We start from the raw sequence: 70,009 nt of genomic DNA on the forward strand, positions 1-70,009 counted from the left end.
TCCCTCTCTCTCTGCCCCTCCCCTGCTCACACTCTGTCTCTGTCTCTCTCTCAAAAATAAAGATAAAAAAATAGAGAAAATTAGAAAGTGATGGTCTCTATGCAGTGAGTCTTTGACTGTATTCTTTGTCTAGTGAGACTGGCTGCTCTAGCTTTATGCGCCCATCACTGGCATAGAACTTGCCTTTGTCTTAAGCAAGTGATGCCTGGAGAAGAGAGTGATGGAGAGGAAATATGGAGCCATTGGTGATAAGGGGACAGGACGTCATCTTTAATCTAGATTTTAGTGGCTCACTTTTCCTGGCTCCCTTGGAGCAAACTTAAAAAAGCTCTACTTCTACGGGCATTCATGTTCAAATGCCCCCTCTCCGTAAAGAGAGATTTCATGCTATTCTTACTTTCTGATCTTATATCCTAATAAACTTTTGTCTGCTCCTCATTAAAAAAAAAAAAAAAAAAAAAAAAAAAGGCTGTACTTCCAGAAGAACAACTAATTGAACTCTTTTCCTATAGGCTTTCATGCATGTGATCAGATGTAAAGTGGAAAAATTTACTCTTAAAACTTCCCTGAGGGGCACTTGGGTAGCTCAGTCAGTTATGCATCTGACTCTTGATTTCAGCTCAGGTCATGATCTCGAGGCTCGTGAGTTCAAGCCCTGGTCTCTCTCTCTCAAAAATAAATAAACATTAAAAACAACTTCCTTGAAAGGTGAGAATTGCACCTTCTTCTTGGGATAGCCAAATTATAAAGCTTTAAGTCAGAAGACTTAAAAGAAATCCTCCCAGATAAGCTATACCCCTCTATTTGGTGAGATCCACCTTCTTACCAAGAGGCAGACCAGACATTGAAAAAAAACAGACTTTGAAGAAAAAAAAAAGTCACATATTAAAGGGCAATCATGTCAAGAGGCTTAAAAATAATTAAGAAGAGATCTTTTTAAAAAATGCGTTGCATCTAAAATACAAAGCAGCTACATTAATACAGCTACATTAATCCATTAATACAGCAAAGGCCAGGAAAATTTTGTATAAAACAGGAAATCCATTTTTAACACAGTCTCATTCTTGAGCTCATTGCAGGGTCCCAAGTGAAGAGTCCGAGGGGCACATTCTCCGGATTATAAACCTCACTGGTGTCGATTTCTCACTGCTTTGCATCTGTTACTGTCAGAAGCCTTACGCCGAGAGTCGGGACAGCAATTGCTCTATTTGCCTGGGACCCTTGGGGTTCTAGAACAGACAGTCCCAGGTCCCAGGTAACCTCTAGACCTGAGCAAATCGACTTGCTTGGTCACCCTAACGCTTCAGATAATTTCAGTATTATTTGTTGTTCCCTACTTTTATTTTCTTTTGTCAGGGTGATGGCTAAACTGCTTCCCAGGGATCTATACGAGTAAATGTGTAAATCCAAGAGAAAGCACTGAGAACAGTCGTCAATTACTCCATCCGCTGAATCAAAGTACAGTTTGCTTCCTGGTGGAAATTACAGTGGTAATGAAACTCTGCCACAAACCGCATGGTATCTTCACCCAGGAAAATCAATGAGGTCTTCTTGAACCATATCCTAGGGAAGCTCTTAGCTTGCATTATTTACACATGCAAAGTGGTCCTTTTTACATTTTGGAGGAAGTAGAGGGCGCCTCAAGGTGAGTCAGGTTTTTTTCTAAAACAATAACCAAGCAGTAAGCGATGAATTGGGTAACAGAAACGGTACTGTGAGTCGGTGTCCCCATCAGAAGCTGTGATAGTATCTACTTCATACAGTTGTTCGGAGAGTTAATCGGGGCCATGTTTGTAAACAACTTAGAACAGTGCCCGGCACAGAGCAGGGGCTATATGAGTGTTTGGAAAGTAAATTAATTAATTAAAGCTGCCCTGGTTAAGGGACGCTCAGTCGGTTGAGCGTCCGACTCTTGGTTTCGGCTCAGGTCACGATCTCGTGGTTCGTGAGTTCGAGCCCCACGTCGGGCTCTCTACTGTCAGCGCAGAATCTGCTTCAGATCCTCTGTCCCCCTCTTTCTCTGTCCTTCTCCCACACTCTGTCTGTCTCTCTCTCTCTCAAAAATAAATAAATAGACATTAAAAATAACTGCCCTGGTTAAATTTTGGTACTGTTGCCTTTCAGATACATGCAGATGGGTGTAAATACAGATATATACATAGGTATGTCCGTATATATGCACAGGCACAGGCAGACTCATGTGAGAAAACGTTGACTCGTGTGTGAAAACTTGCGTAAGGGATGAATATAAGAAGATCTGAGCAGATGTCTGCACATCTCTGACCGTGTTTCCCATCCGTGCCTTGGGCACCCCTGTGGGGACGGGTGTCAGCAGAGGTCTCCCTGGACACCAACCGAGCCAGCACCCCCGGGAAGAGGGGAGCCGGAAGCAAGGCTGCCCTTGTGAAAATACGTGAAAGAAGATGCCAGCCAGTGCCAGCCTGACCCCCTCCAGGACCGCCCCCGGGACAGGATAAATCCCCCTACCTGGAAGCGGGAGGCGAGAGAACCTGGACCCCACCTGTAGGTGTCTTGCCCCCCCCCCCCCCTCCAAGCGACATGGAAGGAGAGGGTTTCCCAAACCGGATGAAGGATGCAAGAGCCCAGGGGAGTCTGGAGTCTGGCCTCGCGTGGCCCGTCCGGACCCCTGGCCTTTGCTGCTTTGCCACAAAGGAATGATCACAGCAAGTGCCTGGTAACAGTCTCCAGTCTGCTGGGAGTGTGAGAATAGGGCCTTGGAGCTGGGAAACCGGCTGTCCTGAAGAAGGGCTAGCCATCAGCCACCCAGAGTGACCTGTGAGCCTGTCTCCGGGGATGGCACCCTAGAGGGCTCCCTGGATGCCACAGGACAGAGGCAAATGCCCCAAGTCCGAGCCAGGGTAACTGTGCACCTTGGGAGGGTGGAAGCGAACCAGGGCACAGAAGAGGGCCAGTGGGAACAAGTCATATCTGGAGCAGCACGAACTGGGCCAAAGAAAATGTTTTACTGGAGTTAATTGCACCTGTTTCCTTTTACTCTTTCACATATATGACTATTAGAACGTTGAAAATTACATACGTGACCCGGATTATATTTTTACCGGACAGCGCCGGCCCAGATTATTTTCCTCATCAGACTTAACAAGGCAGCAAAGTCAGAAAGGAAAATTCTACAAAATATAGAAAGTGTCAGTGCTGCACCCTGGGAATGAGGCCTATAAAATTCAATCTCACAACACAGGCATTCGTTATTCAGCTCTCCTGGCAAAGCCCGCCCAGATGGACTTGACTCATCCGAGTCCAAATGCACTTGACTTCTGCAAGCAATTGGCACAGAATGAGGTGGGACACATGGACAACCCTCGTAAAGCATCTTAAGAGCCTGCGTTTTCTTCCAAGTACAGGGAGTGGTTATCAAAAGGCTTTAAGGAAGAGCAAGGCATGGGTCCACTTGTATTTCCAGAGCCCCGTTTTTGCCGCTGGGTAGAAAATGGACGGGAGCAGGGAGCCAGGAGGCCACTGCATTTGCACAGGTAAAAGCTGGTGCCCCCCTCCCCCCCCCCCGGGGTGTGCTGGCACAGTGGTTGACATCAACTCTTTGGAGAAAAGAAAGAGTCGCGAGAGCGGAAAGAGCCCTGATTCTTAGGGCTTTTTGTCAATTTCCATGGTGGCGCTACTCCCACGATGGCTGGTTCCAAGCTACCGAGGTCAAGTTATCGATGACGAAGTTGGGGAGAATTAGCTACGGCTTATGCACCACCATCGCCTGGACCAGAAGATTCTGTGTCTCCCTCTCTCTTGCCCCTCCCCTGCTTGCAGGCGCTCCCTCAAAAATAAATATTTTAAAAAACAAAACTAAAAACAACGAAACCTTTTGTTACTGTAAAATGTGCTATCATTGCTGCTGCTGTCATGCTCATCGGTGACAAGAAGATGTCTTTTTATCACCAGGGCTGTGAGGCTCTAAAATGGCTATGTCTCACTCTGGTGGAATTTGCTTCTGGGGGCAGCGCTCAGGCAGGCTGGCACTCAGCATGGTCCCCCAGAAGGGGAAGCCTGAGCTCAGATGGACATCTGAGTTGCCTTTGTGGGCTGGGGCCGAGCCTGACCACCTGCAGAGAACCTTCCACCTCACAGCTGTGTCTTTGAGGGACCACGTCTGCTGGCTGTGGATGGGGTTTGACAGGAGAAGGTTTTCAGGGTCAAATGCATCAGGAAAACGCGGAGATATACCATTTGTAACTATTTCCTTGCCCAGAACTTCTCTGAATCTTTTTTTTTTTTTTTTTTAACATTTACTTATTTTTGAGAGACAGAGACAGAGCTTGAGATGGGGCGGGGCGGAGAGAGAGGGAGACACAGAACCCGAAGCAGGCTCCAGGCTCTGAGCTGTCAGCACAGAGCCCGACGCGGGGCTCGAACCCATGGACCGTGAGATCGTGACCTGAGCCGGTCAGGCACTCAACCAACCGAGGCACCCAGGAGCCCCAGAACTTCTCCGAATCTTTAATATGCTATAGTGCCTTCCAGAAAATACTATGTAGACTTTCTTAAACATTGAGCTGTTTTCTTAGAACTGTTTTCTCAAGGAGCATCTCACGAGAACATGGTCTGAGACTTACCCTGGGAGATGCTACCTGCTGGAAGGGTTTCAGAATCCGCTAGTTGAGATGGAAAAGTGTCGGACGGGCTCATTGCTTCTCCAGGACGCCGCTTAGAGTGTCTCTTCCTCTCTGGGGTGAGGAGATGTTTATTTTACTTAAAGTATGTCTCTCTCTGCTAACAGTTCTTACTTGTTGAGCCAACTTAGAAGCCCGCCTAACACGGAGCTGAAGCCCACGCTCACAGGACCTCCCTGGGGAGGGTCCATGCTCCCTGTTCCCAAGCCGCCACCGCCTGGTGCCTGCTGTGGAACTGAGCCCCTGTGTCCTCTGTTGGGGAAGAGGGAATTTCTGTCAGAAACCTTTAAATGTCTCCGGGTTGCTAGCCTGGGAAACCTTCCTCTACTCCAGTCATCCAGTCTGAAAGGAGAAAGAGGAGGGGCCAAGGACTTTGCATTTAGGCAACTTTGTGACTCTCGGGAGAAGGAATAAACCCAGTGGGGTCAGACCGAAAACAGTTACTCGGGGGCCTGGATACCAGGTCCCCTGCATCAGGCGTATGTGAAACTCAAGGGGGGTCGGACAGGAGGAGCCAAATACATCCTCTGTTGTGCACACCCGGTCTGGTAGCCACTGGACCCGTGGGGCTATCGAGCATTTGGGGTGTGACTAGCGCGGCCAAAGAGAGGAATTTTACTTGGATCTCCTTTTGATTTCTTTCCATTTGAGCAGCTCCATGTGGGGATTATGTAGGGCAACACCGTCTAGAGCCGTGTTGCTGATGCTCTGACGGTAGGTCTATTTAGAAGGTAGGGCAGAGAGATACTGTATTCTCAAAGCGATCTTGGTTCACAACAAGGGACGTTAACCCAACCCTGGGCGGGGCACGTGCACATGTAGGACATTACTGGTTGGTCCCAATGCGTGGGGGACACAGCCAGCATTTAGCGGGCGAGAGTCCAGGAAAGCTAAGTGACCTGCAGTGAGGGGAACAGGTCCATGCAAAGAATTGCCCTGGCCAAAGTTAACGCCTCCTTACTCTCCACCCACCCCCCCCCCCCCCCCAACCCTTCCCCTCACCACCACCGGAAGAACTGAAAGTAGCCCAGGACAGAGCCTTCAGGAAGGCCCAGTCCTGTTCACGTCGACTACATAATTTTATGCTAAAAGAGTAACGACATGTAAATAAATATAACCAAGGGTTTGCTTACAGACTGCACGATTCAGAGAGACACAGAGCTGCAAGTTTTCATCTGAGTGGTAACTTTGAATCCTAATCAGCCATCCTATAGTTTGTTCACAGTCTCTGTGAGCAGTAACTTTGGAGTTGGTCTGTGCGAAGCACGGCCCGCCCTGGGCCACAGACCCAGGCGCCCCCCACCGGCAGGCTCCCTTCAGGCCCGCTCTACGCTTGCTCTGCAGCGCCACCTGGTGGCTGGAAACTTCTAACCCTGGAGCCCTGGAACTGTCCTGATAAACCTAAATTATTATGCCCCCCAAAGGGAGGAGAGAAATGAGCAATAAAGGTTCCATTCCAGAAATGTTTTCTGGCGGAAAATGGCAGGAGGCGTGTGTCTTCAGAGCTCTGTTCCCAGGTGAAATCTGGGGACGGTTTGAGAGGAGCGTCTTCATGAGAGCACGAACCCTGCAGCAGGCCTTCCCCAGGAGGACGTCCTCACCTCCAACACACCGCCCCCCACCCCCCATCCCCAGGGTCCGGGGAAAAACCGTGGCTCGGTCTGACTTGGGTCTACGGGCTTCCTGCCTCTCACGTGGGTAGGTGGCTTCCCTCAGCCCTGGTTGGAGGTCTTCTTCACTCTCTGCCTCTCCATCCATTTTCCAAGGCTCCTTCCAGATGGACTGGCCATGTGCTGTCCCTGCCCTGCTTCCCCCACTGCATCTCTAAAGTGGGAGGCCTCCGGCTCCTGTGTCAGTTATCAGACAATCGGCGTGCACAGACTGGGTCTGAGGACATTTCTTTTTTTATTTTTTAAAAATGTTTATTTTTGAGAGATACGGAGACAGAATGCGAGCGGGGAAGGGGCAGAGAGAGAGAGGGAGACGCAGAATCCGAAGCAGGCTCCGGGCTGTCAGCACAGAGCCCGATGCGGGGCTCAACCTCACGAACTGTGAGATCACGACCTGAGCCGAAGTCGGACGCTCAACCGACTGATCCACCCAGGCACTCCGGTCTGAGGACATTTCTAGAGGGCACCCGGAGAGGCCGACGTGTGCCCCGCACTTGAGGAGGCGGAAGAGAAATCACAATGGGAAAACCATGGACACAGGCAAGCCAGAATCACAGCCGGCAGAGAAGCCCCCGAGGGTCTGTTGCTAAAGTACGAGAATCCTGTCCCCAGCAGCCCTTCCCTGGCATTCCCATTGGGTCTAGGGCTTGGCTACGGCAGACTGATAAAGTCTGGGTCCCCTTAGACCTCCCCACTTTTCCCTCACCCCCAGGGGTGTCTCTTAGCTTAATAATTCAAGGAAGATGGATCATGAGAAGGGGTCGGTATTAGCATGAGAAGTGCTATTTGTGTTTATTTACTCTGCACTAGAGAGCCTGGAAGGCCTTGGCCCCCTCCTGCTAATGACAGTGACAACATCTGCACTCCTATGGGTCCATCGTCAGCCCCCTTCTGGAACGAAGATCCGCAGGGCCCCTGAGGAACTCCTCCAGGATGGAATAACATCTGGGATGCCAAGAGCGAGAAATGCGTACCTGACCTGAAGCCCTTGCTTCCCAGCTGCCACGGGTCTGGGCTGGGCTCTGGCACTTTTGGCCTTTGGCAGGCGACCTGTGCGATTGCACAGGGTCCACGCGCAAAGGGCCCCACGCCTGGGGTCATCTTGAATTTCTCAATAATCTTGTCTTTGGAGGTGTCTTTTGTAAGCCAATCTGATGGGATAGTGGGGGATGTGCCAGGGCCTTGGAGCCTTGGCTCATGCGGGGTCCGCCTCCCCATCGTCATGGGAAGGCTTCTCAGCAGCCGGCTCCCTGCCCCTGCCCACCGACCTGGGGCCGCCTCTGCTGGGAGGGCGGCCTGGGTGTGGGAAGGGTCGGCGTCAGGCATGCACCCCTGTGCAGAGGTGCACGGCAGGGCCAAGGCCCCATGAGGGTCTACTCCGGAAGCACCCACATTGAATAGCAAACGCAAACACTATGATAGGCAGAGAGAGAGACACACACACACGCAAAGAAACAGAACTTTTTTTTTTCCGTTTTTGAACAAAGGGGACTGTTGTTTCATGTGGCACTGGGCCCAGAAAAATCATCCAGTTGACCCTGGCTAGAGAAGGCCTCCAAACTCCAGACTCACTGGAGCTGGGTATGGGTCGCCAGCAGCTGTGGGGCAACTCGTGGCAGCCTTGAAGTTCTAGGTCATTTGGGGATCCTTGCATTTCCTCCCTTGTGCAGCTGTCCACAGGCACACCGCTGATGCAGGGGGATGCAGGAAAGGGGGGCCAGGGCCACCGCTCACCATCCTGGGTAGCCACACGGTAACGTGCCAACCCATACATCCCGGTTGAGTAAGCACCAGCGGTGGGAGAAGTCGCCAGCGTCACAATGGCAGTCGGGTCCTGATAAATCTTAATGCTTCCGTCCCATTCATCTTTCTTCTCGTGCCTTCTGCACCCTTCTTGGATAACACAGCTACAGAAACCCACTGCTTTTGCCAAGAGAATTGGTTAGGATTATCACATTGCAACATTTAAGCCAATGTTCAGCTCTGAAGATACAAGTCCGGACATGCCTTTCATACGTCTGCCAGGTGACAGGACGGTCCAGCTTCTGGTGGGGTGTTCATCTGTCTATATGCCCACAGAAGCCACGGGTATGGCCCCGGAGCTAAGCGGCTTCTGTAGAGGTGTGGATGAGACAGCGGAGGATATGAAGAGGAAAACATTCAGAGACCGAGGAAGCCGTGGAAGATGCTGGAAAAACACAAGACAGCTACAAAGTGACTTCCAAAATACGGGAAGAGATCAAAACGTGTTGCTCATTCTACAACGCTCTACACATCACAGTTCAATTTTGTGAGTGAGTTCACGTAGCATGCTTGACATCAGCCCTGAAGTTAGAAATATTCATCTGCACGGTTCTGGGAGGTATCACTCTGCCCTAGACATTTTATAAAGCCTCCCTAATCAAAATCATATTCAATCAAATCTCAAGAAACATTTGCTAACATCACAGTTAAAAGGAGCTATTGGCCAAAGGACTAAACCTAAACACACCAAAAAGGTGAAACACTGGTTTCATTTTGAACAGAAATCTTCTGCAGGGGGACTTCTGCAAGCCGCCCATGCAATAAGCTATCGGAATGTCGCCTGTTCTCACCATCAAGGTCGTAGGTGCAAAGAAGGCAGGATGTTCCGCTCTCTTGAACTGGGAAGCCCAGGTTCTAGAAAGAGCTTCAGAGAGGCTTGAAGAGGAAAGGCAAGGTTTCTGTGTACGAGTTCTAAGATTTGAACAGCACAGCTCGAACCAATTTTGTTTTCAGATTCTCCAATCTCTGCCCCTCTGATGGATCGCCCCTGTGAAATCAAAGCCAGACTGGACCTCAGCTTCGAGCAATAAAACAACTTCAGGGTCTGGCTCTGATATCTGGAGAACTTGCAGCCCGAGACTCACCCAACATGGCCTCGCTGGGCTCTGGAAGGCAAATAACCGAACGCATCTCCGTGTGCTCAGGTATTTCTCAGAGCCTCCCTGAGGAGGCTTGTGTCCTACGAGTGCCTTGGCCTAAGATCTAGCAGGGAATGTTCAGTCCCTCTAAATGAGGCATGGAGAGACAGGGAAAACAGAGGAGCTCCTAAGTTAACATTTCATGACCTTAGAAATGCTACGTCTACTGGGTTTGAAAGCACTGGATAAATATTGGCTAATACAAATTAAGAGTGACAAAGAACAGGACCAGAGACCAGCCAATTTCTTTTTTTTTTTTTTAATTTTTTTTAATGTTTATTTATTTTTGAGAGAGACAGAGCATGAGCAGGGGAGGAGCAGACAGAGAGGGAGACACAGAATTAGAAGCAGGCTCCAGGCTCTAAGCTGTCAGCACAGTGCCCGACGCGGGGCTCGAACTCACAGACCGTGAGATCATGACCTGAGCCAAAGCCGGAAGCTCAACCGACTGAGACACCCAGGCGCCCTGAGACCAGCCGATTTCAGTAAGAGCAAACGGAATAACATTTGCTGAGTGCTTTTGTTCCCGTATCTGTTAATATTTATTCAGTGCCCACTATGTGCCAGAAACTGTTCTGAAAGACTCACAGGTGAGGGAGAGAATGAAGGCCCTGCTCTCATGGCGGCCGTATTTTAACCTAATGGAGTTCACATTTTCTTCACAATTCGTACACAAAAAACATGCACACATGCCGTAATTTCAAGTACTGAGAAGCACTAGGAAGCAAAATAACACAGGATGAAGAAAGGGCAATCTGGATAGTGAGAACAAATCCCACATTCTCTGGGAGGGAACGAACCCTAATTTGCTCAGCTGGAGTCAGAAGCCAAGTCTGGGACCAAACCACTGTGGCCAGGAGGGTGGGGACAGTGTCTGAACCTGACTGCTGAGGGCCCACCACACAGCCTGCAGAGGGAGGAGGGAGATGTGGGGCTGTCCCCCCACTCCGCCCCCAGGTTCAGAGCCACTGGTCCTGGTCTGAAGGCAGGCAGAGGTCAGCCTCCAAGAGATCACGGGGCAGTAGAGGCCGCAAACGGAACTGTGGGAGAGGCCGGCAGGCAGCATCCTGCGTACGCAAAGCCCGAGGGCTGAGGCCCATCAGTCAGTCTAACCGGGAGGCGCCAACAGGCACAGAGACACAAGTCTCTAGCAGAGACATGGCCTCAGTTGTCATCCGGCCACAATGAGAATAAAATGAAGTCTTAGATCAAATGACTTACGCCGGAGTCTGAAATGCAGAAGTTCGCAAGGAAGTTTGGCTGTCAAAATCGGAACGACTAACTGACCTTTTCTCTCCCAGAGTTCATGATCTCATTCATCCCTGAGCACCCGCTATTTATCAATTACTCTGTGAGGTGCTTTGCGTTTGTGAACTCAATCCCCCAAGCCCCTTTAAGTAGACACCATGAGGCTCCTGTGGTTAAGTGAGGAAGCCAGCTTGCCTAAGATCCACAGCAAGTCAGCTGGGAGCACCGCGGGCCGGCTTGTCCAGGAGCCTGGCTCACCAGCGCCGCACAAAAAACACAATATAGCTTCCATCAACTCTTAACAGTAAAGTCATACACGCTTTTCGAAGACCAACTAAAACACTTTACAACAAAACGTGCCTTACTCCAGGTTTATATTCTTACAGAAGTAATAACATTTTTCAAGAAAAATTTCTTGATTAGTCAACTTCTGCACAAATCCTGGGACAGTCTTTACGTACTAAGACACACTGGAAACCAAGTTCATTCCTGCTTTGTGTGCATCACAGGTCAGCTGAGGGCTCTGCTTACGGCTTCCGCTCTCAGGGCGGGACACGGGAGCATTCCGGATCTGAGTGGCAGGGGAAAGGGAACTCGTGAGTGTCCCTCCAGCCGTAAGTGGTCTGGCCTGGAAATGATGCACTTGACTTCCACCGCCTCCCTTCGTGAAAGAATTACTCTCTTGGAAGAGGTATTAAAGTCTTCTACCTCAACAAGCAGCAGATAGTACAGTATTATACTAACTAGAGGATCAGTATCTTAAAAACTCAAATAGTTTAACTCCTAAAGGTACTTAACTGACTCCCAAAGAGCAGAATACAGGACCTAACAAAATACTGTTCTTGTATATGTATGGCTGGAAATCACATAAATGAGACTATGTTCTTGGAAGAAAGGAAATAAGTAAAGCGAAATGAGTAACAATAATAATCATACTTTCATATCATATATATATATCATAGTTACAGATTTTATTTTCATAATATCTTCCCACTGAAGCAATAACCTACATTTCCGTGACAACACATTTAATATTTTCTCATCAAAGAACTGGAAAAAATAGGAAGGAAGCACAGATTCCATACACAAATACCATACATACTCTATGTACAAAGAAATTCAATATATTAAATATATTTGTAGATCGACTTCACTTACAATATAATAGAACACTGAGTATTCAATTCTGAGCATACTCATGCAGACTTCCACTTTGGTAAAAGTGATGGTGTGAGCTCTGCAAAAGGTTTTCCTGTTGTTGTAAACACGTTTCCCACTTCGGACCACACTCAGGATAGACTTCCGTGCGTAGAACACAAAACTGCATGAGGATGAAACGAGGGCTCTTTCCTGGACACCACAGCGTGCGTCCTGCACGTCAGTCCCTGAGCACGGGCAGGGAGGGGGAAGGAGGCTGCACTTGGAAGAAACAGAGCCTTTTACGTTGCTAAGGGTCAGCTGCCCTGCGGATGCAGAATGCACTGAATCACTCCTCGTTTTTAGAATGTAAAAGTTACCGATTTTTCCAAGGCTGCAATGGGTAATATGGTCTTTAAACAAACGGTCTAAAGTATCTTTTAAGTGCTGCCAAATCTGTTTAGACAGATGGTGGCTTAGCTCACAGGAGCGTTAATATGAGGCTCCCGAAGTTTCCGACTAGATCTAAAGGGCACAGCAGCAATGGCGGGATCTTGGCAGCATTCTAGTATGTCCTTCAGTACAAATGTCTAAGTGCAGCTTTACTGAGATTGTTCAAAGTTAATCTCCACAGAGTCAGTGAAAATGGGCTGCTACCAGAACTAGGAGAGCAACTTGGGGAATCCAAACATTGTATTTGTTAGTATTTTAAATAGGGTCTTCAATAAATCTGTCTACCCTCCCACCCACCCCCACCCAAGAGCACCTGCCACATGAAGATAACGTCCTGGCTAAGCCCTCCTCTCCCTTGGCTAAAACCATGGCTAAACACCACACGTTGTGATGGATCGGCCCTGGGGTCTTCAGGGAGCAGCGAACAGACACACGCTGCACTCGCATAAGGCCAGGCTCTGTGAAGACAGGACACGCGGACAGGAAACCACCCTGCCCGCAGAAGGCACCCTGCTGCTGACCGGTGCCTCTTTCCGCTTAGCAGACTGGGAGACAGAGGTGAAAAAGGAATGCTTCAAAAATAATCTCTTAGGAATACCCACCAGGACTAAAATACTGGCAGTCAGTCCTTTAAACAGAAGTGCTTCAGAAACCATTCTTCCCTCTAAGCTAAATGTCTATGGTATACGGCATTCCCACGTCTAGTTACCGTCCGGTTATAGCTCTAAATGAATCAAAAATTATTTTGGAGGGAAGAAATGTTCTAGACTGCTGGGAATTAGAATGCATAAAAACAGTCCTCATTAATTCCCATTTAGTCAAAACCAAGTGGATTTGGGGAGAGCCGGTGTGTTTTTTTAGGTGGAAAAAATGTATTTCAAAGAGGAGCTAAATATGCCTTCAAAGGATTCAATTTACATGTAAGACTTTAAATGTACCTTTCATTGGGCTAAACAATATTGTAAAGCTCAAAACAGCATCCTGTCCCAGTCTTGCCTCTGAAAAGACTTAGATTTAATAATTTAAATGTATCTGATATCACTAGGGATAAATCTCCTTTTCAAAACAAAAGTTTAAAATACTACTTTGTTTAACCAGTAAACTTAGCAGCAATGATTAAATAAAATGCAAAGAAAATTCTCTAACAATAAATTAAAAAAACCCAAGAGAAAAGAATCTCTATGTCTACTGTCCCTTTTGTTTAGAATATCATTTGTGGCTTGCAAATTTCAAAATCAACTGTATTAAAATGTGACAATACATTTGCCTGTTCATTCTTGCTGGGTGTCTTAGAAAGGCTCTTATGGAAAGAAAAAAAAAGTTCTCAGGTAGTGGGTACAATGGGTGACTTCGTGAAATGATGACTAAAGAGGAGTCTTTATTAGCATTTTCAAAACCATGACTGCAGTGAAGTCTGGATCCCCTTAGACAAGGTCCAAGTCCATGAACGGCACGTCAGAAATTTTCTCTTCCTTTCCGCAGAGCCAAGACCCTAGCACAGGCCTCCGGCGTACTCGTCCTCGTCTTCCTCGGTGGCAGGGGCAGTGGCGCCTTCAGACTTAGCCTGCGGTGCGGCAGATTTCTTCTTGATTCCCCCTCCTGGAACCACCAAACTCAGGCCCAGCTTAGCATACTGTCAACGACAAAACATGTTCTCAGGAGCTGGATGACCAGAATCTCAGTGTGCCACGTGTCAACAGTAGTTATCTATACGAGACAGATCTTAGTTCTCTACCAATACTACCACTTAGATGGAAGAACACCCACAGCACAACCCACACTGCTCTGCCAACAGATGGCTCATGACCGTGACGTGACAGGTACGCAACCAGTAAAAACATCAGTTCTCTGCCACACCTAGGAATCTGAGATCATTGGGACCCGCTAAGTAATACTGGCAGGTACCTACAAAATAAAGATCTGTGCAGTAAATGAGAAGTTAAGCTAGAGACAAATTCTTAAAAAATCATCAAACTTACAAAAACCTACAGAAGAATTTATCAAGAAAAAAACCTATATACATCATTACAAAAAACCGAAGGTCTTAAGCTGCTCTAATATCAAATCAAATGAACAGGGGCTCATCAATCTACTGAACAGACACGGCTCGCACTCTGTGTACGGCACTGTGCGAGGCTGTTTCCCACATGCAAATCTATTCTTCGAGACAGGTGGGCAAGACAGGGACCTGCTGCTCCATTCTTACAGATGAGTTAAGTGAGGCTTCCAGAGTTCAGGAGTTCAGTAATACCCCGTGTGACACAACCATCTGTCATGGAAGTGGGCCTCCGACAAGGTCCCTGAATTACAAAGGCCACTACCTGAGGAGCCTCTTTCGGTGAAGCCTAAAAGAAAACTCAAACTAAGCGACCTACAGAGGTCTACGGGAGGAAGGCAAAGCTGAGAACTGGAACCGAATTAAAAACTACAGATATGGTCAACAGTTAGGCGGCTAGATAAATGGCTGTGAACCCACATGGCTGACATCTCAACAGTCTAAGACTATGGTGAAATTCAGGGCAAGTGCCGCATTCCTTGTCGGGCAGTAGCCAGAGGTGAAAAATAGAGGGGGAACATCTCACACGCCCACAGGAGAAAAATGATGTCACTAGAAGCCTCCACCTTTGAAGGGGAAAGAAAAGAGGCCACTTACATCATTGTCCATGTACTTGAAAAGGGGCGAGTTGCAGACCTCCGACACTTGGTCTTGGTCTTGCTGGTCATAGCCTTCAAGGAGCTGCTCCAGGGCGGCGCAGTCCTCGCTCCCGCTGAACCCTGGAATGCTGCGGCAAGCACGAGTCACACGTCTCCACCTGCCCCCCGGCCATCCTGCCCCCCCAGCAAACGTTTGGCAATATCTGGTGACATTTTTGTTAACAAGTGGGTAGCGGCCTGGGATGCCCCAGACGCCCCACAAGGCACAGGACAGGCCAAACAGCAAGGAATTATGTATGCGCCCAAAATGTCAGCAGTGCCCAGGCTGAGACCACTCATTTGAACTACCTTCAGTAAGACATGATCCTCCTGTAACATATAATCTGAGAACATTTCTTTACTCCTTTTTTTGTTGTTCTTTTTTTCTTAGAAGGCAAACAGAACAAAATCATTGAAGTCATTCACTCCCGTGAAATCCCCAGGAGAAAAACACAGGGAAGATCCGAACTTGTCAAAATCCTGCTGAAGTGGTTAGGGAAGTCCCCCCACCACTATGAAATGTATTAAAAACCAAAAATGGCTTCAGGACCAATAGCAGCTGTCTAAGCAGTGGTCTGCCACTGAGAACTATAGACGTTAACACCGCACATCCGGGCAGCGCTGCCTCCGTCTTACCTGTAGCTCTCTCTGACGCACCTCTCCGCGGCCACGTAGTCACTCCTGTGCAGGTGAACTAAGACTTGAGCGATTGTCTTCTAAAACAGAACAGGTGATGACGGCCCAAATTTACATCTGTTTAGCAAAGTCAATCCCCTGACATCTGCAGTCATACGGAGACTTATAAATTCTTAGTAGCTTCCACAGGACGCATGAAAGAAAACACACAACGGCACAGGTCAAACTGTACCGTGCCCATGAGCCACGCAGGGTCTTGCTAAATGAAGGCTGATCTAGGGGGTCCGAGGCAAGCCTGCAATCCCGCTTGCTCCCAGGTGTCCCAACACTGCCAGTCTGAGGACCACACTGAATAACTTAGAACACAACTACCGCACGCTGTAAGAAAGTATCTACATAGGCTCAATCTTGAAAAAGGAATGAAAAAGAGGGGAGACCTGTGACGCCACAATAATACTCTGGAATTCTTAGACAGTTGGAAAAAGACAAATGAATGAATAAAAACTTTAGATAATAGGAACAATACTATCTATAAGCCCACAAAAGCATCATTAAGACCAAAGATATGACTGATAAGATCTTATTGGCAGAACAGCTCTTCAAAATGGGTTTTTCAATCTTTTTCCGTTCTTCAGACAACTTTTACTGATCCATCTTTAAGTTCACTGTATCTTTTATCATCTCCATTATCAGATTAAGTTCATCCAATATTTACTGCAGACATTGCCTTTTCAGTTCCAAAATTCTCATTTAGCTCATCTTTAGTTTTTATTGAAAGAAAGAAAGAAAGAAAAGAGAAGAGGAAACAACAGTCCTTTTGTCTATTCATCTGTTTGCCTTTCCACCTCATGGGCCAGTTGCAACAGCTGCTTCAAAGTTGTGAAGTTGTGGGGCGCCTGGGTGGCTCAGTCGGTTGGGCGTCTGACTTCGGCGCAGGTCATGGCCTCATGGTTTGTGAGTTCGAGCCCTGCGTTGGGCTCTGTGCTGACAGCTCAGAGGCTGGAGCCTGTCCTCGGATTCTGTGTCTCCCTCTCTCTCTCTCTCTCTCTCTGTCCCTCCCCTGCTTGCACTGTCTCTCTCTCTCAAAAATAAATAAAACATTAAAAAAAAAAAAAAAGGCTGGGAAGTTGTGACCTGGTAATTCCAACATCTGGGGCACCTCTGGGTAGGCGTCCACTGTCTTCTCTTGAAAACTGGCCGACTTCCTGGCTCCTTCTGTGTGGAGCGCTTTGGGGCCGTATCCTGGACACTGTGGATGTTATGCTGCATAGACTCTCCTAGAATTCTCAGGAGAGCATGGATGCTTTCAGCAGGCAATACCGCAGGCAGGCTCAGACTGCAGGTTCCGTCTGCAGCTGGCGGGCAGCGGCTCTGGTCTTCAGCGCCTCCGCCCTGCCGCTGCGGCTTGGCCCCAAGCAAGAGTCCTGCCAGGGTGCTGTGGGCCCTTGACAGTGGTCAGATCTTACTTCAGCTCCCAAAGCCTATGCCCTGCTGCTCTGGGTCTGTCCGGCACACGCGGAGCTGGAGAGTAAACCCAGGACCTGTGTGGGCGCCTGCTCACACCCACACTCGGGATTCCCTTCTCCTCCTTCCTGAGCGTTCTACCTTGCTCTTAGCTCATCGTCCCAGCTCCTCTGGGCAAAGAGACTGATAAGCCTCTTGCGGTGTTTCATCTGCCTGCACCATCGTCACAGCCGTTGCCATGACTAGGACTCACCCTCAGAACAAAGCCATGGGAGAAACACGGGATAGATGAGTCCCTCCAGTTAGAAACATGGGGTAGATGGGTTTTAGCTGCTGGAGCCTCTGCTGCCGAGCTCCAGGACTGGGGGCCTCTCTCAAGCAATGCCACAAGAAAAACAGGGAAAACTCTGGAAACCATCTCCTGTACTGGCTGCCTGTCCAAGTGCTTACTCACCCTCTGCTTTTATTTTTCAGAGTCCAGGAATTTTTATATTTTGTCCAGAAGTTTTAGCTGTAATCAGCAGGAGAGACAGACTATAGGGGGCTTACTCCATCTTGCCCAAAATTATTTTTAAAAATATCCATGGAATCCAGTCCTAGGTACCCCGTTACACCAATATGAAAAATTAACAAATATAAAGCCAAAATAAGCACTTTCAAAGCATACCTTATAACAAGTTGGATAATTCTCAATCTCCTTATAAATATTTTTTTCTTTCTGAATAGAAAGTGCTGCCTCATCAAACCTAAAGACAAAACAAAGAAATGTCAAACAAGGCAGCTCTAAATGACCTAAAGGGAAGATCGCCTTTGTATTTGATAGCACAGACTTTAGCGAAAATAACACATAAAGCACTGTGAGCTCAGTAACCCAGTTTCCATGAGCTCTGTACATCTGGCTTATGATTTTGTTTGTTTTTTAATGTTTATTTATTTTTGAGAGACAGAGACAGAGCACAAGCAGGCTCCAAGCTCTGAGCTGTCAGCATAGAGCCCGATGCGGGGCTCGAACTCATGAACCGCGAGATCATGACCTGAGCCGAAGTCGGATGCTTAACCAACTGAGCCACCCAGGCACCCCATGGCTTATCTTTGAAACACTCCACTCACCCGTTCAGGCATCAAGCAGACAGACAAAAAGCAGCACGTAAGGATAAGTTACTTCAAACAGAGAAGTTTAAGTCTGGTAAAGATCACCCATTAATGAGCCATCTATCCAATTCAACAAACTGCTCTGTGAATTTCCGTGAAAAGCATTAGACAAGCCCTGATTTAATCACCCCAGAGTTCTTCCCTTCCACTAAGGCCATTCAGACACCCCAAGGGCAGTGCCTCACAGCTGGAGAGTTCTTTCCCCAACTCTGTCCTCACCACCACACGCTCCACTGCTGCTCAGTGAGCCAGAAAAAATGTCCCTTTCGTCCTCACCATTCGCCGGTTTCAATGAACTCTCACCCACTTTCCTTTTCTTCCATCCCACTCAGACGGCAGGATGAAGAGGAAAGGCACTGCTAACACTGTTCCCCCAAATCCTCCAAGGCCCTCGGCCTTCCCATTCCGCAGCCTCAACCCCAGCACACCGTACACAGCTCCTCATCTCTTTCTACAGGCGTACCATGGCCCCGTCCTGGGACTCCTTTCCTGGCACCTAACCCGTGCCTCAAGAAAGTGTGCAGGCCTCACCCCAAAAGCCAAAAGGGCAAGCAGTCTGCACTGTTCAGATGCAGAGGCAAAGGGCTGTTTTGTAACCCAAATTAACATATAAAAATGTTAACAATTATCTTTTAAAAAAGATAATTTTAAAATTATGCCTGAATAGTTGAGTCGCATATGCGTGCACACACCACACACACAGTATTGGCTTGGTTTACTTCTTATGAATTAAATTGAATTTCTGTGGGCCTTACCCTGGCAACTTAATACTTCATATAATACGAGCACTTGTTGGGATGAGCAGTGGGTGTTGTATGTAAGCGATGAACCTCGGGAATCTACCCCCAAAAACCAAGAGCACACTTTACACACTGTATGTTAGCCAATCTGACAATAAATTATATTAAAAAAAAAATAAGGCTCACTGGAGAAATACATTCTGAATTTCTTAAGCCCAATTTGATAAATCTGGGGAACAAAGCCAGTTTATAAATTGCACATGGTAGCAGAATTCTAAGACTGTTCCCCAAGATTCTTGCTCCTTATATATATCCTTATATAGTCTTCCCTTGAATGTGGGCATGACCTCTGAATATGATAGAACTCACTCCTATGAGGAGTGACTCAGTGACTAATCAACTGACTTTGAGTGAAGCAGAGAGACTGTCTGGATGGGCCTGACCTAATCAGAAGAGCTCTTAAAAGGTCAGAGATTGAAGTCAAGAGACATGCTCTCACCAACCTTGAAGAAGCCACAGAACTACTATCTTGTAAACCGTCCAGAGGGCACATGCCAAGGAACTATGGGTACCTCTAGAGCTGAGGACTGCCCCCAGGCCAACGACTAATAAGAAAATATGGGTGTGCGTCCTACAGCCACAAGGAAAGGAATCCTGCCGACAGCCAATGAGCCCAGAATGACTTCACAGCCATACTGGACACCTCATTCCAGCCTAATGAGACTCTGAGCACAGGACCCAGCTATACCGGAGCTGGGCTTCTAACCTGCAGAACTGTGAGACAATGAATGAGTGACTGTTGTTTTAAGCTGCTAGGTTTGTGGTTACTTGTCATACAGAAAAGGAAATTAATACGCTGGGTAACATACATTTGTATCATTTGTAATTATGACATGAGCTTATCCCAGATCCTGTTTTATAAAACGTATTACATCAGGACATTCGGTGAACATCCAGATTATACCACTCTAGTAGGAATCTTAACATTTTAAGTTTTTCATATATTTAACGATAAAGGCTGTATTCTTCACACGTGACTCACTTATCTCCTTGGCATAAAAACAGCATTTCCATGTGCTAACAGCTAGTTAGCAAAACAGCCATCTAAGAGAAATACTGTTTGTTTATGTGTGATTTAAAAAAATGATCAACTTGGCTAAAAGTCCATGAAACTGACATATAAAGCCAACTGTTTTCAAATGTATCCAGGAAATTATTCATAAATTATAATGGAACATGGAGATAATTCTTAATACTCCTAACAAAATAAAATGTGTCTGGTTTTGCTGAAAAGAGAATAAACTGTTTTTGATCTTCCTACAATTCAAAAATAAAATAAAATGTAAGCCCCACAAAAATTATGTGCATACAACAGGAAATTGTCACAGGACTTCACTCAACCCAGTTTTCAATGGACATCTCTCTCACAATAACTCAAAACTCCTCCACGGCCTCCTGAAATCCAGAACGTATTTTTAACTACCTACAAAACTTTCAGCCAATTCATCACATTGCCAACTAAGCTTAATATCACCCTAATAAACCTTGGCATCACAACGGACAGGACAGGACAAGGACAGGAAACTAGTTATGTTCAACTAGTACCTACCCCACATACACACACCCAGTTCTCCCTGTGTTTACAATCTAGTGACTGTCTCAGCCACCAGGGGAGAGTCTGAGAGAGAGCCTTAGAAGTGGGGAGTCAGGTAGTGGTGGGGGTGGTTAATTGATACAGAAGTCAGATTCTCCTCCTCACTGAGAATTATGACAAAGCTCTGGAAAGCACTCTGACTTGGTTCACTGCGCACCAACCACTCAGTGTTACCAACCAGCTCAGCTGCCTCAGAACTTCTCTGGAAGGCACAGGAATGGTCTGTTAAGTCAAACCAACTGGAAGGGCCTGTTCAGGGAGGGGACACGGGCACTGGTGTGGACTGATTTAAGGCCTCACAGATGGAACCTAAATGAACTCTGACTCACTTCTGAATTATGGCTCTCCAGAAATGTGGGAAGAGCATGAGACTAATACCAATATATTAAACAGGATATTTAATGTCACTATACTTAGAAGCTACTGTTAAGTTGTGACTAAATATTACAGAATCACATTAATGTAAAAATATATTATTCTAAATGTAACAAACATAAAATTTAAAATTGCAAGCTACACTCTATTAGATGCTCTTTCTATAATTATATAAAATTACTATTTTAGTTCTTTTGGACAACTGACAGCCCCAATTGAGATTAGAATCAAAGTATATATTCAAAATACTCAAATATCATATAAATTCTCACAGCTATCTTTTTTTAACATATATCCTCCAGGTTTTTCTCATCCCGTACTAGTGAAATTCCTGACGGCAGTACTGTGACAGCTGACTTGTAACTCTTTCATACTATCCATACCCAGGGATAGTTTTCAAAACATCAAATTCCTTACCACTCCTGAATAAATTCAAATCAATCTTTATGTTCTTATAAAACTTAAAGAAAGTATTTCCATAAAATTTTTGTTCAAGATACTACATAAAATACTATTTTTCAATGCACTTTTACTAAAAAGGAAGAAAAAAAGCAATAAAACATTCATGAAGTAAATAAAAGACATACTGGCTACCCTAGACATATAAATGTCCCCCTTCCAACATCTCCATACCACTTTATTGGACTGTGAAGAAAACTCCGTATTTGTTCTAGAATAATGGTTCTCATCACACACGCTACAGCTGACTAGTAACTTCTGGGAATGGTGGTGGCTACTGCTCGGCAGGGGACCATGTACATGTAGCTAGAAAAGGCTGCTCAGCTGCCCTCCTGGGGAGCTCCTCCTGGCCCCCTCCTTCCCTTTGCTCCACCCCCTAGAAACCAGCTTTAGATAATCTCAGTCTGGACAACAGGTGAGCAGATGTGAAAGCAGAAATACTCTGGGGAGACTGAAGCAGCGCGCGCTCGTGCCCAGAGCAGGCCTGACTTTCTGTCCCTAGCTCCAACTTCGCTTCGGATGCCTTCAGTGGTTAAGGGACCTCGGTCGGGCCTTAAGAAGGCTCTGGAGGTCTGCGGGGAGGACCGTCAGGGAGTGGATGAGAAGAGGACAAAGTATGCCAGGGCATGCCTGTCTGCCCTGGGATGAGAAGAGTCCAGGGCACCGTTGCGACAAGTGCGAGGCTCTGCTCAGAGAATCAGAATCCTGGTACACTTCAGCTATGCTGCACCACCTGGGACCATCACCACAGGCAGCTCTGTTTCTATAAGAAACCCTTTCAGGCACTGACCTGAACTTACTATATCACCGTTTATAAGTTGGGAATCGTTGGAGTTAGCATTCCAGTTGTTTGGATTTCTAGGAAGCTTAGATAAGTAAAATGAATAAACGTAATGACCCGAGGCTTATGTATATGTTAAGTTTTGCCTCATGGTTTAGTACAAAACTCTTAATTTAAAAACACAACAAAAATACTACGCCGTTTAGCCCAACAAAAAAATCCTAATCAATGAAAGAAGGTCCTATAAAGTAGTACATCTAAATGAAAACACACCAAAGTTATCAATTCTATATTAATTTATTCCGATGCTACTTTAAATCTGTTTGAATTATATTTTACAATCTATTGTCTTCATGAAGAAACATTTAATTCAGTCTCAGAAAAAGGTCAACTGATTCTTTAGTCATTTGTTTTTTGATTCCTTCACAAAACAGATCTTGGGTCTTTTCTGTCACGAGGGAAGTAGGGGCAAATTTTAACGAGGTTATCTACCTTCAGATTTACAGTTTTCTAAGTGTGTTCATCTTAAATAGTACTAAACAGTGTCTTGGCAAACAATTTTATTAATGACAGAGAGTGCCTACTAAGCTTAAATTAAGGTAAATGAATAAAAATAAAGGAAAATCCAGTAGCATTCTAGGTTCCTGGGGTCCAGCTATTTATGCATTAAGTCATATGTTTAAAGGATAAAAAAGCAAATACCCTATTTAATGACAATATTTGACTGTCAAGAACCGGGCAATTTCCCTGGGTGAACACTGGGGGATCTTGTTATTTATGCCTGTACAGCAATTTCTCCTCAAGAGAAACATGTTATAACCCAACCAAATAACGTATCAAGACAACTGCTCTCCCACACTGCTGAGCCAGGTTTTAACCAATAAAACCACAATGCATGATACATTTTGGCATCAGATTTACAAAAACAGATCTTTTCATATTTAATTCCATGTTCCATCTTGTAGACATTACTCTTTCTACTCGGTGGCCTGGTGTGCCTGTGGCTCACACCAAATAGATTAACAAGCCATTCCCCACACTACTTAACGGTTCCAAATGTGGACTGAAGGTTTACATGGACACACAGCAACACAGTTTTGGAAATCTTACCTGCGTCCTCGGACCAGCAGTCTGGAGGCTTTTCCTAGTAATTCAACTGCCTGTCGTAAGCGTTCCTCATTCTGAAGGAATCAGAGAAAAGAGACAGTTGGCTGCTTTAATCTAGGAATCTTCTTTTCCTCCCAATAATTATTTGATAAAAAAGTAACAGCACTCAAAGTGGGCAGAGGGAAAATGCCAAAGCTGTTAATCCATTTTATTAACTGTCTAATAAAAAACTACAGTTCAACTGTGAGCACAGAAAACTTTAAAAGCAGTCACTGCATTTCTCTATTTTCCTACAGAAAATGAGCCTAAACATTCTAAGTATACTTAAAGGAAAAAAGTAAAATTCAGACTTACTTCGAACACATTTGCTGTCTGTTGATACAACTGTACAGCCTTTTCTGGATCCACATTTTCTATAAGCCTATGAGACAAGAAAATTGGACTCTTATGAGAGATAGAAAACTTGTTTTTCCAAAGACTTTATTAAGACAAAAAGCCAGTGGCTCCTATGCAGACTTGTGTTCCACGCACTCACTTGCCAGCGCGTTCCAAGGCCATGGCTGCCGTGTCAGGGGTGCCGTTTTCCAGATACATCATGCTGGCTTTCTCAATCAGCTGAACGGCCTCTGGTAGTTTCTGCATCTCCTTTAGGCAAAGGATAAATGCATCAGCTTAAGCACAGAATTAACAATCAGAAATTCATTTTATTCCTTATTCATGAAAGTAGAATTTATTAATTTTAACGTTTGAATACGTTATACAACAGATAGATTTAAGATGAAATGCCTTCACGTGGTTACTCTCCCCCATCAAGTTCATTTTGCCAAACTAAAAACGTTATCAGTTGAGTTCTGCAGAGTTCATCACCACTTTAGAGTTTCAGAAAAGCTCTACCAACGGTAGAAACCAAAACCCTTGCTCTTGACTGTTTTGTAGGATTTATAATTCTCTGAACACTTACTGAGTCCCTACCAGGTGTGAAGCCTATGCCAAAGGCTGCAAACCAGCAGCTCAAGGGCTGTACCTCATTTCCAAGTGCATCTTGCTTGAACCGTTCAGTAGTTTTAAATCAGAAACTTTCACAAAGGTTCTGTCTTACAGCTTCCTATTTTAAAAAAGGCTCACAAGCTCTGGCATCAGCAGGTTTTCATTCCCACATGGCAGGAGTGGGTTGAGGCTGAGCGGATGTCCCGGGAGGCGTGGCGTCTCCTGCAGTGGCCTCCTCTCTCCGCACTCCCCTCCACACTCCCTGCTGTCCTATACGCCCAGGCCTGCCTCAGTCCCCACTGCCCTGGGCTCATCAGAGTCTGCAGCCCTTTTCCACAATGAGTGCCACCAGCACGTTAACTCCATGCCTCACTAGGAGATCATAGGTCTCAGCATCCTGTGGTCCTTACATCTATTATCTCCAAATCTAAACTCTTTTAGAAACAGAACAATAATCATTTACAAGCCAGATATAAGGTTTACGTGGCATTGTCCTACTTAGGGTTGACATCCTTAGATCTTCAAGTAGGCTCCATGCAGACGTTTCATGGGTTGTTTTCAAATCTGCCTGTTCAGTCACTCATTAAGTTGGCAAATTCTTTAGGATACAAAACCTGTTGGTCTCATTCTTACTGATGTCCAAATACAACTTTTTCATTCTTTAGCTAAGGAATAAGCTAGGATAGGCTGCCATCTGAAAAGTTATACTATTTTATACTCTTCCCCATGTTCTTGTAGCATGGCAAAATCAAGAGGAAAATAAAAACATGCTTATTTTCAGCGGTTTTGTGCCTGAGTCACCCTACTGCTTCTGTGGAGCAACCAGGATATGAAATCTAACAGTCGTACAATGACAGAACCAGGGGCGGCTCCAGTAAGTAGTGTCTTCCACTCGGCCTCCTTCCACATATTGTCACTTCCTAAGCCTTGCTGGCAGATGATTACGAAGGTCTGTATGACAAACTGATGGAAATTTTAACCCACGGAATTAACACTGAGCCAAGTAGCTCAGGACCCCTAATGCTGCTAAGGACTGTCCAAAGGCATTTAATTTAAATACAAGAGCATGGCAGAAAGCGTCTTCTCTTGTCTCTTCCCCTACCTACTAGGTTTATTTTTCCTTCATTCAAAGCAGTGCCTTCAAATCCTCAAATTAAACCAATACTATCACAGCGGAAATGATGTCAAAATAGTATCTTTTTATGAAGACTCAAGTCAGCCCAGCTGTTAGAATATAAACTGAAGCTGTGAGGATTATAAATTATAGTGGTCTAGCATTTCTGTATTAAGAGAGTGGATCCTAATAATAGCCACAAATGAGATGACACGAGCCACCTGGGAGCTTCCTATTTCTCAGGGGGACCTGGGACAGCAGAAGGTCAGGGCAGACACCCAGCTCCTTCGGCTACAAGAGATATTTTAGTTGCTAAGAAACTGCTGATAACCTGACCTGCATCACCAAATCTGGTTGCAGGTTTTATCCAGAAAAGCTTTACTACAATGGCAACGTAACAGTTTATCACAAGGAAGCACCATAATTTATTTAAATATCTCCTTATTATTAAAACTTTAGATAACTGCCATTTTTCTTAAGCAATATATAATAAACATTTTTACACATAAATCTTTGCTATCTGTCTCTTTACAACAGAGTCACAGAATTGGAATTCCTAGGTCAAAGGATATGGAAATTCTTAAAGCCCGTGATATATATTTTGAAAGTAATTTTTTAAATGGCATGAAAAAGAAAATCTGCATGAAAAAGTTAAATGTAAATAGTAAGATATGTATGTACATAGAAAAATGATTAAAAGAAAAAAACTCATTACTAACATTTTTTGGTCCTTCCAGTTTCTAAATGTTCTACAATGAGCATGTATTCTTTAAAAAATCAGTAAGATTATAAAAGTCATTAAAATTAAAAAAAATAGTTTTACTAAAGCATGAGTTCTTAAAGCTTCATAATAATTCAAACAGCTTTCACCGTATTAGGAAACATAAAAATGGAAAGGAAATGTTCTATGTCAACTGCTACTTGGCATGCTTTGTAAGTGTCATAAAGTAACATGTTTTTTCTCACCACAACAGTGTATTACTTCCCAACCTGCTTTAATGAGGCAGAAATATGAAAAGCGGCACAAGCACATTAGCCAACTATTCCATTCAACAAGAATCAGAATTAAACATCAATTGCTTAAGTCTAAGGTTCTTTTCAATGCCAGCTTTTATAAAACAAGCAAAACTCTTCTTTCTAAAACCCAAGAGTGGGGTGCCTGGATGTCTCAGTCCGTTAAGTGTCTGACTTTCGCTGTTCATGAGTTCAAGTCCCATGTCGGACTCTGTGCTGACAGAGCAGAGCCTGCTTCCGATTCTGCATCTCCCTCTCTCTCTCTGCTCCTCCCCCACTTGTGCTCTGTCTCAGTCTCTCTCAAAAATAAATATTTTTAAAAAAATTAAAAAATAAAAATAAAAAAATAAAACCCAAGAGTAACAAAAAACATGTATTTGTAAATTTTTACTGCATTAAAATGTCCTGAAGCTCTCAGCAGTAGGGAAATCTCCCAAAGAGCTCTCTGTTTATCAACAAGCTCCTGGTTACAAAGCATAGAAATGTGTTCCTGGTTTCCTCCATTAAGTTTTCTCTTAAATTTCACCTTTAAAACTCCCTATCTTAAGACACACAGAATATACTTTGGAAATGAAATCTTAGCACCTCTCACCTTACAGCAAGGAGACTTTTCAATCTCAACACAAATTTACTTTAACACCTTTTAGTTAATTCATTTTACCTACAGAACAGTTGTGACACATTACTGACCTTCAACATCATGCCAGCTTGCTCATAAGCTCTGCAAAGAGAATACAAGTTCTCAAATGAGATCTTAATGAAATAAGGAGGAGAAACTTTCTACCACAGATAGGAGAAGTTAGAGCAATTAAAACTGGCTCAGGCACTATATGTTGCTTTAGGCCTTGAGTAACAGTTTTTTCTTCTTTTTATTTTTGAGGGCAATAATGCCTTGGAAACAATTGACATCTGAGTTAAAGGGATTTTACTTTGCAGATGCAAAATTAAGTAAAACTCAGACAGGTTAAAGGACTTTCTATGTGACAAAACTAAATCCAAGTTTTGCAACATGTACTCTCCATGAAAGCAGGAGAAAGCCTGCTTCTATCCACAAGTACTATTAACTATCAAGGAAGAGGGGGGAAAACATACTTGTTTTTTCATAGGTCATTGAAGAAAATGGCCCTAAAAATATTTGGTGAATTGAACTTAACCGCTGTATATCTTAGGAGTGACTTAGTTTCTAAGGGTCAGGTAAAGACTGAAACAAATGGAAATGATGATTTTATCTAAATCAATACAAAATAATTCACTATTTATGGATTTATAACGTAGGAAAAATTTACCGACCTATGGAAAAACAGCAACATTTAAAACATAAACTGCAAATACATGAAAACATGGGAAATATTTACTTACTTGGCAGCATGAAAAAGACTGAATGGATGTAACGAAGTTAAAATTAAGGAAAAAAACCAAATCAACAGTTTCTACAGATCTACCACTTAAAAAACAACGTCAACTGCCCCAGTTGGTTCCAAAAGACAAATCCTACAAACAGATGAAGCAGTAATTTTATGCCTGTTGATGTCGCTTAAAACTACATAATGCACAAAAACACTGAAAAAATAAAAATACCACATAGATTTTTAAGTTCTTTCCACTGCCCATTTATCTGTAAAGTTTCACTAAAATGCAAGGTTATTACAACCGCAATTTCAAAGTAGATAAAAAAGACACTTTTTACAGAGTAAATTTTCAAATACCTCAGAAAAATTTATTTAAACTACTCATCTTTTTTCAAATACTTAAGAAAGACTGTATTTTAAAAATTTCCACTACCTGCCTCACTCTTCAGCACCTGTGTATTTCCCTCACTTCAGCCCAAGTAAAACCACTATGGAGCAAATCCAGAAACAACAGAAATAAACTCTCAACTACAGTTCTGCAAAACAGTGTAAACATTATGAGAAGTCTCTGTAAATGCTCCCTCAGTTAAAAATGCAGAACTTTTCTAATCATTTTCTAACTTAATAGCATTGTTCTCTCCACACGTAGCCAACTTATAACAAAACGAGTTTCAGTCTGTATCATTCTAATTCCCCAACTCCTTTGTAAAGGTTGAAAAAGATACGCCCTGTTATTCTCATGAGCAACAGCTTCTCTCAGGCAGGCATCTTTTGCTTGCTCGAACTGTTTGGCGTTTTTAAAAGCAACAGCTGAAACGGGACAACAACAAAGGCAGACGTTCTAATCCATCATGACAAAACTTCAAACGAATCATTACTAAAATCTGTATCACGTGGGAAGTATTAGAAAATATACTTATTTTAATCAAACACCTAAGAAGTTTTATAAAACAGCACTTTTTAAAAAGCAATTTTCTTGTAACTTTTTTGATTACCAGTAACTTAGAAGTACTTTCAAAAGTTTGTTTTTGTTTTTGCTTTTTTTTTAATTGTAGACTACTGGCGATAAGTCAGTGCTTTCACTCAAAGCCAAGTCTTTTTAACACGTACGCTTTGAGAAACTACAACCGCATCAGTCAAATCAAGACTCCCCAAGTAGCGGGTACTGTCATAAAAGACAGTACCTTACTTCACCAGTTTTACAGTTAATAATAAAAACAGTGCTGTAGTTATAGCTAAGTCCATGTTTCAAGTTATTTAGAAACTGAAGACCAATAAACACATTCAATATTTGTGTAATTAACCCTCCTTTTGTCACAATCTTTAAATAAATGCCCAAAACATTAACGATGCATGTCTTTTAAAGCTTTTACACTGTTCAGTAGGTTTCTGTGAAAATGACATTTCTATTGTCCAAAGAGCTAAAATATATTGCTCACTGTTATAAAGTGTCATCAGAGTAAAACAATTAGGAATGGTCCTAAAATAGGATCTTACAGATTTTGGAAAACTTGCCAAGGGTTGCTTACAAATAAGTAAAAAAGGATACTGCTTAAAAAAAAAAAAGTACTTGTTAAAATCAAACTCTTAAAATTCTCGTCGGTAAAATGTTGAAAATAAACTACCGAACTATTTTCATCCCTGGACTTCCACATTTTGCTTTTTAAAAAAGTTATTCTAATGATTAAATGTATTTTGCATAACCCCTTAAAGAAAAGAAACAAAGGATGATTGAATGGCAAGACAGGACCTGAAATACGTTATCTGTGAAAGCAACTCATGGTCTCGGATGCATATAAAACAAATCTGTGTTAAATTTCCCTCAGGAGATTTGCAAAACGTTGTGCCCTCCACTTACAAAAGCATTCTTGTACAAGGTATCCACAGAATCCACACGAGGTTTGATTTTAATAATTTTCCTTTTAAGTATAACATAAATAACCGGCGTAAGTCAACAGAGAGAATTTACTCAGGATTTAAATGAAAGTGTTAAAGACTCATTAGTTCCTACTTATCGGATTTCTGCATTCTTTGGTGATATACTAAAACTAGTCTATCAAAAGCACATTACACAGGTGGTCTCTACATTCGGCTAACAAACGTGATCCAAGCTGTGGCTGAAACACAACTGCAAATGTATTCAGAGCACTTCAAAAACTGCATTAGGCTTTAGATCCAAAATAATTGTGGATATGCCGAAAGCTATCATTGCATAATTGAATGCTAAATTTTTGATAAAGTCCCTCTTTGTTGCATATTGCAGATCATTTTTATCTAATGTACAGATAAATTTATTCAAAGATTTATACAGCTTAATACTTCATGAACACTTATCAGTATATCTCAAAAGTGCGGCTCTTAAAAAAACATGTGCCAAACAAACACAAGATTGGCAGATCTATTCAGATTAAGGCTAAATTTTAAAAAGTTAAGAAAAATTTTTATTCAATTATAGGAAGCACAAGAGAGAGATACAGAAAAACTCCTGGAAGTAGCAAACAACTGACTGAAATTCAAGCATGTAAGAACAATGCAAAAACCCTGCAGCTATGTGCCACCAACCCTACCCATCTCTGCCGTCAGGACAGACAGCTGCAGGGAACTGGACCTCTCACTCAGTCCTCAACACATCCGAAAATAACAAGTGAGAACAAAGCAACGGTTTGGGCAGGTTTATTTTTTTTTGTTTTTTAGTTTTTTTAACTATTAAAATCTTACAGAGAGCATCGAGTGTTAAGTACTTTGCCGAGAAGTTACCAGCCTATGTTAAGATTACATGTTGGAGTTACAAGGCTACGGTCACACATACCTGCTTTTCCATATTCAGAAGCGGCACTGTCATAATCTGGCTTCCATTTTAAAAAACCAGTTTTCAGGCTAAAATGAAATGAAGACACAAGTTACCAACTACATGTGTAAGTCAGAACCCTGCTTTAATAACTGTATAGGTGATTTTAAAAAACTAACAACAGGGTGCCTGGGCGGCTCAATCGGTTAAGTGTCCAACTTGATCAGGTCATGATCTCACAGTTCGTGGGTTCGAGCCCCATGTCAGGCCTGTGCTGACAGCTCAGAGCCTGGAGCATGCTTTGGATTCTGTCTCCCTCTCTCTCTGCCCCTCCGCTGCTCATGCTCTCCCTCTCTCAAAAATAAACAAACATTAAAACAAACAAACAAACCGGCATTTATCTTCTTACCCAGCTGCCTTCTTGGGCTGCTCCAAGGAACAAATCCAAGCACACCTGGTGGAGGGTCCAAATTATTACTACCAGTAGGGTAATAAAATAACCAAGGACACGAAAATAGAGATCAAGTAACACAGAAAAACACCTCCTGAAGGGCCAGGCCCTGGACAGTGTATGACCCTCCTTTAATATAGCAGTGCTCACAGGTGCAGAGCACACAACAAGCTTTTAAAACGCATAAGGGACAGAAAACTAGCCAAAATGGCAAAACAGAAGAATTCTCCTCAAAAGAAATTCCAGGAAATAGCGACAACTAACGAATTGATCAAAACTGACTTAAGCAATGTAACAGAACAAGAATTTAGAGTAATAGTCATAAAATTAATCCCTGGGCTTGAAAAAAGCATAGAGGACAGCAGAGAATCTATTGCTACAGAGATCAAGGGACTAAAAACTAATCATGATGAATTAAAAAATGCAATAAATGAGGTGCAAAATAAAATGGAGGCGGCCATAGTGCACACTAAAGAGGCAGAGGAGAGAATAGGTGAATTAGAAGATAAAATTATGGAAAAAGAGGAAGCTTAGAAAAGGAGAAATATAAAAAAATCCAGGAGTACGAGGGGGAGAATTAGAGAACTAAGTGATGCAATCAAACGGAACAATATCCATATCACAGGAATTCCAGAAGAGAGAGAGAGAAAGGGGCTGAAGGTGTACTAGAACAAATCATAGCTGAGAACTGCCCTGATCTGGGGAAGGAAACAGGCACTGAAACCCAAGAGGCACAGAGAACTCCCTTCAGACATAACCTGAATCGATCTTCTGCAGGACATATCATAGTGAAACTGGCAAAATACAAGGATAAAGAGAGAATTCTGAAAGCAGCTAGGGATAAATGGGCCTTAACATACAAAGACAGACACATAAGAGTAGTAACAGACCTATCTACTGAAACCTGGCAGGCCAGAAAGGAATGGCAGGAAATTTTCAATGTGATGAACAGAAAAAACATGCAGCCAAGAATCCTTTACCCAGCAAGTCTGTCATTCAGAATAGAAGGAGAGATAAAGGTTTTCCCAAACATACAATAACTGAAGGAATTCATCACCACTAAACCAGCCCTACAAAAGATCCTAAAGGGGACTCTGTGAGTAAAAGGTTGCAAGGACCACAAAGTACCAGAGACACCAGTACAAGCATGAAACCTACAGATATCACAATGACTCTAAACCCGTATCTTTCAATAATAATATTGAATGTAATGGACCAAATGCTCCAACCAAAAGACATAGGGTATCAGAATGGGTAAAAAAACAAGACCCATCTATTTGCTGTTTACAAGAGACTCATTTTAGACCTGAGGACACCTTCAGATTGAAAGTGGGGGGATGGAGAACTATCTATCATGCTACTGGAAGTCAAAAGAAAGCTGGAATAGTCATACTTATATCAGACAAACTAGACTTTAAATGAAAGGCTGTAACAAGAGATGAAGAAGGGCATTATATAATAATTACAGGGTCTATCCATCAGGAAGACCTAACAATTATAAATGTCTATGCACCGAATTCAGAAGCCCCCAAATATATAAAACAATTAATCACAAACATAAGCAACCTTATTGATAAGAATGTGGTTAATTGCAAGAGACTTTAATACTCCACTTACAACAATGGATAGAACATCTAGACAGAGAATAAATAAAGAAACAAGGGCCCTGAATGATATATTGGATCAGATGGACTTGACAGATATATTTAGAAGTCTGCATCCCAAAGCAACAGAATACACTTTCTTCTTGAGTGCACATGGAACATTCTCCAAGACAGATCACATACTGTGTCATAAAACAGCCCTTCATAAGTATAAAAGAATTGAGATCATACCATGCACACTTTCAGACCACAATGCTATGAAACTTGAAATCCACCACAAGAAAAAGTCTGGAAAACCTCCAAAAGCATGGAGGTTAAAGAACATCCTACTAAAGAATGAATGGGTCAACGAGGCAATTAGAGAAGAAATTAAAAAATATATGGAAACAAATGAAAATAAAAATACAACAATCCAAACGCTTTGGGATGCAGCGAAGGCAGTCCTGAGAGGAAAATACATTGCAATCCAGGCCTATCTCAAGAAACTAGAAAAATCCCAAATACAAAATCTAACAGCACACCTAAAGGAAATAGAAGCAGAACAGCAAAGACAGCCTAAACCCAGCAGAAGAAGAGAAATAATAAAGATGAGAGCAGAAATAAACAATATAGAATCTAAAAAAACAGTAGAGCAGATCAATGAAACCAAGAGTTGGTTTTTTTTGACAAAAAACAAAATTGATAAACCTCTAGCCAGGCTTCTTGAAAAGAAAAGAGAGAGAATACAAATACATAAAGTCACGAATGAAAATGGAGTTATTACAACCAATCCCTCAGAAATACAAGCAATTATCAGGGAATACTATGAAAAACTATATGCCAACAAACTGGGCAACCTGGAAGAAATGGACAAATTCCTAAACACCCACACACTTCCAAAACTCAAACAGGAAGAAATAGAAAATTTGAACAGACCCAGAACCAGTGAAGAAATTGAATCAGTTATCAAAAATCTCCCTTGGGGCACCTGGGTGGCTCAGTCAGTTGAGCGTCTGACTTTGGCTCAGGTCATGTTCTCACTTGTGGTCCATGAGTTAGAGCCCTGCGTCAGGCTCTGTGCTGACAGCTTGGAGCCTGCTTCGAATTCTGTGTCTCCCTCTCTCTCTCTGCCCCTCCCCCACTCATGCGCTCGCTCGCTCTCTCTCTCTCTTTCTCTCTCTCTGTCAAAAATAAATAAACATTAAAAGAAAAAAAAAATCTCCCAACAAATAAGAATCCAGGACCAGATGGCTTCCCTGGGGAATTCTACCAGACATTTAAAGCAGAGGTAAATACCTATCCTTCTCAAGCTGTTCCAAAAAATAGAAAGGGAAGGAAAACTTCCAGACTCATTCTATGAAGCCAGCATTACTTTGATTCCCAAACCAGACAGAGACCCAGCAAAAAAAGAGAACCACAGGCCAATATCCCTGATGAATATGGATGCAAAAATTCTCAACAAGATACTAGCAAATCGAATTCAACAGCATATAAAAAGAATTATTCACCATGATCAAGTGGGATTCATTCCTGGGCTGCAGGGCTGGTTCAACATTCACAAATCAATCAATGTTGATACATCACATTAATAAAAGAAAAGATAAGAACCATATGATCCTGTCAATCGATGCAGAAAAAGCATTTGACAAAATTCAGCATCCTTTCTTAATAAAAACCCTCCAGAAAGTCGGGATAGAAGGAACATACTTAAACATCATAAAAGTCATTTATGAAAAGCTATTATCGTCCTCAATGGGGAAAAACTGAGAGCTTTCCCCCTGAGATCAGGAACACGACAGGGATGTCCACTCTCACCGCTGTTGTTTAACATAGTGTTGGAAGTTCTGGCATCAGCAATCAGATAACAAAAGGAAATCAAAGGCATCAAAATTGGCAAAGATGAAGTCAAGCTTTCACTTTTTGCAGATGACATGATATTATACATGGAAAACCCGAGAGACTCCACCAAAAGTCTCCTAGAACTGACACATGAATTCAGCAGTCGCAGGATACAAAATCAATGTACAGAAATCAGTTGCATTCTCATACACTAATAATGAAGCAACAGAAAGACAAATAAAGGAACTGATCCCATTCACAATTGCACCAAGAAGCATAAAATACCTAGGAATAAACCTAACCAAAGATGTAAAAGATCTGTATGCTGAAAACTATAGAAAGCTTATGAAGGAAACTGAAGAAGACACAAAGAAATGGAAAAACATTCCATGCTCATGGATTGGAAGAATAAATATTGTTAAAATGTCAACACTACCCAAAGCAATCTACACATTCAATGCAATCCCAATCAAAATTGCACCAGCATTCTTGAAGCTAGAACAAGCAATCTTAAAGTTTGTATGGAACTACAAAAGACCCTGAATAGCCAAAGTGATATTAAAGAAGACCAAAGCAGGAGGCATCACAATCCCAGACTTTAGCCTCTACTACAAAGCTGTAATCATCAAGACAGCATGGTATTGGCACAAAAACAGACACATAGACCAATGGAATAGAATACAGACTCCAGAATTGGACCCACAAAAGTATGGCCAACTAACCTTTGACAAAGCAGGAAAGAATATCCAATGGAAAAAAGGCAGTCTCTAACAAATGGTGCTGGGAGATCTGGACAGCAACATGCAGAAGAATGAAACTAGACCACTTTCTTACACCATTCACAAAAATAAACTCAAAATGGATGAAGGACCTGAATGTGAGACAGGGGAAACCATCAGAACGCTAGAGGAGAAAGCAGGAAAAAACCTCTCTGACCTCAGCCGCAACAATTTCTTGACATATCTCCAAATGCAAGGGAATTAAAAGCAAAAATGAACTATTGGGACCTCATCAAGATAAAAAGCTTCTGCAGTGCAAAGGAAACAATCAACAAAACTAAAAGGCAACCGACGGAATGGGAAAAGATATTTGCAAATGACATATCAGATAAAGGGCTAGTATCCAAAATCTATAAAGAGCTCACCAAACTCCACACCCAAAAAACATAATCCAGTGAAGAAATGGGCAGAAGACACGAATAGACACTTCTCTAAAGAAGACATCCAGATGGCCAACAGGCACATGAAAAGATGCTCAACGTCACTCCTCATCAGGGAAATACAAATCAAAACCACACTGAGATACCACCTCACACCGGTCAGAGTGGCTAAAATGAACAAATCAGGAGACTATAGATGCTGATGAGGATGTGGAGAAACAGGAACCCTCTGGCACTGTTGGTGGGAATGCAAACTGGCGCAGCCGCTCTGGAAAACAGTGTGGAGGTTCCTCAAAAAATTAAAAATAGACCTACCCTATGACCCAGCAATAGCACTGCTAGGAATTTACCCAAGGGATACAGGAGTGCTGATGCATCAGGGCACTTGTACCCCAATGTTTACAGCAGCACTTTCAACAATAGCCAAATTATGGAAAGAGCCTAAATGTCCATCACCTGATGAATGGATAAAGAAATTGAGGTATATATACACAATGGAATACTACATGGCAATGAGAAAGAATGAAATCTGGCCTTTTGTAGCAACGTGGATGGAACTGGAGAGTGTGATGCTAAGTGAAATAAGTCATACAGAGAAAGACAGATACCATATGTTTTCACTCATATGTGGATCCTGAGAAACTCAACAGAAGACCAGCAGGGAGGAGAAGGGGGGAAAAAAAAAGTTACAGAGAGGGAAGGAGGCAAACCATAAGAGACTCTTAAATACTGAGAATAAAGTGAGGGTTGATGGGGGGGTAGGGTGGAGAGGAAATCGGGTGATGGGCATTGAGGAGGGCACCTGTTGGGATGAGCACTAGGTGTTGTATGGAAACCAATCTGACAATGAATTTCATATTAAAAACAAAACAAAACACCAACAACAACATGGGGAAGCCACCAGGTACAAAGTCCCCATCTTGCCCACCTCTACCCGAATTTTTTCACAATGAACTACAACCTCGCCATTTTCCCTTTCACTATCATAGATGTGGATTTCCTTCTTTTGAAATGTTGGTATAACATCCACATACAGCAGAAATTCTCAGTGTGGGGTCCCCAGATCAGCACTGCCAGAAAGCATGCTAGAAATACTAACTCATCCTGCCCCAGACCTACAGAACCAGAAACCCCAGGCTGGCAGCAGCAATCACAGTATAACAAACCGTGAGGTGCATTAACGCTTGAGACCCTCTGCAGCACAGCATCAAGTAAGCAGTTGGATTCATGAGGCTGAAGCTCAGGAGGGGCTAGAGGTATTAACTAAGGAGCCACTGGCTTATGCCACACCAGGGGCCTAGGTAAGATCCCCTAGGGATATCTTAGAGAATGAGCAGAAAGACTACAGAATGCAAACATTCAGAGGAACAACACAGGGAGTCAGCACCACGGGTTGAGAACTCACACCAGTGAACAGGGAGGATAACAAGAAAGATGAGGATGTTATGAAAACAACAGAAGCTATTCGAGGATGACCACTGGTTCTTTAGATACCAAAGCAAAGGACCATCAATTTTGAGTCCTTACCTTACTTGCCCTTTCTTCAATATTTTATTCCTTTTTTATTTTAAAATAAGCTCAGAGTTACACTTTGAAGTAACTTTAAAGTAACACTTTAAAGTCACTAAAGTAAAGTGACTGTCAAACTTGGGTGTGCATAAGAACTGCTAAATAAATGTCATTTTAGTTTCTAAATTTCAATTCAATAAGGAAAGTCTACTTACACAGAACACTGTAAGGTGCTTCAAAGGAGCACCTTAACTGAAAGACGGGGGAATCCCCAAGAGCCCTCAGAAATACATGTTTATTTTGTCAGCCCTAACTTTTAAGCAATATTTTTTGCCAAATAAGCGTGTTTAACATTTGTGTTTGCGTATTTAGTGCTATAAGATCCAAATGTGTGAGCAATTTTTTAAGCTCACCAAGAATATTATTGCTCAGAAAAATAAAATGTTTAAATTGCAGTCTAATCCACAACACTAGAGAAGTACTCTATTAAGGCAAAATTCTAATCCTTCACCCTACCCTAAAGGGTTCGTTATATTCTGTATACTCACGTAATTTCTTAAATCCCGACCCAAACACGATATGAATGTATTGTCTCATGTGCTACACATGGAAAGAACTAGAGATTTAAAAATACAGCAAATCATCCCCAGTCAACTAAATACCTCTAATAAGAAAGAGAGAAGGCACACTGGTTAATTTAATGGCTCTACCTGTTAGTGTTTTTGATATTTTGGTCCAAAGAGTCAATAAAGAAGGGTGCCTGGGTGGCCCAGTCAGTTAAGCATCTGATTCTTGACCTTGGCTTAGGTGATGATTTCTTGGTCCCTGAGACTGAGCCCTCATTGGGCTCCGTGCTGTGACTGCAGAATCCTTTCAGGATTCTCTCTCTCTCTCTCTCTCTCTCAATAAATAAATTAATTAATTAATTAAAAAAAATCGTTTTAATTAAAAATTTTTTTTAATTAAAAAAAAGAGAAGAGTCAATAGCTGAAGATCTCTCTTCCACTTCATCTCTCCAAACTCTCTGAAACCTTGACTCTTGTCAAGCTTTTCACTCCAGTCAAGTCATTAAAGATTGCCAATTCTGTCTGACAGATGTTGCCCAATCCTGCCCCCTGCACAGTTACTTTAATTTGGACCCTGGTCAAGTCTACTAACCTGTCATGGGAAAGTCACCTTTCCTGCCTGCTCTCTTCTTCCATTTCCCCCACCCCGAGGATAGTAACTTTTCCTTACTTTGTATATCCACTGAAACCACTGCGTACCTCTATTCTAGCATTTAATATCTGACTTATATGCCCACCTGTGAAGTCTAGGCTCCTGAGCAAAGGACCACTTTTCATTACCTCAATAACCCCAGTGGCTGGGACAGATACACAGGACAACTCTGCAGATGTTTGCTTACTGAATAGGCCAAAGTTCTCACTTTTCTCTCTCCCTGCCCATTCTCCATGTTGCTGCCACACCTCTTTTGCCAAAAATAAACCTAAACACGTCCCACTCCTTATATGATCCCTAGAAGAGCTAAGGTTCAGGACCATCAGAGGGGCAGCCCCTACAAAGTCCGACCCCAAATTCTCTGCTCTAGCTCATCCCCTGGCACTACAACTACTCTACATTAACTATTCTCCCAGCATATTTTCAGGGCTGTGCTCAGACTACATCCTGTGCATAAATTCTGTCTCACAGGATTTTCCCTCCATCTAAAAACTTATTTTCTGGGCCCTGCTCAGAAATCACCTCTGGGAAATCTTCCTAAATTTCCCCAGGCAGAATAAACTTCTCTCCCTGTGCTACAAAGCAAAGTTAACACAGCTTTATTCTGGTCCGTAGTACACACACTTTTCTAATGATACTTTTGTTTGCTCTCAGTAGAAAGCAAGACTGTTGTGGTCATTTCCAGTACCTTACACACTGCCTGGAAGCAGTGATATGGTACAACAGAAAGATCTTGAATTTTCCCACTGTTCAAAAACTGGCGCTGCCACCTTTCAACCGTACAGCTTCGGGCAAGTCACCATAAAGCTTCTCCAAGCCTCGCCTCTTCTTCTGTAAAATGAGATTCTGCACGTCCAAAGTTGTAAAGATCTCAGATCAGGTATGTGAAGCATCTGCCACACGGCACCATGTAGACTTTTTCATGTTCTAGAACTGCTAGACAAAAATTCGTTGCAGTAATGACACGGAGGAGGAGGAGAGTGTTCAAGGACTGGACGAATCAGTTCAGTTCCGCAAATGTCTGTTGGGTGCCTACTTAGTACCATCTCAGAAGCTGGGCGAACACATAAAATGACTAAGGAAGCTCAACCCCCAAAAACCGTATATTGGGACACAAGAGACAACTGCGGAGTTTTCAGGGTACATCTGTAGCTCCTTTCTCAACTCTACTTTAGAGTGCTGGTTGTCAAGAAGGCGATTTTATCTCCCAGGGGGTCAGTTTCGTCGGCTCGAACAGGGAGGAGAGGTGCTGCAGGCATCTAATAGCTAGAGGCCACGGACGCTGCTAAACTACAGTGCACAAGACGGTCTCCTAAGTCAATCATCCAGTCCAGAGAGCCCAGAACAGAAGCAGCTGCACAGCCTCCAGCCCACCGACCCCAAAACACAGAGGAGACGACTTCCGGCAAGGGGGACCAAGTCCGCTTCCGGAGGAGAAGCAGGCCCCGCCCAGGCCGCAGCCCCTCCGGGAGGCCGCTGCCTTCCTCGCTCGCTCCCCCGCGCCCTCCCTCCAACTCCCAGGTGCCAGGACCGGGCGGGGGTGGGGGCACCGACCCACGGCCGGGACAGCGGCCCACGTCAGTGTCTCTCACTCACTATTTCTCTGCTTTGGCGAGGTGCTCCAGCCCCTCATTTATCTTCTGAGCCGCCATCTCGAAGGTCCGGGCCCTGACGTGGAGGGCGAGAGCCCGGCTGAGGAGGCGTGGGAACGCCGAGGGGAAAACCGGGACGACGCGGCAGCCCGGCTGCTACAGGGGCCTGTAGGGCTCAAACCTAATGCGGCGAAGCAGGCTGGGGGCGGGGCGTTTAGAGGCAGCGTAGGCACACAACGCGCAGGCGCAGAGTGCCAGGGTTCGCGTGAGCCTTGCGCTTCTAGCGCAGGCGCCGTGGGCACTGACGGTGGTTGTTTCGTTCCGGCGTTCGTTCGATGATTATTGAACATCTAATATGTGCCAGGCACTGTTCCAAGCACCAGGAACTCAGCAGGGGGTACAACAGACAAAAAACCCCGCCCTCGCGGAGACTTGCTTTTCTCTTCATGTGAAAATACGTTGGTGCTATAATTTACTACATTTGTCCCGTAGCTGAAAGAGTATTCATTCACTCATCCTGCCTTTTGAGCGCCAACTATACGTCAGTCAGTAAGCAAAACAGACTGTCCGTCCTGGTTACTGTCAAATAATCATCCAGCCGCTACAAACTACGGTGAGTGCTCTGAATGAAACGGAGTTAGGATCGCTTGCAATGTTCAAACGGAAATAATAGCCAGTAACACCCTTGGCTCAATTGCTAATTCACGGTGATTCCAATATCCACAAAGACGATTCTTGCAATGCCTAGGCAGCCTCTCAGCTTCTAACCCTACCAACTCATCCACCCATTCCCAGGATCATACTCTTGACCTTACTAATTACTCGTAACTGCGTACTTAACCTCCACTTAACCTCCTCCTGCCATTCCACATCACCTTTCCTCGTGCCAGGAATTTTTCACCTTCAACAGAACGCTCACCTTTTCCTATCCTTCTACTCTTACTCATCTCCCCCTCTTTACCCAGCATAGATTCTGTGTTCCATCATTTTAGCTACTCTTTGGTAGCTAAACCTCAACCTCCATGGCCGTCCCTTTCTCCTCTCTCCTTGTCTAGAAAACCCCCAACTCTCTACCTACTCTGGAACTGCTCTGGAGCAAGGAAATGTGGCTGGAGAAAAAAAACAAACCAGCATGCCAACATTACTCATTCTAATGATCATAAGCATCAAGGAGATCTTTGGTGCTGCTAAGCAATTGTTCTTTATTTTCCTGTCAAATTACTCACCCACTCACTTGGATGGCTGTTGACACCCTCTTTCTCCTCAAAATTCCAACACAATCGTCCTGCCTGCCTGCCTGCCAACTCTTAACTTCTTGTGTAATAGGAAATAGCAATTGAAGAGAGATCTTGCATTTGGCCTCATCAGCCCATCTACCAATTATCTGTATCAGTTCCCGAATAGTCCGCCTTTTCTCCAGTGAACCCCTCTCATCTATCCTCACTTCCTTACTTAGCTTCTTGGGTATAAGTACCACCCACACATGGGGCTTCCCGCCACCATCCCATTATCTAGCCTGGGCTTCCCTATATGAAGGCACAGCATTCCAAGGGGGGGGAAGTGGAAATCTAGGCCTTCTGGGACCAACTCAAAATCACCTCCGCAGCTTTCATTGGTTAAAGCAAGTCACAAGGCAAGTCCAGATTCAAAAGGTGGGGAAATAAAGGAGTTGCAAAATATTGTGACCTTGACTTCCAGTTCACCACAGCTCCGGAATGACTGGTTCAGTATAAGAGAACTGGGGCCTTTATCAGAAAACAGGAAAGTCTTACATTTTTAAGGGAAATTAGACCTAACATCCACCCAGCATTATCAACCTCTGAAACCATTTGACTGTCCCAGAAGTTTTTCTGCACCAAAAGGCTTCTCCTCATTCTCCCTTGTTCACACATTCATTTATTAAACATTTTCTGAGCACCCACTCTGCACAAGGCACTGTGCCCACACCCACAGGATACAACTGTAAGCAAGGGAACATAGGGGAGAAAGAAATATCTTCCTCTACCCAACTTAGAGTCTCCAACTGGGGCACTGTAAATTAGACTGGAAAGACAGATCAACAGGAGGAAAGCATACAGATTTGCTTAATGGAAGTTTCACAGGACACAAGAGCCTTCCCAAGGAAATGAAGACGTGCAAAAGTGGGTAAACCTGAATGTGATGCTAGATTTGATGAAGGAAAGGAAAGTTGTGGGAAAACGTAATAGGACAAAGGGTATGAGTGAAGGGTAGTAAACAGAGGGAAGCTTAGCAAGGACTAATCATTCAGGGTCCCCTCAGCATCCCTGCATCTTCTGAGATAAGGAAGGTCCTCTTTTCCAGGTATAAGGAGGGCACATCTCATAGGAGGGCTGATGGGTTCAGGACATGATCCTCAAAATATGTCACCTTGGCGTATTGAATGTTTTAAGCTGAGGAAGTTTGAGAAAACAGTACAAGCAGGAAGATCACTCTGAATTCCTCTGCCCACCGCCCTTCTGCTCTGAAAACAGGTCATAAAACCCTCACGTGAGAGCTGCCTCCCTACACCTGGAGGAAAACAACATCCTTATCTCCAAAGATGGAGGAGAAGAAGCTGAACAAACAGGCTTTGCTAAGCGTCCACCAGTTTAATACCCTTACTTTCTGCTCCTTAACCTGTCATATTCCACTCTTCACTGAACCTAGGATAAAAGTACACAGGTCTGGATCTTGGGGTCTTTGTTTCCTTATGAGGGCTCCCATGCCATGTAAAACTTACATGAAATATACCTGTAGGCTTTTCTCCTGTTAATCTTTGTCTGTTTAATTTGCAGACCCAGCCAGAGATTCCAAGAGAGTTGAGAAAAACGTTTCCCTCTCCTGCAGGGTCTTATGACCTGCTCCAGCAGAGAAGGGCGAGGTCAGAGAGACATCCTGCACCTGCTGTTTCTCGAATTTCTTCATCTTAAAGTTTTCACTAAGCCAAGGTGCCATATTTAGGGGCAGCCTGTTCTAAACCCTATCAAGACATAATGCCTGCCCACGTGGAACTTGTGGTCTATGAGAGGACACAAATATTAAACCTACTTTTGTTAAGTAGCGACAAAGACAGAATGGAAAAAAGAAAGAAGGCTAGGACATCCCCATGGCATCTGAGGGTTCTATGTTCCCAAAGACCTTTGACTAGGGAAGGTGTGTAAGTACATGCTAACTCTCCTTCACAGGAAAGGGAGCAAGAGGAGGGAGAACAGGGACAGTAAATGGGGGTACACAAATATTCTACCTTCTTCTTCCCTCCCCGCCTCCACCAATCCTTTCCTACATTAGGGTTGAAAGAGGGCTTGAGGGAGGGATATTAGGGAAGCCAGCTTGGGTGAGCCAAAAATGAAAAGACTGGACCAACTGAGGAAAGGTGAAAGAGTGTAGTCTATCAAGCTAAATCTGGTGGTATACCCCAAGAAAATAATTCTTGATATCACAGCAGCTGCTTCCAGCACCCAAGCAAAGGTTGCCATCGTGGCCTTTGCCTTCGACTCACCTGCTGCCTCGCCTCCTTCCGGGGCATCTCTCACCTCCTCTCCTGGACCCCTTCATATGCTCAATGTCCCTTGGTGGTGCCTGGGTGGCTCAGTCAGTCAAGCGGCCGACTTCGGCTCAGGTCATGATCTCGCGGTCCGTGAGTTCAAGCCTCGCATCAGGCTCTGTGCTGACAGCTCAGAGCCTGGAGCCTGCTTCAGATTCTGTGTCTCCCTCTCTCTCTGCCCCTCCCCCACTCATGCTCTGTGTCTCTCTGCCTCGGAAATAAATAAACATTAAAAAAAATTTTTAAAAAGAAAAATAAGAAACCCACACTTTTAGTCCTCAGCATTGCCCTACTTTCCCCCCAGAGCATCTGTTGTCTCCCTACCTGATGTCATTTTCTTGTTTTATGAAGATTTTTGTTTATTGTTCATCTCTCCTGGTGGAAGTTAAGCCTTGTGTGGCTGGCTTTCTTTGTACTGCCTGTTTGCTGGTGTTTAGACCAATGCCTGACCCTTAAGAGGCACACAATGTGCACACCTGGGGTTAACTGGTGAATTGTTCCCTGTCCCTGTGGCTGCAGGGCCTCCATCTGGCATTGTCTGAGGGTTTGCAGTATCTGCCTTTGCCCTTCACCTGTGAGCTTTGGGGGACAGGGCCCCTGACTTCTGCAGGACCCAGTACAGGGCTGCACGGAGAACAGAGCTCACTCAGCGCTCTTCTGCAATTCTCTCGTTCCCGCGGAAGAAGAGAAAGACGAGTTAGGACGTTTAGACGCTGCTTCCTCCAGAGCCTTGGTGTGGCTCCTCCCCGGGGTGATTTCTAGATGGATTTATAGGTAGGAAACTGTTGCAAGCATCATTGTTAATGCCTTAATATCTTCAGAAGAATTCCAGAAACAGAACGAGAGGGCAAGGGTGTGAGAATGGAAACAGACACACCCTATGTGCTGTTCCTCTTACCTCGGCACAAGACGGCAGACCAGTGTGACCTCAGCCGGAGCATAGCTTCCCATGTAGCCACGATGCCACAGTCGCCCCTGCCTCAGTGGGGAGGAGGTGGGTGTTGGCGGTGCCGACAGTGGATTCTGTCCGGATTGCCTGACCCTGCAGGCTCCGGATGGAGGCCAGCCGCCAAGACCCCCACCCTGGCAGTCCCTGGCAGCTGAGAGACAAACGGCTCAATAGGACAACTAAAATCTGCCCAAAACCCTACAAAGCATTTCATGTGCACCACCTCAGAAGCACGATAACGATCCCATTTCACATATGAGGAAACTGAGGCTCAGAGAAGCTAAGTAACTTGCCTAAGATCACACAATCAGTAAATGGGAAGGCAGAACTTGGACCCAGAACCGTGAGACTCCAAAATCTATACCCGAGCCACTCTGGTGGACTTAAAAATGGAACCTGTTTTGTAGTCGTTTAATAACAACTCACACAATACACCCACTTAGGCGCATGGATCAATTATAGACGTTCAAATATTTCTGAAGGAAAAAAAATCGGAGCACGTTTTACTACATATCTGTTAGCGTTTGGAAATTTCACTAATCGTTGAAAAATTGGGGAGTTTATTAGATACGACTGACAGAAGTTGCCAAATGGCTGAGAAGGAAACATCCCTGCCAGATGCAGTAAGGGCACCGTACAGAGACTTTCCCAGTTCATTGCCTCCTTGAGGTGGTCTTGTACTTCTCCCTAGTAGACACACGGTGGCGCCACTCGCACAGGCGTTTAGAGCCGCGGGCCATCCAAACAGCAGTGATTTGCTACTTTTGGTACAGAGCCAGACTCCGGCAACATGCTGCCTTCATAACTGAACTTTCCACATAAAAGTGATACCTCTCATTATTTTGTACACAAAGTTAGGCAGTGTTTCCCAAGAGTTCAGAGCACAGTAAAGCTAGAAACATCTGCAGCATTAATGGGCTTAGTAACAGATTTTTAAAATCCCCTTTAACCAACACAATTGTTTTGATAAATAATACTTGTAAGAAGAGAAAAGATGTAGAACTTACTCTGATAGTTATCTTTGAATGAAAGTTGAAACCAATTTACCAAATCGGCTTAGTAGAGTCCTACTGTATATTTTATTAGCCTGCTTGCAGACAACCTAATTTCATCCTGAAAATGTTCTTTTTAAAACTACATCCCAAAGATATACCTGTAAAGATGACTTTAGCCTTCAACTGTAATAATTTAATACTGTTGCAAAAGAATACATTTGTGTGGCTACATTTTGTGCAAATATAAATTAGACAAATTTGAAGTAACACAACATTGACTTTATCAATAAAATTTTACAAATAGCATGCATCTTCCACACTAAAAATTCCTCAAGAATTGCACAATTTGAACCTGTCAGGAACAAAGAGCTGTAGACTGAGTTTATGCTATTGACTCTTTTGTTTAAATTTATTTTTGAGGGGGGCCTGAGTAGCTCAGTTGGTTAAGCGTCACACTTTGGCTCAGGTCACGATCTCACGGTTTAAGCCCGCATTCGTCTCTGTGCTGACAGCTCAGAGCCTGGAGCCTGCTTCAGATTCTATGTCTCCATAGCTCTCTGCCCCTCCCCCGTTCACGCTCTGTCTCTTACGGTCCCTCAAAAATAAACAAACATTAAAACATTTTTCAAAGTTTATTTTTGAGAGAGAGTGAAAGCACATGCTTGAGTGGGGGAGGGGCAGAGAGCGAGGGAGAGAGAGAATCCCAAGCAGGTGCCACACTCAGTGCAGAGCTGGGCACAGGGGTCCACCTCACAAATCCTGAGATCGTGACCTGAGCTGAAATCAGAGTTGGACGCTTAACAGACTGAGCCACCCAGGCGCCCCTATGCTGTTTACTCTTTAGGCATTCATTCAAGAGATATTTGTGGACTGGCTTCTGTGTGCCAGGCACTGTTCCAGGTCCTGGGGGTACAGCTGTGGACACAACAGACAGCAGACTTGCCTGGTGCTCTCAGAGTTTATATGCTGGGGAGGGAAGGGTGCGGGTGGGGGCCTGGGCGACCAGCTGGAATGCTAGGTGGGATCTGTGCTTCTTGGAAAATAAAGCAGGAAGAGAGCTGGAGCAGTGCACGCACAAGGGTGGGAGCAGTCACCTGACCGGGCAGGTGACAGCTGAACGAAGACACGCAGGCACGATGGCTTGAGCCAGTGGGCTCTCCGGTCAAGGAGCGTGGCTAATAGAGAGATAAAGCAAAGCAGCACGTTGGTGTTGGAGGGTGTGTTCCTGGCCTATTCCAGGGAACACAAGGGACCCGCAATGCCAAGGCCCCATCGGAGTGCAGAAGACCAACTGCTGAGTGAACAAGCCAACACACCCCTCCTCCGTCGAGTCCCATCTAAAGCCAGGCAAAGTTTGGATTTGGTTGAAAATCTTCAGGAATATGCCTCATGATCACATACAGACAGCTTCCTTCTGCTTGTGTGATTAGAAATGAACAAATAGTAATAAAGAAGGCAAAAAAAAAAAAAAAGTGCCTATAGTCTATGATGGAAAGCTTACTCAAACATGAAAATTTCAAGCCCACAAAGTGCACTAGAGTTGCAAAAGCAGCCTTTTTCTCGAGATTCTCGTGTCGCTGTGAAGATAGAATAACACTATGGTGGGACACATTCTAGTAAAGAGACGTAAAAGTTCCAGAGACGAATCATGTTCACAGGGATCAGTAGGGCCCCTGCAATCCCGGTGAACCTACACAGCCCGCACCAAGCTCCCCTTTGCTCGCGGTTCCCGTTCTTCCCGCTGGGGGGAGCTCTAGGGCCAAGGCCATTGCCAGAGGAAGGCGTGGACTCAGAAATAGACTCTGGTAAGGCTTTTTAGTCATGCCCACATTAGAAAGGAGACCTTCCAGATTTGGGGGGAAAGAAAAAAAGAAGAAGAAGAAGAAGATAAAAAACAAAAACAAAACAAAACCTCATCTCCCAGCTCCCAACAAAATCAGAGGTTGAAAGAAGACGGTTTTAGCATGGCAAATAAGAAAAATAAACAAGTGCTTGAAATGGATAAGGTTTTCCTTTTAAATTTGTTTTTGCAAAGGGTTTTTTCTTCCCCGAAAAACAAAATACTAAAATAGCAAGTTATGTTTTCACTTATGAATCCTTCTCAAGAGGAAATCTAATAATAACAAGGGGTTCCCATTGGATTCCAGTGTATTTCATAATGTAAATATATTTCTATCCTCTGTGGAGAGAAACCTATCCCGCGCCAGGTAGTTCTCATTTCAATTGGTGATTTTGCTCATTGGTAATTTTTCCTCGTCTTTTACCTCGAACAACCTCTCAAACTGAAGGAAACTTTGGATTCTACAGCTGTATGTTGGGACCGGGGGCCTACAGCTAGTGACAGAGGGTGAAAGGTGGCGGTGGCGAAGGGAGTTCTTATGCTTTCTTCTAGATTCGGTCGGAAAAGTTCATTGCTGCTCACCAAATGTTCACATGTTGAGAGAACAGGGCTGGTACTGGAAAAAGAAAAGGCTTCGAGGCAGTCCCACTGCCAGTCTCAGCTGTGTTCCCGTACGATGTAAATTATTTCACTTCTTTGAACCTCAGTCTCTTCTTCTATGAAATAAGCATAATAATAGCGTGGTGGATTCAAAATGGCAGTCAAATCTCTGGCGCCCCTCCCATTGAGAGGTGGAGTCTGTGTCCCCTCCTCCCTTGAACCCAGGGTGGGGAGGTGTGCTTTGGCCGCTTTGGCCCGTAGGACGTGGAGGCGGCAGTGTTGTTCCAGGCAGCAACTACTTCCTGCCATTCTTGGAGCCCTGAACACAACCACCCCGAGGCCACCATGATGGGTAGACTCCCGAGTTTACCCGGAGATGGTCTGTGTGCGCGTGGAGGGGGAGATGCCCAGCCAGCCCCCAGCTCTGCCGGCGGCTCCCAGCCCTGTGGGCCACCCCAGCCGGGGTCCCCCACGTCGCGAGGCAGAGGTGAGGTCCTCCGACCGTACCTATCTAAATGCCTTTTTACACTATCATGAGACACATAAATAACAATCGTCGTTTGAAGCCACCGAGCTCCGGGATCGTTTGCAAAGCAGCAGCAGATAAGCACACTGAGGGCTTATCTTGCGAAGCTGTTGTCAGTTTTACCAAAAATACCTGCAAGCCACCTAGCCCAGAACGGACACAGGCTGAGCGCTTGGTAGACAGTGCCCTCATCATTACTGCTGTTTGTATTTTCTTTCCAAAGGACAGTTTTTAAGACTGTGGGCAGAAAATCCTCTCTGAGCGCACAGAGGACATGGAGAGCCCTCGCAGCTGACTCGTCTGGAAGTCCACGGGCTTCGGGACTGCAAATCCTCCGCGGTCTAAGCAAGTCAGGCGCAAGGAGAGCCACTGAGTCCAGCCTTTGCTGGCACTTCTGGTAAACATGAGCTCCGTCCGGGAGCAGGACATGCTGTCCCCACATTCCAGGGACGCTAGGCATATGCAAGAGCAGCTCTGTGCCTGCCCTGTGCTTTTTCTCCGGTAAATCTCTTTGACCACCTAACTTCGGTAGGCAACCAAACACAACCGGGCTTAAAGAAGGTACGGTGGCCTGAGAGATTGTCTTGAAAGGCAGCTGCTCATGCCCAGGTCCGTGGAGGAGCTGAGAGCTTGCCAGCCAGGCTGAGAGTCTCTCAAGCACTCGCCCTCCCCATGGCCTCCAAGTGACCTTATCTTTTGGTCACAGGTATTTAGGGGATCCTCTGTGTCAGTGATGACACTAGACCTCCTGGGATAATCAAGGCGGTAGTAATGTTAGGATAGAAAGTATTCTTTTTTTTTTTAATTAAAAAAAATTTTTGTTAATATTTATTCATTTTTGAGAGAGAGAAAGGCAGAGCGTGAGCAGGGGAGGGGCACAGAGAGAGGGAGACACAGAATCCGAAGCAGCCTCCGGGCTCTGAGCTGTCGGCACACAGCCAGATGCAGGGCTCAAACCCACAAGCCGTGAGATCATGACCTGAGCGAAAGCCTGACACTTAACTCACTGAGCCACCCAGGCCCCCCTATAAAGTATTCTTAGTGCAGTGAACTTCTAGAACTCAGAATCCCAAAGAAGGGCGTGTGCTGATTCCTAATCTGTCCCACATGAGCCTACATTCCCATCCCTGCTGCCACTGGCCCTTTCTCTGGCCTGGACGACTGGCCAACCTGTTCTTACCGGCCAGTCCTCCTGCCATCGCTCTGACTTCTGTAGAAGCCATCATCCTCCCGGCAGCCTTCTCGACGCCCCAGTGTCACGGTGTGACAATACCACTCCCTGTTTCAACGACTTCAGTAGTTCCTCTTCACACAGAAGAAAATGTAGCAAGTCCAGGGCTGGGAGCCCAGCTTTCCTGGCGCAGGCCCTGCGTTTGCCCCACTTGCTCTGACCGATGGCTCAGGCCAGTGCTTTGCCCATCCCCAGACAGGAGGGGACGTGGGGAGGACTGGGGGCTGACGGTGGGGATGTCACAGCCCAAAGGTGGCAGAAGCAGATGACTCAGTGGGAGGTGAGGTGAGGATCTTTTGCTTAAGGACTTTGTACCTCACAATCCACCCCTGGATCCTCAACCTGGGAATCTCAAGGTTGGTTCAAATCGCCAAGATTGGAACAAATAACTGAGTGAGGTGCTGTCCCCATCGGTGCTTTGGAACCGCTCGGAAAAAGGCAGGATTCGCTAAAATCGACAAGTCAAAAAGCAAAAACTGAGACTTTCAGCGAAGGCGCTCGTGTTCCCCAGCAGACTAGGACCAGGCACCTCACTTCTCGTACTGATGCTTCCAAACGCCTCTGTTCCCCAAGGAATACAACTCTGCCTTAGGGCCCTCACGCAGCCACTGTGACCTCCCCTGTCCCCATTTAGAAACCAAGCTTCTATTTCTCATGTTTCCGGTCTCTCTTGTCACACGAGCTCATGTTTTCAGTTCTTCCTTTGGAGCCATAGCACACATCTCCAGTATTCCCACAGGCTTGACCCCGATTTCTTCTGTTGACCTGGCACACTGCCCCGGCTCACTTCTGTTCTCCCCACTGGCCTCATTACCTTTGAAGGACACTCCCTGTGTGGCTTCTCTTTGCCTTTGTTTGGCTTTCTGCCACCCACCAAGTATCAGAGTGGGGACAGAAGGACAAGGGGGCTGGTGATTTCCACCTAGCGGGCTCCGGGTTTAACCCTGGGAGTCTGCACACCCGGACAGACCGTTACAAGAATGCAGGGTGGTTGTGAGTGGTTCTAGGAAGCATTTTTACATTAGCTGTGATTTGCTCTAAGTCTCTCCATTTCTAGGGGCCAGTGCCGGTCCTGCAGAGGAACAGAGAAGATTCCCCTTCGGAGCAGGGGGAAGAGATAGCAGCAATCCACTTGAACAAATAGATCTTGTAGCCCTGCTAAAGCTTCATTTTCAGAGCCACCGTTTAGAAGCTGTCTCATTTATCATTGTAGAACTTTGATTTTATGGGTTTCACTTTTGAGTAAGCATCGACCAGCAGGCAACTTACAGTTTAAACTACAGAGTAAGTCTTTGATATTCAAAATCAGCTCTCAAATCAACCTTCTAACTGAATTATAATCTTTTTTTAAATTTTTTTAATGTTTTATTTATTTTTGAGAAAGAGAGAGAGAGAGAGAAACAGAGCATGGGTGGGGGATGGGCAGAGAGAGAGAGGGAGACACAGAATCTGAAACAGGCTCCAGGCTCCAAGCTGTCAGCACAGAGCCCGATACAGGGCTGAAACTCAGGAAGAATGAGATCATGACCTAGGCTGAAGTCGAACGCTCAACCAACTGAACCACCCGGGCACCCCTATACTCTTTTTTTAAATGTTTATTTATTTTTACAAAGAGAGTACTAGTGGGGGAGGAGCAGAAAGAGGGAGAGAGAGAATCCCAAGCAGGCTCGGCATCATCAGCACAGAGCCCGATCGATGTGGGACTCGAACCCACGAACTGTGAGATCATGACCCGAGCCAAGTCATGGGTCGGACGCTCAACCGACTGAGCCACCCAGCTGCTCCTGAATTATCATCTTCTATATCTTATTTATTAAAAATACAAATTTGGGGGCACCTGGGTGGCTCAGTCGGTTGAGCGTCTGACTTCGACTCAGGTCATGATCTCACAGCTTGTGAGTTCGAGCCCCATGTCAGGCTCTGTGCTGACAGCTCAGAGCCTGGAGCCTGTTTCAGATTCTTTGTCTCCCTTCCCTTGTTCATGCTCTGTCTCTCCCTGTCTCAAAAAAAAAAAAAAAAAAAAAGTTAAAAAAAATTAAAAAAAAAAACAAATTTGTAAAAAGGGATAAATTTAGTAAGTTTTCCTTGTTGAATGTATCAAGACTTATCGGTTGTCATTGGAAGTCCTTACATTACAGGCAGTGCCCTGCCTTGGACTGAGTCCCGGTCAAGGTCAGCCAAGTTGGTGCTCTTGGCTCCCAGAGACCAGCTTCAGCTGCCTTGCTTGCCAGGCATTGAACAGAAAAGACATAGATCTTCACAATTGTTGCTGGGACTATCTCTGTGTAATTTTCCCAGACAAGATTCTTTTCTCTGCCTCTGGAATAAAGGTTCTCTTTCTGTCTTAGGCAAGCATTGGATGTCTTTGCATAGAGGAGCACTTATAATTAAGTTTGCTCTTGACAATAGTTTTAGATAGATAATTAGAATAACATTCATCTTAGGAAAAAAAATCGGTATGTTTTATACAGAACTAAACATAGTGAATTGAATAAAAGATCGTTTCTGAAGCTAAAGGTCTGCTAATTGTATTGCCAGAGCTATGATGAAGTTTGTTTATTTTCAAATTTTGTAGCATTCTGTGACCTTGAATTCTTTCTGGGGAAGTTTTTAATAAAGCGAGGCTTTATGGTTGGTGGGGAAACCAGACGGTACATTCAATGTTCACGTATTCATCTAGAACATGTTTGCAAAGTACTAAGGTCCACTGATACGGAAACAGCATGGGCCAGTCAGGCACCATCCCTACCCTGGAGGAACTCACTCTGTAGCAAAAGTGTCAGATACTAAATAACATTTAACATTTTTTAAAAATGTTTATTTATTTTTGAGAGACAGAGACAGAGTATGAGGGGGGGAGGGGCAGAGAGAGAGGGAGACACAGAATCCGAAGCAAGTTCCAGGCTCTGAGCTGACAGCCCAGAGCCCAACGTGGGGCTCGAACTCGCAGACCGCGAGATCATGACCTGAGCCGAAGTCGGACGCTTAACCAACTGTGCCACCCAGGTGCCCCCTAAATAACATATTTTTAAAATTACAAGTAGCTGTGGAGGAGATAGAGCCTGCCAGGGGGCGGGTGTGGGAGAGGAGAGAGGGATGAGCATGGGCGTAATCTCAAACAGCTCAGGGAAAAGTTAAGGAGACAAGATTCTAGGGAAGAGAGCACCCTGCAGCTCACAGAGACAGGCCCTGGTGCCCATGAGCCCCAGCTAAACTTTGGGTGGGGATATGGACCTCTGAGCAGCCAGGCACTGAGTACCTATCGACCGAATACATGATGCTTCATCGGCATGTCACAGGTTACTTCTCAAATACTGCAAAGTTGGCAGAAAAGGTTGAGAAATAATAATATAAGAATTCAAGGGAAAGACACATTCCGGTTAACTCTGGTATTTTTCCCATTTGAAGGTTATTCTTTAGAATGACTGGCTTTTAAATGATCAATTACTTATATGTGGATATTACAATTATATGAAGATGAACAGAGGAAACTTTTTTTTAGTATTTATTTTTGGGAGAGCACAAGTGGGGGAGGGGCAGAGAGAAGGGGACAGAGGATTCGAAGCGGGCTCTGCGCTGACAGGCTGGTAGCAGAGAGCCCAATGTGGGGCTTGAACTCATGAACTGTGAAATCATGACCCGAGCAGAAGTCAGACGTTTAACTGACTGAGCCACCCAGGTGCCCCCCAGCAGAGGAGACGCTCTTACGGGTAGAAGGGAATGGAAGAAGGAAAGAGTCTAATTTGGGTTACTCTTAGATCGGAAGAAATTCCAGGGAAGGGTTGGACGCTACAGTTAAAAAAAAATAGTGCTCAGGGGCGCCCGGGCGGCTCAGCTGGTTAAGTGTCTGACTCTTGATTTCAGCTCAGGTTATGATCTCATGGTTCGTGCATTTGAGCCCGGTGTCAGGATCCCGTGTTGGGATTCTCTCTCTCTCTCTCCCTCTCTCTCTGCCTCTCCCCCACTCACACACACACTCTCTCTCTCTCTCTCTTTCTCTCTCCCTCAAAATAAAAGCTTATCTTGTGGTGCAATGCTTGCTTCTGGTGATGAAACCTGCCCCAGTTCATGCCAGTGAAGACGGTGAGGAGGATATGAAGGAGGCTCTTTTTAACTGGTTTTGAACTCACTTAGAGACCACTCCTTCTCCTGCTGTTTGGGGGCAGCTGTGACCCAGCCAAGAAAGCATCTCTGATTAAAGCCTAGGACACTGTTTTATAAGACAAAGGAAAAGCTTTGTGATGCAAAACACAGACACACAGACACACACATACAGATTCACACACCCATAGATGCATACACAGAGAGAGAAAGAGAGAAAGAGAGAGAAACACAGAAACACACACATATAGACACACACACACACACACACACACACACACACACACACATCCCTGTCTTAGCGATAGCAGGGTTTTCTTTGAGAAGAGATTGGCCTGGATTGAGGACTTAAAAAATAACCCTCTGTAAGAAGATAAAGGAGAACTGAAGAAAGCAAGATAAGAGAGGGTGGACAGTGGGCATCTGAGGAACTCAGCTCTGGAAGGCCCACCACCTACGGGTAAGACAAGAGAATGGTTGTGATCAAGTGAAAGAAAAATTCCATCCTTAGTATTTTGGATGCCATGCCATGGCTCTGAGATCCAGCTGACTCTTCATAAAGAGATACCACCAAGGTCTGATGCAATTGGTCTGGGGTAGACTATCTAGGCAGGAGGGATGGACAAAAGGACTCCGTCCTGCCAATCGTTCGGTGAGAAAACTGGGGTGAAGGAGGGCAAGGTTGATGCAATTAGGGCTGGTGGAGAGAGAAGGCCCACTGGCTGGCCTCACTGAGCCCCTCCAGCTGTGGGGACAGTAAGCAGAACTCTGTGTTGCCACTTAACTCCCACTCCACCCTCCCAAAGTTTTTCCAAGAACACCCTTGGATGTATAAAAACGCAAGGACCCTTCCACATGGAGGCCACACAATAAATGGTTTTGCTATAAACAAGTAGAGCCATTTAGGGTTTTAAAGTTGGATAAGCTTAACCAAGACTGTCATGTCAACTATTCAGCAGAAGGTACTCTGCATGCGGACTGCGTGTTCGGGCCTTCAGTGACACCTGACAATAGAATGCCATAATTATGGGACCGCTCTGGGGACAGATAATTATGACCCTTTGATGGGAATGCAGCTTCGTGTTTATGACTGGGGTAACAAGAGGACAATCTGCCTTTCATTAGCACACAATAACATCTCACTTTTATGGGAAGTTCCTTCAGTTGATTTTCTTAATTAGATTTAACCGAAGGATGAAAGTCAACTTTTGCTACACAAAGCCCTGGAAAGGAAGACCACTGTGTTTAACACAGTGATTGAACATGAAAGCCACATACATCAAAGGTACACACAAATAAGAGAAGTATGTTTCCTAAAGATCCCTGCACCAGAGAAGGCTAATTTCAGACGGACCCAGGGCTTCAAATTTAAGTGAAAGCTTCCATACTGGGACTAAATGGTGCGTAGACCTGGGGTATGCAACACAGACATCCTTACTTCACCTTCTAAAAAATACACAAAAAGGTAGCCAGCTCACTAGGTGCCAAGATGGTCTAGCTTTCAAATTCCTCAATGGAAATGACTAGACTGAGGAATAAACAAGCAGATTCTTCTTTATTGAGTAAGTTTTCCAAAGAAGAATCTCTGCTTTCAGAAATAGTTGTTGTTTTGTTCCTGAGCAATTAACTTGTTTAAGTCACTTGAGATTTTAAGTCATGTTGCCTCTTTGGCGTCTAGAAAGCCTGGCATTCAATATGGCTCCCCTCTAAGTGAGGAGCTGAGGTTTGCCAGCACCTCCTGAGAATACCCTGTCACGTCCGGATTGTTCTTGTTTTTGTAGCCCTACATTCTGTTTGCTCAGATGCACTCAGCTATTTTTATATTTCATTTGGTCTTGTTGAATTGTAGGTATTTCCGTAAGCTGCCTTGAATCATTTTGGGAATATAGTGGGATATGAATAAGTAAATGAAGAAACATTGATTGCACATTAAGGAACTCCAACAATTTAACCGTACTAAAGTAATGCAGTAAGATCAAAGCTTCAAAAGCACAAATAATAAAGCACTAAGATAGGCAAAATATAACTTTATAACCCCTCCCCTGCTTCAAATACAACCAGTCGCTATCAGGCCAAGGTGATGTTCCCTATTTTGTCTTCCCCTGAAAATACATCAAATTCTTGACCCATTAGAACTTCTTGATCCTTTATGGAAACGAAACTCAGGGGTCCTGCCTTCCGGGGATAGTGTCTTGTCCCACACACTCATCTCGTTCTTCCACCATAATTAAGTGTTGTTTGTGAGCTTTGATAAGCATGGAGTCTGTCAAAGGTAAAACATTTTAGCCATTGTCTTCATGAAATATGACATACAGTGCATATGTCAGATGCCAGACCAGAGGAGGTGATGCTGGAGTTGCACTGGTAGAGCTTCTAGGGAGACAGAACAAATGTAGACATCCATCATTTCTGGGTGAAACAACTTGGAATCTTCTCAAATTCCCAGAGCAATTGAGTCCTTACATTTCTACACTCTACAACTCGAAAGAGACAACTCTAGCTTCTAAATCTTGAAGGACACCAATGCCAAAAATGAATGCAAGTCCTATATTTAAAACTGTAACTTACTGATAACCACCAGAACTGGCTTAGAATAGGGGAAGCATGGGTACTAATATTAGTTTCATTGGTCTATTCATCTAAATATCTCTGACAGTCTTTTCAGTATTTTAAGAGAAATGTTAATTTGTGAGACTGACGCCAACTGAAGGAGAAAGAATAAAGAAGTGATTTTTAGCACTGTATCCAAGTCTATTAGGAAAGTGTGAAGAAACTACCAGAGAACAGAATTGGAAAGAATAGTTATTTGGAAGCGTATCAAGTGAAGGAAGACTATAGTTTATTCTGACAAAACTAAGGCCATGGGTAGGAGCAAATTCGTTTTAACTCAATATGAGAAAGTTTTTAAGAATTTCAAGTGTTTAGGGGCGCCTGGGTGGCTCAGTCGGTTAAGCGTCTGACTTCGGCTCAGGTCATGATCTCACAGCTTGTGAGTTCGAGCCCCGCGTCGGGCTCTGTGCTGACAGCTCAGAGCCTGAAGCCTGCTTCAATTCTGTGTCTCCCTGTCTCTGCCCCTACCCTGCTTGTGCTCTCTGTCTCTCATAAATGAATCAATATTTAAAAAAAAAAATTAAAAAAAAAAAAGAATTTCAAGTGTTTAGAATGGAATGGGAAGCCTTGGGAGATTTGAGCGATGTTTCTGAAAGTGTTTGAGCTAACACTGGATGTCCCAAGCAGTTACAGGATCGAGGGGCTCACTGCATGGGATATGTGGTGGGACTAGATAGATTCAAAGTTTCGTTGTGTATAACATTCTCTATTTGTTGCAATATATTTGCTGTTGCTTAAATGGTGTAAGGGCAGAGCCTGGAGATTGGCTTACATAATGGTGGCCATATAAAAATAAGTGAACTCTAGGATAATTGATTTAAGTCATGCCATCTAAGATTAGCTAAGCTGCATGTACCACTGTGTTGTGAAACAGCTGCTAGTAATAAAGCAGTTAGGATATGTAATTTGCATGGAGGAAGATGCCGGGACTTCACAGACCTTACAAGAACAGGTTGAATAACCATATTTATACTTGTTAATAGATATTCGTACGCGCGGTAGAATTTTGCGTGAGAGCTATTTTCATTTTGCCAGAGTGCCTGGCAAAAAGACTATAGATAGAATCACAGATTGTGGGGCAAGGCTGTGAAGTCACAAGTCACACAAAATGTGCCAAAAATAATACGAAAACTATAAAGAGCCAAGTTCCCATTGCCAACAGTTATTCTTGAGTCTTTTCTGAGAGATAGAACATAATAAAGCAGTATTCGTCTCCAGCTTGTTGTTTTCAAACAATATATTATTTCAATGAACCAGATCCTAAAATGTCTTAGAAGGAAGGAAGGCTTGAGTTTTTAAGACATGGTCAATAAATAGATAGATTTTATCTTGAGGCAATCAGGGATATTAAAAAATATGGAATCGATCCTAAGTCAATGCCCATCAAGAAAATACGTAAAGAAAATTTGATTCAGAGGTGTGGCAAGATTTTGGACTTTTGGCAAAGTCCTTCTGGGATCGGCATAAATTGTGCTATTAAATATGACACAGAAGTAACCGTTGGAGAAAAGTTTAGGTTAAAACATTATTGAATGACTGAAAAATGGTAGTGTAGAGAAGTCTAAAACTACCTTCCCTCACTAAAGCAACAATTAAGCTAGCCAAACCTGTCAGAATTAACTTTTTGGATCTCTGGAATATAATTTAAAAACTTGCAACAACTGGGGAATGATTAAAGAAGAAGGAAGCTACTGAAATTCAATAAGAAATAATGGGGGTATTTGTACTTACCTGCCCATGACCATCCATGCCCCAGCATGGCAGCAGCCATGATGCAGCTTGCACCAACCAGCGGGAGCAGTGTGGGCCTTGTTATCAGAGAAGTGTGTTTGCAGGTACTGATCTGTCTGCTGGCTCCCTGAGCATCGGTGCCAGGGTGGGGGTGGTGGAGGGTGGTGAATAACCTTTATTTTCCTGCCTTAGAGCTTCCTCACGGATGCCTAGGTAGCATTTGTCAAATGCATTTAAAGGAAAACACATGAGCAGAAGCCACCCACCAAAGGGCAAGCAGCAGACAGACCAAAAAGCCAAAGAAGGTAAAGTCTCGGAAAGAGACAGCATGGGGAAACAAGGGCTTTAAAAAGCTCCTGCGTGTACCAAGGAATTTAGAAAGCCATGCCCAGGACTAGATACGTGTTCAGGAAAGACCTGAGAAGACCCTGAACTTTGGCCACCCTCGGGCTGACCATTAGGCTCTGGATAAGCAGGAAATGAAGGTTAAGACAAATTTGTCAATGGCCTGGCTAAATGTGGAAAGAGTGTCCCAGCAAAAGGCCATCTGCAAACCCAGGATTTTTTTTTCCAGGCATTTAAGGAAGACTGTCTAATGACACAACTAACAGAACAATCAGTGACCCTGGGTAACAAAGAATACATTCTTTATAAAACTAACTTAGAAAAGTCACTAAGCAAGCAACTCTTAACGCATAACACACAGCAGCAGCAAGCCCTAGACAAAGCAGCAAATCTGATCTCAAGTTGTCTCGTTATAGAATTCAAAATACCCAATTTGCAATAAAAATGTATGAGGCATGTAAAGAAAAAAGAAAATAGGATCTAATCACAAGGAAAAAAAGAAATTAAGAGGAACTGTCCATTATTAAACCCAGGCATTGTACTTACTAGACAAAGATTTTGAAGCCATTGTCTTAAATATGCTCAGGAAACCAAGAACAAAGAACTAAAAGAAACCAGGAGAATTATGTCCCACCGAATAGAGACTATAAATAAAAAAGTAAAAATTATAAAAAGAAGCCAAAAAATATTCTGGAGCTTAAAAATAGAACTAAAATGAAAAGTTCACTCATGGAGTTCAGTAACAGATTTGAAAAGGCAGAAAAAAGAATCCGTGAATGTGAAGATATGTCAGTTGAAATTATCCAGTTGAAAGTCTGAGAAGTAGAAAAAAAAGAATGAATAAAAATGAACCGAGCAGAAGAGACATGTAGAACACCATGAAGTATACCTATACATGCATAATGAGGGTCCTAGAAAGAGAAGAAAGGGAAAGAGACTGCAAACATATTTGAAGAAATAATGGCCCCAAATTCCCCAAATATGATGAAAGACATCAATCTCCACATCCAGCAAACTCAATGAACTCCAAGTAGAATAAACTCAGAGATGCACAGGGACACATTGTAATCAAACTGTGTAAAGCCAGAGACAAAGCAACAATCTTGAAAGCAGCAAGAGACAAGAGGCTCGTCACACTCAAGGGATCTTCAATAGATTAACCATCTATTCCTTGTCAGAGACTGTGAAGGCCAGAAAGCAATTGGATGACACATTTAAAGTGCTGAGAATAAAAATTGGATCTGCCTGATAGGTAGTCGGAGTCAGACTCCTTACAGATGAATCTGGGACAAGGAGCCTTGGGCACTCAGAACACCCAGGAGTTCCTCATCCTAGGAGCCCCCTGCCAGCCCCCATAGAACTTCCAAGATCCCATGAGATTGGACTTCCTCTGGGAAGAGCGGTCATGGCTGTAGCATCCCAGGCCTGATTTCACCATTCTCTGAGCTTCCCCTACACTAAGCTCATCTCAGCCCATCTTCTCCCTGCCCCTCCATCAGGACCCACACTTACTTCCCCTATACACATGCAGTCACATAGCATATCCTGCAGGCTCTAACTGAGCCCTGTTGGCTTCTTGGGACACTCCACCCACCTGGACCAAAAGAATTTTTTTTCAAAATATTGAGATTATAATTCTGGGTTGTTGTGTAACTGAATATTTTCATTTTTATTTCTTTTCTGCATTTTAAATACTTCTACATATGTGAACCATGTCATGATTTTGAAAAGATATCAGTTATTTAAAAAACGTGAGTATACATATAGATGGCAGACAGATAAAACTGATAGACATCTATAGAACACACTATGCAAAAATAGTAGAATACACATTCTTCTCAAGTACTCATGGAACATTCTCCAGGGTGGCCACATGTTAGGCCACAAACAACTATCATTAAAATTAAAAAGACTGAAATTTTACAAATTATCTTCTCCACCTACAATGGAATGCAAGTAGAAATCAATAATGAAAATATAACTGGAGGGGCGCCTGGGTGGCTCAGTCGGTTAAGCGGCCGACTTCAGCTCAGGTCATGATCTCGCGGTCCGTGAGTTCGAGCCCCGCGTCGGGCTCTGTGCTGACTGTGCTCAGAGCCTGGAGCCTGTTTCAGATTCTGTGTCTCCCTCTCTCTGACTCTCCCCCATTCATGCTCTGTCTCTCTCTGTCTCAAAAATAAATAAACGTGAAAAAAAAATTAAAAAAAAAATTAAAAAACCCAATACTATGAAAACTTGTACATCACAAATGAGATTACCTAGATGAAATGAACAAATTCCTAGAAACAGCACACTACCAAAACTAACTGAAGAAGAAATAGAAAATCTCAATGACCTATATAACAAGAGATTAAATCAGTAATAATAAAAAAAAAAAAAAAAAAAAGAAAAAACCCTGCCAATAAAGAGAATCCCAGGACCAGATGATTTCACTGGTGAATTCTACCAAATATTAAAAAAATTAAAGCAAAGCTTTCTCAAGTGCTTTAAAAAATAGAAGAGAAAGGAATACTTCTTAACTCATTCTATGAGGCCAAAATTACCCTGATACTGAAGCCAGACAAAGATATTACAAGAAAAGAAAATGATAGACCAACATCCCCCATGACTACAGACTAAAAAATCCTCAATAAAACACTAACAAACTGAACCCAGCAGCATACTGCACATAAACATCATGATCAAGTGGGATTTATCTCAGAAATGCAAGGGTGGGTGGTTCAATATAAGAAAATTAATCAATTGAATGCACTACATTAGTAGAACAAAGAAGGAAAAAAAGCCCCACAATCACCACAATTGATGGAGTAAAAGCATTTGACAAAATCCACTACCTTTTCATCATAAAAACACTCAACAAACTAGAAATAGAAGGGAGCATCCTCATAATGGTAGTGGGCATTTATGAAAAACTCCACAGCTAACATCACACCCAATGATGAAAAACTGAAATCTTTCCTGCTAGTATCAGGAACAAGGCAAGGATGCCTACTTTGGACCCTTATCTTCAAAATTTTGCTGATTGTTATATCCAGAACAATTAAGCAAAAAAAAAAAAAAAAAAAAAAAAGGAATAAAAGACATTCAAATCATAAAGAAAGAAAGAAAACTATCCATATTCACAGATGACATAATCCCATGTAAAATCCTACAGTATCCTTATGAAAATGATTAGGGCTCATAAATGAATTCAGCAAGTTGCAGGACACAAGATCAACACACAAAAACCAACTGCATTTCTATACATTAGCAATAAACAATCTAAAGGGAAATTAAGGAAGCAATTGCATTTTCACAGTAACATTAAAAAGAATGAAACAGTTCGGAATAAACTTAACTGAAAACGTACAAGACTTGTACACTGAAAACCACAAAATATTGTTGAAAGAAATTACCTAGAAGACCTAGGTAAGTGGAAAGTCTGCTGTGTCCATGGGTTGGAAGATGTAATACTGTCAAGGTGGCAGTATTTCCCAAAGCAATTTACAGATCTGCTGCAATTCCTATCAAAACTCCAAGAGGCTGTTTTTTGCAGCAATGGGAAAGCCAATCCTGAAGTTTATACAAAATTGCAGGGCACCCTAAACAGTCAAAACAAAGGGTAAGGCTGCAGTACTCATATTTCTTAATTTTGAAACTTACTACAAAGCTACAGTAATCAAAATAATGTGGTATTGGCATAAGGATACACCATAAATAAAGGTATACATGAGATCATATTCATATAGGTCATGGAATAGAATTGAGGCTTTATAAATGACCTATACATCTATTTTTCAACATGTCTGTTGAGATCATTCAATGGGGAAAGAATAATCTCTTCAACAAATTGTGCTGAAGAAGGAAGTTGGAACTCTATCTCACCCCATATACAAGAATTAATGCAAAATGGTGTTTAAAACTATGAAAATCCGGGGCGCCTGGGTGGCTCAGTCGGTTGGGCAACTGACTTCAGCTCAGGTCATGATCTCGCAGTCCGTGAGTTCGAGCCCCACATCGGGCTCTGTGCTGACAGCCCAGAGCCTGGAACCTGTTTCAGATTCTGTGTCTCCCTCTCTCTCTGACCCTCCCCTGTTCATGCTCTCTCTGTCTCAAAAATAAACGTAAAAAAAAAAAATTAAAAAAAAATAAAAAATAAAAAAATAAAACTATGAAAATCCTAGAAGATAAGGTAGGACTAAATCTTTATGACCCTTAGATTTGGCAATGATTTCTTACATATAATATCAAAAGTATATGTAAGAAAAGAAAACATAAATTGAACTTCATCAAAATGAAAAATTTTTGTGAATCAAAGAACACAATCAACAAAAAAAGGAAAAGCCACAGAATCCGAGAAAATATTTGTTAAATCATGTACTCAGTCAAGGTCTAGGATCCAAAATATGTAAAGGACTCTTAAAACTCAACAACTAAAATACAAGCAACCCAATTCGAAATGTTCCAAAGACTGGAATAGACATTTCTCCAGAGGAGACGTACAAATGGCCACTGAGCGCATGAAAAGATGCTCAACATCGATAGTCATTAGGGAAATTCAAGTTAAAACTACAGTGAGATACCAATTCACAATCACTAGGATGGCTATAACAACAATAACAGAAAAAGGGAAATAACAAGTGTTGGCGAGGGTATAGAGAAATTGAAATCTTCCCACGATGCTGGTTAGAACATAAAATGACACAGCTGTCCCTCAACAAGTTAAACATTACTCTATGACCTGGCAAATTCTACTCCTGGGAAAAAGCCCAAAAGAATTTAAAACAGGTGTTCAGATAAAAATTGGCACACAAATGCTCATAATAGCACTATTTTCAATAGACCAAAGTTGGAAACAGCCCAAATGAATGAATAATGAATGACTAAACAAAATGCGGTATGCGATGGAATATTATTCAGCCACAAAAAGGAATGAAGTACTGATAAATGTCACAACATGGATGAATCTAGAGAACATGTTGGATGAAGAAGCCAGGCAGAAAAAGCAACATATTGGAGGATTCCATTCAGATGAAATCTCTAGAATAGGCAAATCCATAGAGACAGAAGGCAGATGAGTGATTGCCTGGGGCTGGGGGAAGCAGGTAACAGGAACTACTACTTAAAGGGTATTGGTGTCCTTTGGAGGTGATGAAAATGCTCAGGAACTAAATGGCGGTGATGGTTGCCTAACATTGTGAATGTACTGAATGCCACTGACCAGTGCACTTTATAAAGTGGTTAAAATGAAAAAATTTAAGTTACATGACTTTAAACACAAATCAAATCATTATTAATTCAGAGGCGCCTGGGTGGCTCAGCCGGTTAAGCGTCCAACTTCGGCTCAGGTCATGATCTCACAGTTCGTGGGTTTGAGCCCCACGTCGGGCTCTGTGTTGACAGCTCGGAGCCTGGAGCCTGCTTCGCGTTCCGTGTCTCCCTCTCTCTCTGCCCCTCCCCTGCTCCTGCTCTGTCTCTTTCTCAAAAGTAAATAATGTTAAACAATTTTTAAAAATCATTACTGTTCAAATGGTAAATTATAGATATCATCTAAACTTCATTGTCATTATTTTTCTGAAAGTGAACAACTCTGCAAATGCACCGATAACATCTTGCCTCAGATGGAAGTCATTTCTGTTGCCTTGTCAATATTCAGTTGCAAACACTTAGAAGCCAGGGTCCATGTACTCATCTCTGAAGTTTTCACAGTCCTGCCATCCCACCATCCCACCCAGAAAGTTGCCTTATTCATGCCTTACTCAGCAGCACATTTTCATTCCCTTTTTATACTGTCTTCCCAACACATTCAATGTGGATTTCATGGCCACGACAGTTCTCTTTTGAAGTTTTTAAAAATAAGTTGCTGTTTATGAATTTCTTTCTTTTCTATCCTTTTAAAATTCAGCTTTGAAGTTATTTAAAAAAAATTTTTTTAAATGTTTTTATTTATTTTTGAGACAGAGAGAGACAGAGCATGAGCAGGGGAGGAGCAGAGAGAGAGAGAGAGAGAGAGAGACAGAATCCGAAGCAGGGTCCAGGCTCCGAGCTGGCAGCACAGAGCCTGACGTGGGGCTCGAACTCAGGAACCGGGAGATCATGACCTGAGCCGAAGTTGGACGCCCCACCGACCGAGCCACCCAGGCGCCCCATGAAGTTATTTATATAATGACAACAAGAAGAAGAGCATGTACAAATAAGCGTGGGGATTAAAACAACTCGTCAATGAGCACACAAGTCAGTTGGTAGCAGCAGAAGTGCTGAGTGTACTAGAGAGTAAGTTAGTCACACCTCTCGAGCTTGCATTGTGCACAGGAATCACCTAGAGAGAGATCTTACTGAAATGCAGATTCTGATTCAGGAGGTCTGGAATGGGGCCTGGGAATGTGCATTGCTAACACACTCCCAGGGGACGCCACGCTGCTGGTTCGTGGTCCACACTCTGAGAAGCAAGGTGCTGAAGCAAGCCCTGAGCACCAGCCAGGCCTCCAGGATATTTTCTGGAGGGAACCGGACAGTCCACGAATCCAGGACACTGATAAGTGCAGGTCTGCTATAAACATTTCTATCCCACTGGGTTAGACTTCTCATTATATGAATGCAGAAGCTGAACACAGAAAAGCTGAAGGACTTACTCAAAGAGGGCAAGTGGGCAGTGGGTGAGCAGGCATTCAGATGCGGGTCTGCTTGGCTCCGAAGCCTGTGGTCTTCCCACTGGATGTCTTGCACAGATGCTCAGGGAAGGGCTACAGGAAATGATGGCAGTTCTGGCCAACCCGCCCAGAGGAAACAGCAAAAAGGAGAAAATAGTTTCCAGGGCAAGATCGGTGACTTTCGGGATCGCTGACAAATCATTAGAAGGGTCAGCTAAAGGTAAGAGGCTAGACATTCTCTTCCTTAAATTTATGTATTACCACAAACACTTGGGGCTTGCAGAGTTCCTATTAGCTTGTAATTATTTTTGTCATCACCATTTTCTCCAACATCCTGGTGCTTTTTGAGTGAATTGCGACTGGAAAGTTAACTTCTTGGCTCTCTGTTGTCTGGAAAAATGATCAGAAACTAGGCACAAATGAACAATTGGGCATAGTACAGTGATGTTATTGCCTACCTCATTCCTTAGAAGAAAGGTTGCTCCAGAAATAGAAAGTATTGTTTTGTTTTGTTTTGTTTTGTTTTGTTTTGTTTTGTTTTGTTTTGTTTTGTTTTGAATCAGACTGCTCATTTGAATTCATATTCACTGCTTTATTATGCTGAAAATTGCACATGACTTCTTTGGATCTTTGGCTCAATCATCACTTTGATGTTTTATTTATTGATGCAAAAAAGGGACCTGCCTTTCAAGTTTGTTATCTCTCATTTCAATGGAATTTTTCAAAGTATCCAGAAACTAGCTTCATAGTACTGTCTACCCAGTTTGGAATTGGCACAAGATTCTGAAGTGTTATTGGTGCCCCTGGGTGTTTCCTGCCATTTAGTTTCAAGCTAATAAGGAAATGCAGAGGTTGGCTAGAGTTTGCTATGAATACTGTAGATAGACATTTGTACTGGAACACACTCAAAGAAGTTTCTTTAGAGAATGCATTTTATCGTACCAGGGACTTTGTTTTTTTGGCCATTGAAATGATTTGTATTTGGAAATCAGAGCCATTTCTCATCTTTGACCAACTCTTTGTGAAGTCTGAACTTCCATGTTTACGGAATCTGTCTGTGACATCATTCAGCCGTTTCCATGGCAAAGAAAGTAATTTTTAAAAAGTTTAGAAAAAGTCAAGGAAAAGACAATATAAAATGTAATATTGTTTTTGGAGAAATGTCTATTCCAGTACTGTGCCTATTTTGAAAATTAAGTTACTTCCTTTGTGTTTAGCTACTGAGTTGTAGTAATTCCTTATACCTTATATTTCTTGGAATATTAACCCCTAATTAGATATATGATTTGTAATTTTTTTTTCCTATTCCATAGGTTGCCTTTCTATTCTATTAATTGTTTCCTGTGCTCTGCAGAAGCTTTTGAGTTTGATGCAGGCTACTGATTTATTTTTTCTTTTATTGCCCTTGCTTTTGGAGTCACATTCAAGAAATAATTGCCAAGACCAATATCATGAAGATACTCTCCTATGTTTTCTTCTTAGGAATTTTACAGTTTCAGGTGACATGTTTAAGCTTTTAATCCATTTTTATTTGAACTTTGTATATGGTGAAGGGTCCAATTTCATTTTTTTGGGTGTGGATATCCAGTTTTCCCAGAATCATTTGTTGAAGAGGCTGTTCCCATGTATTTCTAGTGCCCTGGTCAAAGATGACTTCCTGTATAAGTCTGACTTTATTTCTGGGCTCTCTATTCTGTTCTATTGGTCTATGTCTTTATACCAATACCACACTGTTTTAATTACTGTAGCTTTGTATATATTTTGAAATCAGGGAGTATGATGCCTCTAGCTTTGTTCCTCCTCAAGATAGCTTGGGCTCTTCAGGGTCCTTTGTGGTTCCATATATATTTTAGTATTATTTTTTCTATTTCTGCAAAAAATGCCATTGAGATTTTGAAGGAATTACATTGAATCTGTAGATCTCTCTGGCTAGTATGGACATTTTAACAACATGAATTTGTCCACTCCATGAGCTGGATGTCTTTCCATTTATTGTGTCTTTAATTTCTTTCATCAATGTTTTATAATTTTCAGTGTGTAAATCTTTTGCTTTCTTAGTTAAGTTCATTCTAATATGAAAAAACAAGCTATGAAATTAGAGGATATATTTGCAAACTATGAATCTGACAAGAGGTTAATATTTTAAAAATATAACCCTTACAATCCAAGAGCAAAAGAAATAAATATCCTGATTATACAATGAACAATGAAAAGAATTATGCACAATAATTAAGTGGAATTTATTTCAGGCATGCAAGTCTGGTTCAACATTTGAAAATCAATAAATGTAATCCATCACACCAATAGAGCAAAAAAAAAAAAAAAAAAAAAAAAGGAAAATCACATGATCACATCAATAGATACAGTAAAAGTATTTGACAATATCCAACATCCACTCATGATAAAAATCCTCACTAAACTAGAAATAGAGGACTTAAGTCTCCAACTTGATAAAGACTACCTACAAAAACCTACAACAAACATCATCTCCAATGGTGACAAACTGAAAGCTTTCCCACTGAAACCAAATACAAGGCAAGGACATCCCCTCTCACCGTCACTTTTCAATATCATATTAGAAGTTGTAGCTAATGCAAAAAGGCAAGAAAAGGAAATAAAATACATGCGGATTGGGAAAGAAGAAATAAAACTGGGTTCACGGTTGACATGGTCATCTGTGTAGAAAATCTGAAAGAATCAACAAAAACCTTCTGGGACTAATAGGTGATTATAGAAAGGTTGTTGGGACATAGGAATAATATACAAAAGTCAATCACTTTCCTACATAGTAGCGACAAACAAGTGGAATTTAAAATTAAAAATACAACGTCATTTACATTAGCACTCTAAAAAAATTAATCCTTAGGTATAAATCAAATAAAATATGTACAAGATCTATATGAGGAAAACTACAAACCTCTGAGGAATAAAATAAAATAGCTAAATAAATGAAGAAACATTCCATATTCATGGATAGGAAGACTCAATAGTTTCAAGATGTCAGTTCTTCCCAAATTGATCTATAGATTCAGTGCACACCCAATCAAAATTTCAGCAAGTTATTTTGTGGATACTGACAAATGGGTTCTACAATTTATGTAGAAAGGCAAAAGACCCAGAATAATTGACACAATATTGAAGAACTAAGTTGGAGGGCTGACACTACTGGACTTCAAGATTTACTTTAAAACTACAGTAACCAAAACAGTATAGTACTGGGGAAAGGATAAGCAAATAGATCAATGGAACAGAACAGAGAGCCCAGAAATAGACTCACATTAATGTACTCAGCTGATCTTTGACAAAAGAACAAAGGCAATACAATGTATCAACAAATGGTGCTAGAACAACTGGACATCCATATGCAAAAAAAAAAAAAAAAATGAACCTAGACACAGACATTTCCTCTTTACAAAAATACCCAAAATGAATCATAGACCTAATGGTAAAACATAAAACTCCTGGAAGATAACATAGGAAAAAAACCCAGATGAACTTAGGTAGGGCAATGACTTTTTAGATACAATACCAAAGGCATGATCCACACACACAAAAAAGTAATAATTGATAAGCTGGACTTCATTAAAATTAAAAACTTCTGCCCTGTGAAATACAATGGCAACAGAATGAGAAGACAAGCTTCAGACTAGGAGAAAATATTTACAAAATAAACACCTGATAAAGAACTGTTATCCAAAATATACCAAAAAAAAAAAAAAAAAAAAAAAACAAACCTATTTAAACCAAAGAATAAGAAAACAAAAAGTCCAATTTAAAAAACGGGCTCAAGACCTTAATGGACACCTCATCAAAGAAGATATACAGATGGAAAAGAAGCATATGAAAAGATGCTCCATATCATATGTCATCAGGGAAATGTAGATTAAAACAATGAGATACCACCACACAGCTATTAGAATGAACACCACCAAATGCTGGTGAGGATGTGGAACATCAGGAACTCTCACCCATTGCTGGAGGGAATGCAAAATGGTACAGCCACTTGCAAGACAATTTGATGGTTTCTTACAAAACTAAACATACTCTTACCGTATGCTCCAACAAGAATGCTCCTTGGTATATAGCCAAAGGAGTTGAAAACTCATGCCTAGCCAAAAACCTGCACATGGATATTTATAACAATTTGATTCATAATTGCCAAAACTTAGAAGCAGCCAAGATGCTTTTCAACGTGTGAATCAATCAACTGCGGTACATCTAGAAAATGAAATGTTATTCAGTAGCAAAAAAGAAATGATCTATCAAGCCATGTAAAAACATGGAGGAACCTTAAATGCATACCACTAAGTGAAGAAGCCAACCTGAAAAGAACTACATATCGTATGAGCCAATGACATGACATTCTGGACAATGCAAAACTATGGAGACGATAAAATGGTCAATAGTTGCCAGGGGTTAGTGGGGTGGAATGGGGGAGAGATGAATAGGCGGAACACAGAAGATTTTTAGGGCAATGAAAATGCTCTGTATGATACCAGAATGATGGATACATGTTACTGTACATTTGGCCAAACCCATAGAAGGCACAGCACCAAGAGTGAACTGTAATGTAAAACCATGGACTTGGGGTGATAATGGTGGGTCAACATAAGTTCATCTATCCTAACAAATGCACCACTCGGGTGCCAGGATGTTGATAATGGTGGAGGCTGTGAATGTCTGGGAGCAGGAAGCATCTGAGAAATCTCTGTACCTACCCCTCAATTATGCGGTGAACCTTAAACTGCTCTAAAAACATAAAGTTTTAATTTAAAAAAAAAAAATGAGCAAAGGACTTAAGTAGGCATTTCTCCGAAATGACATACAAATTGCCAATGGGTACACTAAAATCATTAGGGACCTGCAAATAAAAACCACAATGAAATATTACCTTCTACCTGCTAAGATGGCCCTTATAAAACCACTTCACCACCACCACCACAACAAACTGATAACAACTATTGGAGAAGATGTGGAGAGATTGGAACCCTTGTAACTGCTGATGAGAATGTAAAATGGTGCGGCCATCATGGAAACTAATATGGTGGTTCCTCAGATCCTTAAAAATAGAATTGCCATCTGACCCAGCAATTCCACTTCTGCCTATTTGTTCAAGAGAAATGAAATCACTGTCT

At 43.1% G+C, this 70,009-nt stretch overlaps 1 protein-coding gene across 3 annotated transcripts; it reads right to left on the reverse strand.

Annotated features, from left to right (window-relative positions):
* Nucleotides 1–11,468: 11,468 nt before the first annotated feature.
* NAPG (NSF attachment protein gamma) lies at nucleotides 11,469–43,986 on the reverse strand. 3 transcript variants are annotated; one of them, XM_042911641.1, is made up of 12 exons: nucleotides 43,794–43,986; nucleotides 30,444–30,511; nucleotides 28,360–28,444; nucleotides 27,645–27,662; nucleotides 26,976–27,006; nucleotides 23,706–23,815; nucleotides 23,525–23,591; nucleotides 23,174–23,244; nucleotides 17,570–17,648; nucleotides 15,439–15,515; nucleotides 14,762–14,891; nucleotides 11,469–13,741 (listed from the first exon to the last, which is right to left on the reverse strand). In XM_042911641.1, exons 1-12 carry the CDS (start codon nucleotides 43,850–43,852, stop codon nucleotides 13,601–13,603), a joined length of 936 nt encoding a protein of 311 aa, XP_042767575.1. In that variant the 5' UTR covers nucleotides 43,853–43,986; the 3' UTR covers nucleotides 11,469–13,600. The 3 variants fall into 3 exon arrangements, with proteins under 3 accessions (XP_042767575.1, XP_042767572.1, XP_042767574.1); XM_042911638.1 differs by having other exon boundaries at nucleotides 15,439–15,518; nucleotides 43,794–43,985; XM_042911640.1 differs by lacking the exon at nucleotides 43,794–43,986 and adding an exon at nucleotides 39,778–39,931 and having other exon boundaries at nucleotides 15,439–15,518.
* Between the last annotated feature and the right edge of the window lie 26,023 nt (nucleotides 43,987–70,009).

This window comes from Panthera leo, chromosome D3 (genome assembly GCF_018350215.1).
Source record: "Panthera leo isolate Ple1 chromosome D3, P.leo_Ple1_pat1.1, whole genome shotgun sequence".
In the NCBI taxonomy this organism is placed as follows: Eukaryota; Metazoa; Chordata; class Mammalia; order Carnivora; family Felidae; genus Panthera; species Panthera leo.

What these genes read in the sequence shown, in the direction of transcription:
- NAPG (XM_042911638.1), bottom strand. Translation starts at nt 43,852, where the DNA reads ATGCCAGATGGAGGCCCTGCAGCCACAGGGACAGGGAACAATTCACCA. An exon ending in AATTCACCAGTTAACCCCAG is followed by an intron (nt 30,512 to 43,793) that starts GTGTGCACATTG and finishes ATTTCATTTTAG; the next exon opens with CCTGAAAACTGGTTTTTTAA. An exon ending in TTCTGAATATGGAAAAGCAG is followed by an intron (nt 28,445 to 30,443) that starts GTATGTGTGACC and finishes GTCCCGTTTCAG; the next exon opens with CTGTTGCTTTTAAAAACGCC.